This window comes from Mobula birostris, chromosome 18 (assembly GCF_030028105.1).
Source record: "Mobula birostris isolate sMobBir1 chromosome 18, sMobBir1.hap1, whole genome shotgun sequence".
Lineage (NCBI taxonomy): Eukaryota > Metazoa > Chordata > Chondrichthyes > Myliobatiformes > Myliobatidae > Mobula > Mobula birostris.
In genome coordinates this window covers 29,746,475-29,807,422 of record NC_092387.1, presented here as the reverse complement: position 1 = coordinate 29,807,422, position 60,948 = coordinate 29,746,475, and the positions used below count along the sequence as shown (strand labels likewise).

The window sequence follows — 60,948 nt, the reverse complement described above, 5'->3', positions numbered from 1 at the left end:
TCCTGAGCAAGCTTTTAAGGAGGACATACATTTAAGGTGGTGGGGGGGTAAAAGAGATGTGCAGGGATTTTTTTTTACCCAAGAGCGGAGGGCACTGCCGGGGTGGTAGTGAAGGCAAATATGAAAAAGGTGTTTAAGAGCCTTTGAGATAGACCCATGTATGTGTCGAGAATGGCGCAATATAGACATTGTGTAGACTGAAGGGATCAGCTTACTTAAGCGTTTAATTGGTAGTTTATATAGTTCGGCACAACATAATGGGCTGCAGAGTGTGATGTTGTTCTGTACTGCTCTACATTCCCTCCATAGATGCTGCCTGAACCACTGAGTACCCTCAGCAATATGTGTGTTGCTACTGCTTATAAACAACTAGATAAATAAATGGAATTCGGTATTCCCCTCAGGTACATTTTGTTGTGTACTTAATATTTCAGTAATATTTGAGTAATATTGCAAATCTATTGTTTGATTAAGCATTCTTTGTTGTTTACATAATTAATTATGGATTATATGTAATAGTATGTGAATGGCACATGTCATCATGCCACCATCTCATATGTGAACACCTCACTAAAGTAAGAATGAAGTAGACACATTATCCCCAGCTCTGTTTTTCTTTCCATGAGTTTTATGTTTTTGTAATTACAAAACATAACAGTGGTGATGATTAAATTTTCAAATGAACCCCCGAGATGACTAACTACCTTTTGAAGTCCAGCACTTTTTTTCTTTGTAAGAGAGAGAGATGTATGAGTTTAAAAATAGTGCAGCACGTTTTTTTTTCCATCGGAAGGAAGAAAGAGATGGTCAGGTTAAAAAAAAGGGCAGAACACAGACGTAATTCATTGGTTCATTTACAGTGAGTACCAGGTGATAAAAATAATAAAAAAAGATGGAAAGACTGGCTACATCGGAAAAATAGATATATTCAATTGTACAACAGATAACTGGATATTGTATACTGAACAAATTGGGGAATATTTTAAAGCAAATGGAATGAATAGCTGATGAGAAGCAGTGCTAGTTTTGCTGAGTGCAATAGATGGGAAAGCATACATTTTGCTTTGGAATTAAACTGCTCCAAGCAAACCAGCCAGAATGAGCCTTGCTAATATCATGAAAATAATGCAGGAATATTTAGAACCGAAACCATTGATGATTACAGAAAACTTCAGGTTTCAAAAGCAGAATCAAAAGGAAGGGGAGTCCACTTCAACTTACATTGCTGAATTGAAGAACTCATTTGAGCATTGTCATTTCAGTGATGGGTTTAATGATGCACTGAGAGATCATTGAGTTTGTGAAACCTTATAAGAAAGTATTCAAAAACAGCTCCCAGCTGAAGCACAGCTCACATTAAAAAAAAACAGTTGAAATCACTTCATCAATGGAAACAGCAGCCAGAGACACAATTGGGTTGTAATCAGGAATGGAAGTGAGCATGAATGAACCTGCAATGTCCATACAGAAACTTTCCTGGCTGAACAAATGGTGTTATCATTGTGGCAGTGGCTCACATACACCAGACCAAGACAAGTTTAAAGGCAAAACTTGCAGAAAATGCAACAAAGTAGGACACATACAAAGAGCATGTCGGGCAGACAAGAATAAATGGACTGAACAGGGAAGTGACAAAGATAAAAAAAAAGTCAAGTTGCAGTTTTAAAAAGAGCAGCTGTTGATGAAAAGTCTAAAAATGATGAAAGTGATAGGACTAGGTAGTCCTGACTAGGACTAGGTTAGTCCTGACGAAGGGTCTCGGCCTGAAACGTCGACTGTACCTCTTTCTAGAGATGCTGCCTGGCCTGCTGCGTTCACCAGCAACTTTGATGTGTGGGACTAGGTAGTCTTGAGATTTACAACGCAATAACTAACACAATGCAAGCAACATGGCTTACTCAGTAGTGAATGGCAAATTCATTAAAATGGAATTTGAACCTGGCTCAGCTTTTCCAGTCAGTCCACAAAACAAGTTTCAGAATCAGGTTTAATATCACCAGCATATGTCGTGAAATTAGTTAACTTTATGGCAGCAGTACAATGAAATCTCTGATAAATACGAAGGATAATTGATAAGTTCGTGGCCTAAGGTAGAAGGAGTCAATTTTAGAAAACCTAGCACATTTATTTTTCAACATAGTCCCCTCCTACATTTACACACTTAGTCCAGAGGTCGTGAAGCAGACGGATCTTAGACCTCCAGAAAGTGAGTCCAGACTGTGGGAGTGCTTCCATGTTTCAGCTTGAGTTTCCTGCTCATTTTGAATTCCCTGGTAAATTTATGACACCACTCCAGATGAAATATCTCAAACTGTATCGTCCACTGTCCATTTCTTCACATAGAAGCTCCAAGACCTGCTGAGCTCCTCCTGCATCTAGCATGTTGCTCCAGATTCCAGCATGCAGGATCTCTCTTGCTCAAGCAGCCTAGATTTATAAACATAAAGTGCGACGTGACACCGGGCTTCGAAGCAGAGGGTGTAGGGTAATGTAATTAGTGGAAACGTACAGAATTCACAACCGCCAACATTGGGTTGGGCTTCACTTTAAGAGGCTGGTCTGATGTGATAAGGTAATTACGTAAAGGACTGTTTTTGGTGTCTCATATATTTCAGTGAGGTTCCCTTCCCAACACTGCATCCCTCTTTCCTCTGAACTCCTTGGAGTACAGACCCAGAGACATCACACATCCAGACATCACAGACATCCTACCTCTCCCGGAAGTTCTGGGAGTCTCCCGCATATTGATAGCGGCTCCCTGACACCCGTAAGTTATATACAATATCCCAGAAATCGATTTTTTTGATAGAGGAGAGAGAATCCTGATTGGTCTCTCTTTATGCTAAGTAGACCTATCAGTTTTCTCTGTGGGCAGGCTTTACAGTTGACCTCTCTCTCTCTTTCATTGTCCATCAGTTAAGTTTAGTGTCCTGTAGTGTCCTGAAGTAAAACGTACTTCAACCCAGACTACACTAAAGTGTACCCCTGCCTAATAGGGGTCAAAAATAATGACAGTGTTGCCCGCTGCACTGTTTGCAACAGTGAATCTTCTATTGCCCATGGTGGGTTAAATGACTGTAAAAGACATGTTGAGGTGAGTTTAACAGGTGTCATTCATTCATTAGCATAGCTAACGTTATTTAAACTAGCTGGCTAGCTGCTAGGGAGCTACTCTATTCATGTCCTACATGATGAGGCCAAACTCCCTGTAGACTTGCTTAAAGTTCTAACAGAATAAAAAAAGACTCCATGATAATATAAGTACATAGTTTAATGTCACATTTTCTGCATAAGACAATATAATAAGGATACACCAAGGGTGCTGGTGCTACCTCCCTGAAATGAGTTTTCACAGGGTGGGATGGCTGTAAATGAGATGTTCCGGCTTTTCTTAAACATGAGACAACTCCACCATTTTCACAAGGAAACGGAATTGCAGCACTTCAGGAGACCAGTTCATCACCAGAATCTCAGAGCAATGAAGGGTCTGTACTGAATGCTGGTCTGGTAGGCGAAGGGCAGAAACCAAGGAATGAATGCAGGAAAGTGGAGGGATGGCGATGGGGGATGTAGGCTTTCCCTATATCAGCTAACCAAGGGTGGGGTTATCCAGCAATCATCTGGCCAAGTAGGTGCAACCATCCCCTAATCAGCTGATCAAGGGGGTGGGGGATAGAGAGACCTTTCCGACAACTTCTGACCAAGAGTCAGGGCCATCTTTGTATCAGTTGATGCAGGGGATAGGAAACTTCTACATCAGACCACGCCATGGTGTCACCTTATATCAGCTTCCCAAAGAGCGGGGGCAATAGCGGCTGAGCAAGTAGGCGTGCCCATCTCTCAGTCAGGGGTGGTGCTATCAGCTGTTTGGGGGCGGGGCGGGGCGGGGCGGGGTGGGAGGGAGTAGTGCCACCCTACATCAGCTGACCAAGGGGGGGCGGGTCCATATGTTCCCTCTTCAGTTCATCGGTAGGTAGCCTCTGCTCCGGATGCGGAAGTGTGCGATGGCACCCTGGTGGTGAGCGGCGAGGCGGTGTCGACGCGATGGAGCCTGCGGAGCTCTACTGTCCGTTGGATGGATCGCAGCAGCCCGGGCCCTCGGTAATGGTGGGAGGAGGGGATCGGGGATGGAGGGAGGGGCTGCTGAGGGAGTTGGTACCAGGGGAGGGGTTGTCAGGTACCGGGTGGAAGAGATCAGCTGAGCAGGTACAGTACCGGGGTTGTGGGGTGGCTATTGCGGATGGGTGATCCGGCCGGGTACCGCGGGTGGAGGATGGGTTCCGGGGGGATTGGGGTGCGGGTACCGGCGGAGGGAGGATTGGAGCCGCTAACTGTGGGTAGCGGGAGAAGGGGATTCTAGGACGTGGGTACTGGGGGAAAGGGGTACGAGTACAGAGGTGGGTTTCGGGGTCAGTTACCGAGCGGGAGAAGCTCCTCGGACTCGGGGGGATGGAGGTGTACAGGCGGGGTTATGAGAGCGTACTCCCCGGCAGGAGTTTTGGATGATGTGACTGTCCTACGTTGTAGAATGACCAGTTTGGCAATAAGATTCCTTCTGTCGTGTTATTCGTTCAGTTATAATGCGCTGACTTGACTGCTCTTTCATCAGCTCTCTTTTCTATTTCAATGTCGTCTTTTTATCTCTTTGAGCACAGAATTATTCGAATTTTCTTGCATGTTAAATGGGATGTTGTATTCTGACTGAATTCTGGGCTGGGTGAATTAAAGCTAATTAATTGCCTCTGGCGAGTTTTGGATTAGTGCCTAATTGAATTTAGAATGTGTCTAATGTAATAAGCAGAATTGGTCTGAAGCTCTGTTTGCAATTCTGTCTCCTTCTCTGTGTAGTTAGTTTGTTGCTGTTTAAGTGAGGTATCTACTCCCCTAATGATAGGCACTGAAGATGACCACTTGGTCAGGATTACTTGTGTAAAATGACAGTGCCTGGATCCACTGTTTTTCTGGTTGCATGCTTGTAATAGGGGGTGTCTGTGGTATTTGTGGGTATGCTATATAGGCACTTGTGGGGTTGCCCTGCATAATTCTTACTGATTTAATTTGATGTTAGCAACACATTTTACTGTATGTTTCAATGTATACCTGAGAAATAAAGTTAATCTTCAAGTCATAGAGTAATCCAGCTTCGTGATGGGCCCTTCAACGTAACTTGTCCCTGCAGACCAAAGTTGTCCCATTTGGCCCATATCCTTCTAAACCTTCCCTATGCATAGACGAGGGGTGATTGATAAGTTCGTGGTCTAAGGTAGGCGGCGTCAATTTTAGAAAACCTAGCACATTTATTTTTCAACATAGTCCCCTCTTACATTTACACACTTAGTCCAGCGGTCATGGAGCATACGGATCCCTTCTTTGTAGAAGTCGGTGTCTTGGACCTCCAGAAAGTGGTCCACAGCAGGGTGATTGATAAGTTCATGGCCTAAAGTAGAAGGAGATGTGTTATTAACTTCAAATTTTCTGCATAATTACTCAAAGAGTTGAACTGCATGTGCATGTAATGAGAGCTGTATAACTCATCTCCCTCTACCTCATGTTAGTCCATGGCCTCCTCTGCTGACATGAAGAGGCCACATTCAGGTTGGAGGAGAAACACCTTGTATTCCTTCTGGGTAGCCTCCAACCTGAAGGCATGAACATCAATTTCTCAAACTTTCGGTAATGCCCTCCCACCTCCTTCTCTATTTCCTCATTCCTTTTTCTGTCTGTCAGTATCTTGTTTTACGGCGGTTGGCATCCAGCTTAATGGTGCATTACCGCCACCCTCTGCTCCAGAATGTGCACTAGACATACATTCTAAACACAAACACACACATACACACACACACACACACACACACACACACACACACACACACACACACACACACACCCCCGCTACACTTCACCCTCCCATCTTTGACCATCCTAGTATCCTATTCCTGTTTATTCGTCATATTCTATAAAAAACCCCTGTACCCCTTAAAAACGCTAAAAATACCCGGACGTGCTCTCTCACCCATGCCCAGCAACCCTTTTAATGTGAATTCCTGCATCCCCAACTCCCTTAATTTATTTCTCATCATCTCTCTCTGTATCCCATACTTCCTGCAACTCAGAACTACATGTTCTACTGACTCCTCTTCCTGACATTCCTCACACAATCCTGTCTGGTGTTTCCCTATCATTTTCAATGTTTTGTTTAATGCACAATGCCCCAGCCTTAACCTAGTCCACACAATTTCCTCTCTTCTGTTTCCATTACCTACCCTAGTAACTTCCTTTTTCCCTCTCTCATCGTATCTCCTCACCTGCCCATCACCTCCCTCTGGTACTCTTTCCCCCTTCCCTTTCTTCCATGGCCTTGTGTCTTATCCTGTCAGATTTCCCCCTCTACTGCCCTTTATCATTCGCCAATCGACTTCCCAGCTCTTTACTTCATCTTTTCCCCTCTCTCCCGGTTTCACCTATCACCTACCACCTTGTACTTCTTCCTCACCTACCCTCATACCTGCCTGGATAATTTTGATCTTCCTCGGTGCTTTAATCGGTGGGAGATGGAGTTGATCATGGGCTTGCGCCCTGTCTCCAAGCTTCCTGGCTTCCAGGCTGCACGGTTCGCAGCCTTGTGGAACCCTCTTGGAGTCGGCAAAGCGCCAAATTGCCCGAGCAGCCTGAAAACACACTGCCAGTAGGTAAATTACAGGCTCTAACGGTAGCAGAACCATATCTGAAATAAAAAGAGATGAAAGGAGATGCTTTGTGAACTGTCTTGATGTCATATTTGGTACTGTTGTTCACGGATGCCATCTTCGTCCCATAAATCTGAACGCCCTTAATAAATCCCCAAAATGCAGTTAACTGCCAGCTGTGTATAGTATGGTACATTTCTCCATGTAATTCGTTATTGTGTAACTCATTAAAATGACAGTTTCTGTTTGCTTTGAGTCCGAAGTCCAAATGTAATTTCCGATACAAAAGTGAAGTGAGAGAAAACAAGGAGAAAATAAGTTGTTGTGTGGTATGTTCACTCCCTTGTATATATACTGAGAGGGTCAGGTACTTTATTTAATGAATTATGGGTTACAGGTACTTCTGAGTTAAGTGCTTCCAGTAAGATGATGGTAGCATTACCATTTCAAATAACACTTCATCCAGTATGCAATTGCAGAGAACAGGTGTGTTGGTGAAGTGGCTTCTGTCTGCCACTAATTAAGAATTTAAAAACAAACTGTTGGATATAGACAGATGGGTTCTTAAGTCGAATTCAAAGTCTGTTTCTTGTCATAGCCACGTGCCTCCCCTTATTCTTGCTGTTCTCAGCTCAGTGTCTACTCTGTCCATTCAGTCTCTCTATTCTCCCTCTTGTATTTCTAACACAGCCCACTCTTTAGAGCTCCCTGCTTTTGTTTCCTCTGCTCCAACGTTCACCTTGACTTCATTTTCTTTGTTTCTCTTTATGCATGGATTCTTTTCACCTCTGAAAGGTTTGGTTACTAGTTATGATGAACAGTGGGCATAATTGCAAATGAGACTCTGATCAATCCGTTAATGATTCCTGCATTTTCTGTTTAATTCTCAGTAACTGGTGTGCGTTATGTTTTGGATCCATACCGAACTCTACTAATCACCACGAAGATGTTACTTTTAACGGCTTATGCTGTTTTCCTAATTAACCACCAGCTGTTTAGCTGGATTCTTTTTACTTGCTGTGTAGCCGTAGTGTTTGTGGTACCTTGTTGCCTTCACTAAAGTATAAAGTGATGTCAGACATCTGTTGACGGGGCCATCTTCAGTAACAACAAGTATTTGTAAAAGGCCTTGACTTTTTTATATCTCTCTGGGAGGATGCCAAGCAATATTTGACCGCAAGCCAATAACGGAAATGAATAGGTACACAAGAAGTTGGGTGGAGATTGGTAACATATTAGGTAGAGTCTCCAAAGGGTGAGTCGGTGGCTTAGGGAGGGAATCCCCAAGCTAGAGACTTCGGCAGATGAAGATCATACTCACCCCTCGTGGGGCAGTTACCTAGTGAAAATGCAGCACTCTTGTAGGTTTATTATGGTGGATGATTCTGGAGGTAGCAAAGTTTGAGTACATGAATGCGAAATCAAGACATTTGGGACAGGACTACTTGAGGCTAGGAGGCTGGGTGCAAGCTCAATTCTCTGCAATCCTGAATTCAGGTAATAGGCTGGTGTTTGAATTATCTGTTACCGGATAAATTTTCAGTTTTATTATGTCCACTTTCCTACGCCAGAATGTAGATCCAAAGATGAAAGCTTAGAGATACTTGTTCGGCTTAGTTATTTAAAGATGAAGTGCCTGTCTTGTACTTGCTATCTTAAGATCAAAAATATTGCGTACCTGTAAGTCCTGAAGTCCAGATTGGAAGCTCATTGTGGGGCCCAGAATCTGTGAATCTCTTTGAGGTGGAGGCCACTGGAGGCCAAATTTGAAACCTGTCCTGGAGTTGAAGGGCTGTGTGTGCACGTGGGTATGTGGGTGGGTGGGTGGGAGGGAGCAACGGGAGTTGTTTCGTCACTTGTGTTCTGTTCTGCCAAGCATTGTGGGCATGCTATGTTGGCACCAGAATGTGTGGCAATACTTGTGGGCTGCCCCCTCCCTGTCGCATCCTTGGGTGGGTTGGTTGTTAACATGAAGGACATGTTTCGCTATGTTTTGATGTACATGAGATGAATCTGAATCTGCATGTGGATCCCTTATAAAACAGGTGTATCTGCTTTGTCCCTGAATGATGAATACAGTTTAAAGTTAACAACCACTTTCAGTTCTATCATTCTGAATTTTGCAGAGATGCACCTTTCGCTGAGTTTATTTTGTAAACCTTATCAGAGTTTTTCATATATAATGTATGATATAATTTTCAGAATGCTTTTTTTTGGCACTATACTGAGTCTCAATAAAGCTGCCTTAGATTTGGTATAATTTTCAAAATGCTTCCAGCCGGCTCCCCTGCACGCTTTCCGTCCGTGCTGGGTTACGAGCTGGTGATCCCTTTGGAAACTCACCCGGCGGGAGGTAATGGCAAACCACTGCTGTAACTTGCCTCGTACGCGGTTCCCCACTACGTCAGAGAGGCGTGGAGGGAAATCGTCCGCTAACCGGAGAAACTCCGGATGCGACGTGTCTTTCCTTTTATTTTTGGTATTATACTGGGTCTAAATACGGCTGCTTTTGCATCTATGGTTTGCAGTGTGCAGAGCAGTTCTCTACTTGGGTGTGCCAAATAAAGTTACTGATTCATCAAATGTCTTGGGTGCAGCAGCATTACTGAGACTAGGGGCACAAATAGAAAGTAACTTGGTCACTAATGCAACACATATTTAATATGTAAGGTATTAATACAGTAATCCTGTAAATAAAAACCCTTCAGGATCAAAATGACACTTGTACACTCTACTGTGTTTATGGGGGGGGGGGGGAGGAAGGAACTTAAGGGTCAAAAGTAAAGTTGAAGTGAGTATTTTGAAGTTACTACCCCAATGATGGTGCCTGTTGGAAATAGCCAGTCTTGGAACTCCCTAGCCAAAAAAAAAAATGCAAGTTCCTGTACCAGAAGGACCTTGAGGGCTGCTGAGAGTGGGCAATAAAAGTGGATCGTCTCACCAATGATGAACAAATCTCAAATGAATAAACAAGGATATACCTTGTGTCTAGATTCCAAATTAGTGACGTGGTTGATGGATTAGAACACAACTCCTATACATTGCTTTGTATCAATGTACTTCAGCCACATTTCCATGCCCCCCCTCCCCAATTCCTACTCAGTGCTTGTACTTCTATTTGCTAGTTTCCTCCCACAGGTTTTCAGTATGCCTTGGGACAAGGCCTTTGGGTTTATAGACATAGTACGTAGAACAGTACAGCACAGTTCAAGCTGTTTGTTTTGTATTTTACTGGACCTGTTGTTTGTCCTGCTTGGCTGAAGCAGTCCAACCCTTTAATTTTCTCTCTACATAATCTTTGAATTTTCTCCTTACATAACTTTAAAATGAAAGCCATTAAATGCTGAAATAGATTGAATGTCACTAGAAACTGAATTGATTACGTTCTTGCATCCAATAGTCAAGTTTTACAGCAGCTGTCTGGGTTGTGTTAACTGTATTATACTGCTTAATTCTGCCTCTTGGCTCCTAACCCCTGGGATTATTCTCAAATCTCTCAGACAAATCTACTTTTTGCTGTCCTTGCATCTCCTCCTCACTGACAATCAACACTGGTGCACCTCAAGGATGTGTGCTTAGCTTTCTGCGCTGTTCTCTCTACACCCATGGCTGTGTGGCTGGGCGCAGCACAAATGCCATCTAGCAATATGCCAATGACACCACTTGATGGCAGAAACCCAGATGGTGACAAGGGGGTGTACAAGAAGGAGATAGATCAGCTGGTTGAGTGGTGTTACAATAACAACCTTGTACTCAACATTAAGACCAAGGAATTGATTTTGAACTTCAGGAAGGGGATGTCGAGAGAACACACAATAGTCCTCATTGAGGAGTCAGCGGTGGAAAGGGTACGCAGCTTCAATTTCTTCGTTGTCAACATCTCTGAAGATCAACATTCGCCCAGCATTTTGATGCAATTACGAAAAAGGCATGTCAGTAGCTGTATTTCATCAGGAGCTTGAGGAGATTTTGTATGCCACCAATGATTCCAGCAAGTTTCTAAAGATGTACTGGGGCGCCATCAAGAAGGTGACTTGTGTGAGCAGCACCAATGGAAGCAATCAAATATTCACGCTTCAGTCTGCTATAGCTGAAATCCACAGGTACTTCAATGGTCTGTACAGTTAGTAACATCGTTTTGCAATTTATTTATTTTTAAAAAATCTGTCGCTATTCAGTCGATGAAACTCGAACGGATACTGGTTGTTGGTGTGGTGGAAGAGAGGATGTTGCTCTGCTCTGGAATGGACAAGGGAGATGCAAGAGCTTTGAATTGGTGGACTGGACTGTATTCAGGGATTCATCTTCAAGTCTGAATGAGTATGCTACAGTTGTCACTGACTTCATTAAAACCTGTGTGGATGAGTATGTGCCTATGAGAACATACGGTACATAACCAAATCAAAGCTGTGAATGATCCAGGAGGTTTGTAGTCTGTTGAGGGCTAGATCTGTGGCATTGTGACTCAGGACTATAGAAGAAAACGAGGGATGACTTATGGAGGGCTATCTCAAGAGCAAAGGAACAATTCTGAACGAGGTTGGAAGCAGAATTGGATGCACACCAACTCTGACAGGGTTAGCAGGCCGTTACTTCCTGCAAAGCAAAACTTACCACCATGAGTGGCAGTGATGCTTCACTCCTGAATGATCTCAATGCCTTTATGCAAGCTTTGAATAAAGGGAGAATAGAACTATAGCTATGAGGATTTCTCCAGCTCCCTGTGACCTTGTGATCGCTGTCTCCGAGGTCGAAGTGTGACTGTCTTTCAAAAGGGTGAACCCTTGCAAGGCAACGGGCCCTGATGGAGTACCTGGCAGGGCTCTGAAAACCTGTGCCAACCAACTGGTGGGGATGTCCAAAGACACTTCCAATCTCTCATTGCTACAACTGGAAGTTCCCACCTGTTTCAAAAGGGAAACAATTATACCAGTGCCCAATAAGAGCAGGGTGAGCTGCGTGAACAACTATCATCCAATAGCACTCACATCTACGATGAAGTTCTTTGAGAGGTTGGTTATGGCTGGAATTAACTTCTGTCTCAGCAAGGACTGGACCCGCTGCAATTTACCTGTCGCCACAATAGGTCTACGGCGGATGCGATCTCATTGGCTCTTCACGCGGCCTTGAACCACCTGAACAATGCAAATATGTCAGGATGCAGTTTATTGACTGCAGCTCAGTGTTTAGCAAATCATTCCTGCAGTTCTGATTGAAAAGCTCCAAATCCTGAGCCTTTGTACCTTTGCAAATGGATCCTCAACTTCCTAACTGGGAAACCGCAATTTGTGCAGATTGGAAATAACATCACTATCTCATTGGCAATCAACACTGGCACACCTCAGTGTGTGCTCAGCCCACTGCTCTACTCTCTCCATCCATGACCCTGGCTAGCACAGGTCAAGTATCATCTATAAATATGCTGATAATACAACTATTGTTGGCAGAATACCGCATGGCGATGAGCAGGCATTCAGGAGTGAGATACACCAGCTAGTTGAGTGGTGTTGCAGCAACAACCTCGCACTCTACGTCAGTAAGACCGAAGAACTGATTGTGGAGTTCAGAAAGGGTAAGACGAGGGAACACATACCAGTCCTCCTAGAGGGATCAGAAGTGGAAGGTGTGAGTAATTGCAAGTTCCTGGGTGTTAATCTCTGAGGATCTAACCTGGACTCAACATATTGATGCAGCTACAAAGAAGGCAAGACAGTGGCTATATTTTATTAGGAGCTTGAGGAGATGCGGTATGTCAGCAAAGACTCTTCCAAATTTCTACAGATGTGCTGTGGAGAGCATCCTAACTGGTTGCATCACCATTTGGTATGGAGGATCAGTACAAAGGGTCTGAACAAGCTCCAGACCGTTGTAAACTTAGCCAGCTCCGTCACGGCACTAGTGTCCAGAATTGTGGGCATCTTCAAAGGGGATGTCTCAAAAAAGCGGCATTTATCATAAAATGTCCCCATCATCCAGGGCATGTCCTCTTCTCATTACTACCATCAGTGAGAATGTATAGGAGCCTGAAGACACACAATCAGTGATTTACAGCTAGATGGAACTTTGTTGGCTATAACAGTTTTCATTGATTTTAGTAGATTTTAAATGTCTCTGAATGTCAGAAACATTTTAAAGACCATTAAAATGAAGATTAACAAACTAATTATTCAAAAAAATCATTAAGAACACATTAAAATGCTTATGAATAATTAAAGGCATTAAGCTAAAGTGAGATCATTCTTTTTAAAAAAAACACACTAAATTAACAGCTTCTCTCGCCCTCAAATCTGTTGCCAAGGCATCACAGTGAGATGGCGGAACTCACGGTTGTAGCAGCCTCTCTTGGTCCAAACAAAGGTGTAATGTTCATCCATTGCACCTTCTTTTGCAGTTGCTGAATATTGAGAACATCAAGTGTTGCTAGTCTGTCCCACTGGCAAGTTGCTCAAAGGCAGTGGAGCTGGACCCAGGCATATTGTGTTGCCGCCTTCTGTCGCCACCCAAGGAAGGAGTCAGGTGGTTTGCGGGCTAACAAATTGTGTAATTGACTGTCTAGGAAGTTTTTCCTTGTGATGGCAAGATCCTATTGGATTAGTAGAATACTGAAAGTTTGGTTTATTGGCAAGACTGACGGCGGGGAGCTGTGTGGCCTTATTGTTCCGCAAACCAGTCGCTCATGCTGTGGGGTGGCCTGTTGCAGCGGCCCAGGGGAGGAGCTGCAAAGGAGGTGCGGGAGAGGGCTCGAGGCCACAATGGCTTGGGGCTGGCTCTTTCCATCGGTGCTGCACTCTAGTGGTCGCCCGGTGGAAGACGAGCTGGACTGCACATGTCTGTGGTAGCACCAGCGCACATTGAGTACTGTTGCGCGCTTGTTCTTGGAACAAAGTGACTCCAGGACAACATCCCGTGCACCATCCATCTACAGGCCATGACACTCTGAGACTTGGGCTATTTTTTTTGTGTGACTGTATGATTTTTCTGCTGTCATAACTATTCATGACTATATGTGCTGTGTGTGCCTGTTGGTACTCTGTTTTACACCTTGGCATTGGTGTCCTCCAGTTTTTCTGTGTTTTCTTTCTGGTTGCCGATTGGCTGGTGGGTGATGGTTACCTTTTTTGAGTGAAGGAGGGGTTGGATGATGCAATTTTATTTTTGTGGGAGGGGCTTGGGATTAGGGGTTTGATGTTTCAGCTGTCGTGTCCTGGTGGGCGGTCTGTTAGATTTTGTGCAAAGGAGAGGTTGAGGGTGTGGTTTGGGTTTGCAAGTTTTGATGTTTTATTTCTTTGTGAGGGAGGGGGGCCTCAATGACTTCCATAGGGTTTTTCCGTGTTTTGTGGCTATCTGGAGAAGACAAATCCCAGAGTAGCATTCTGCGTACATACTTTGATAACAAAGTTAACCTTTGAGGGACATTGTTTTGGTTGGCTGTATCCATGTCATATGGTTGAATAGCAGTTGAACTTGAAAGCAATGGATTGGTTGTGGGTTTTGACCTGACAGGATTGTAGCTCATTCAATCTGGTTGGAAGCCTTGGCAAAGCCAGTCTCACAACCTGGCCCTTGGTCCCTCCCTCTGTAAATGGATTCTTGACATTGAGCATATCTTTAGAAGACGGTACCTCCGGAAGCTGGCATTTATCATTAAGCACCCTCCAGGGCATGCCCTCTTCTCACTACCTCCATCAGTGAGGGGCCTGAAGCCCAACCTTATCTTGGGAATAACTTCTTCCTCTCCACAGTCAGATTTCTGAATGAACACTACCCCACTATTCTAACTCTTTTTGTAGTGCTTATTTAACTTTATATCGTTGTGATTTATAGTATTTTATGTTTTTCACTGTCGTGCTGCCACAACCAACAAATTTCACAACATATGTCAGAGATGGTAAACCTGATTCTGATTCTACTTCGTCTCCATTATCCGTTTGCCCCTCCCCACTCATCTCCCTCTTGGCATGTATTGCCTGAAACAATAGAAATGCTGCACCTGCCCATTCATTTTCACTCTTGCCTCCATTCAGGGCTCCAAACAATCTTTCCAGGTAAGGCAACACTTCACCTGGGACACTGTTGGGATTGTCCATTGTATCTGGTGCTCCCAGTGATGAATGCTCTTGGCTTGAAACGTTGATTGTTCATTTCTATCAACGTTGCCTGACCTGCTGAGATCCTCTAACATTTTGTGTGTGTGTGGCTTTTTGATAAGTAAGGTTCCAGGGATTGGCAAGCATGTGGAGTTGAAATTGCATTTAGATTATCCTTTGGCCTTTATTTTACTAGATGAAGCAGCAGTTGAAATGTCAGAGTCCTGTTAGTGGAAGATGGCTTGCTCTATAAAGAGCAACACACACACACACACACACACACACACACACACACACACACACACACACACACACACACACACACACACACACACACACACACACACACACACACACACACAATGCTGAAGGAACTCGGCACATCAGGCAGTATCTGTGGGTGGAAATGAACAAGTTGTTTCAAGTTGAGAACTTTTGAGTCCTGTTTTAAGTTTTTTATGGCTTTTTAATCCCCTACATGCTGCCTGACTTGCTGAGTTCCTCCATTTTATGCATGATACTCAATATTTCCAGCATCTACAGAATCTTTTGTGTTTTGAGTTTGCTCTGTGAAGTTTCTTTTCCCCCTCATCTCTTCATGTTTGTTCTGTTTAAAGGGTCATAACAAAAACTGGAAAAACGAGACGTCCTTCAAAATGAACGAGAAGAAGCAGCTGCCGACCAGCACCAGAACCCCATCGATACACCTCAAACTGCGTGAGTCACAAGCTCGTTGCTCGCATGTAGTTTTTATGGGCACTAGCATTAGTTCCAGATTTAAATGGTAACTTATAATCAGGTTTATTATCACAGGCATTATGTCATAAAATTTCTTGTTTTAAGGTGGCAGTGCAATGTAATACATATAATGTATTATAAATTACAATACAAAAAACAGTTTAAAAAAAAAAATTATATTGCAAAAGGAGAAAAATTCCGAGGTAGTGTTCGTGGGTTTTGTCCATTCAGATATCTGGCGGAGGGGAAGAAGCTGTTCCTAAAATGTTGGGTGCCTTAAAGCTTCTGTACCACCTCCTCGGTGGTGGGGGTCAATAATGATGGATGCTGCCTTTTTGAAGTTTTAATAGTAAACAGTAATATTTTCTCCTTGTCCAAATACTAAATGATTTCAAAGAATGGCAGCCTTCTATTACTGTGGGCTTGAGATCATTCCTAATGTGTGAGCTTTGATAGTACCAGCATGCTGTATGACTGTAGGTTCATTAATTCAACCAGCCCTGTAGCAATGGAAGAATGGCATTCTTCCATTCTAAACCTTGATGCTGTTCAAATGTGAACAATACAAGGCCAAAACACAGGGGAGCAGAGTTAGTCCATTTGAGTCTGCTCTGCCATTCCATCATGACTGATTTATTGTCCCCCTTAAACCCATTCTCTTGCTTTCTCCCTGTAACCTTAAAAAACCATACTAAATCAGAACTTCATCTCCACTTTAAATGTATGCAACGACTTGGCCTCCTTAGCCATGTGCGGCACCTTGTTGAAGGCCTTCTAAAAATCCAAGTAAAAAACATCCACTAACTGCATTATTCCTAATTCCTCGGAATTCCAACGGATTTATCAGGCAAGATTTCCCTTGGGAAACCATGCTGACTTAGGCCTATTTTATCATGTGCCAAAAGGTACTCTGAATCCTCATTGTTAATAAGGGACTGCAGCATCTTCCAATCCACTGAAGTCAGGCCAACTGGCCTACAAGTTCCTGCCTTTTGCCTTCCTTCCTTAAAGAGTGGAGTGATATTTACAATTTTCCAGTCCTCTGAAACCATTCCAGAACCTAATGATTCTTGAAGGATCCCTTCTAATGCCTCCTCATTCTTTTTGGCTATCTTTTTAAGAACCCTGGGGTGTAGTCCATCTGATCCAGGTGACCTATCTACCTTCAGAACATTCAGCTTCCTAAGCACCTTCTCCTTGGTAATAACAGCTGCACTCCCTTTACTCCCTGACACTCGAAATTAAATTTCTGGCAAGTTGTGTTGGTTGTCTTCCACAATGAAGACGGTTGCAAAATACTTAAGCTTGTCCATCTTCTTTGTTTTCCCCCATTACTACCTCTCCAGTGTCATTTGATTGAGTCTGGGCTGGTGTCACACAACAGTGAATATTCAGCTCCCTGATCACTTGTGCTCCAGAAGAGCTGAGCCCAAATGCTGGAAAAACATGGAGGAATTTTTCGTCCTTAATATCAAATGTGTTCAGTCACTAGGACATTTAGAATTGTTTACAGAAACTGGAGGCAAATGTTGCACCCAGATTTGTGTAATGAAATGGATGACTGCAAAATGTTCTGAAGTTGCTGTGTTGCAATAGATTAATAATTAAATGATTCACTGTTGTTCTGACTTGTTGAGACAAATTCCTGGCACGTTATGCCAGTGATGTGTTTTCCAAACCATTATGATTGCAGAACACAGTACAGCACACTGTTTGCTCATTGACAGGAGCTGTGGTGGGTATTTGAGCAATAAATTATGTTCTTTCTGGTGGGGGGGGGGAGTTTGAAGATAAATCTGATTAATACGGTAACTTGTTGCTAATAGTGAGAAGGTAGTTCAAGGATCCAGGCTTGGTTCGAGCGGAATGCATCCTCAGTGTTCAGGTTGGAATGTCAGGGTTTTATGGAAGAGTCACTGAGTTTCTTTTTCTAAAGTGTGAAACACAAAAGGAAAAAGAGTGGAGGGAACAATCATTGTGCTAGCCCTCTCGGTACTTGAACAATTAATACCTTTTAGAAAATTACAGAAGTCAAGATCTCTGCCTTTTGAATTTTCTTTTTGAATGTACGTGGGTGGCTGATGTGTTCAGATTTATTATCCTGCCCTGAACTGTCTGAAATTGCTTCAACACACACAAAATGCTAGAGGAACTCAGCAGGCCAAGCAGCATCAGCCCTTGAGACGTAGGTACTTGGCAATTGATTAGAGTTTCAAGAACCCGTGTACCTGTGCATTAATTGAAAGTACCCGGTAGGTATGATGTGTGACAAGGAGCGGCAGTGGTGTAACTGACAAGTTTGGATCTGCTACAGTCATCACCCCAGACCCAGTGCAGCCAGCAACTTCACTCTGCATTCTGTTGCCATCTATTTGTAATTGTCTCCTACTGCCATCTGTTTCCTCATACAGCTGTGGGATTTTGGAATCTTCAAATAATGCGCCTTTGTTCTGTTTGAAAGTGAAGGTGCATTGGGCAAGGGCAGTCACTGGTTTAATTGATTATCTCAAGTTTACACTTGAGTATGATAAATTTGATAAATTAATGTAACTGGTAATTTCTGTTAACATCCCATTACAAAAATGCAGGATGTGCTGGTTTTGGCTCCTCACTGAAGTACCAGTCTCTCAGTATCAATTGGTCTTGTGAGTAGCTCGGTTTCAAAGTTGAAAGTAAATTTTATTATCAAAGTACATATATGTCACCATGTACAACTCTAAGATTCATTTTTCTGTGGGCATACTCAGTTACTGTTCTATAGATTCTATAACAAGATCAATGAAAGATCAACTAGAGTACAGAAGACAACTGCAAGTGCAAACATAAATAACAATAAGTAATGAGAACATGAGATAAGATGGTGCTTAAAGTGAAATTATTGGTTGTGGGAACATCTCAATGGATGGGCAAGTGAGTAAAGTCATCTCCATTTGTTTGAGGGGTAGTAACTGTTCTTGAACCTGGTGGTACGAGTCCTGAGGCTCTTCTAGCTGATGGCAGCAGCAAGAAAAGAGCATGCCCTGTGTGTGCTGGTCTCTGATGGGTGCTGTTTTCCCTATGACAGTGTTTCATGTCGATGTGTTCAATGGTTGGGAGGGCTTTACCCTTGATGGGCTGGGCCGAATCCACTTTTTTTTGGTAGGATTTTCTGTTTGAATGCATTGGCGTTTCCATACCAGGCCGTGATGCAGCCAGTCAATATAATTTATCACATTGCCTGTTATTTTGGTCTCTGAGAGCCACCTCTCATTCTAAGTATCAGTCATTGGTTGCCTATCCTGTAGGTTAAAATAATAGCTCAAAATGGGATCTGTGCCAAATGAACCTCGTGGTTAACTCATTGGCATATGAAATTACCAGATTAGGATGGGAGTGTTTCACAATGCTTTTTGCACAGAGAAAGTCAATTCTTCATAACCCAGCCAATGGAGCAAGCATAAAGTAGAAAGGTTTAATTTGTTATTGCTCAGTAAATGATTTATTTGTGTTCCTTTATATAAAATAAGGGAGAAGTATTAGGCTGCAGTGTAGTCCACATTTAGAATCTTTGGTTCCTCATAGTGGATGTGTGGTAGTCAGAAGAATCTTCTTGAGATCCTGCTCCCAGACCTGTTTTTGTGATCATTCAGAAGTGTTTGTTCTGCCTGCCTTGTCTGTGGCATTGTTGGGTGAGCCTGCACTCAAACTCTTGGCGCCTTGCTTGGTGAGCACTGCAGGGATTACAACATGTATTGGGTAATGTATATAATTGCTGATCTCTTATAATTACAAACACTCAGTCTGCAGATGCTGGAAATCCAAAGTAATGCATAAAATGCTGGAGGAACTCAGCAAGTCAGGCAGCACCTATGGAAAAGGGTAAACAGTTGACGTTTTGGGCTGAGACCTTTCCATAGATGCTGCCTGATCTGCCGACTTTCTCTAGCATTCTGTGTGTGTGTGTGTGTGTGTGGACCTTTATAGTTGTTTGTGCGTCTTTGATGATACTGGGGAAAGTCAACATCTGCTCTTGGTCTATTCAGAAATAATAACCTAGTATTATTTACCTTGCGTAATTGGCAATTCAGAGAATGGCAGCTCAAATAGCAAGCTATAAAGCAGCCTGTCACTCTGTTAGCTGTCATCCATCTTTGCTCTGCCTTCTGCAGCACTCTAGGCTCTCTTTCTCTATTGCCAGTGGTCCACTTGGTTGAGTTTCTGGTCTCGGCCTTTCAACATTGAATTGAGCTGAAGTGGGAACCCATGCTAGAAACAGGGTGGTACAGTGGTTAGCATTATGCTATTACAGCACCAACGTTCTGTGTTCAATTCTGCCGTTGTCCATAAGGAGTTTCCCTGTGACCATGCGAGTTTCCTCTGGTGCTCCGGTTTCCTCCTCATTGCAAAGCCATACGAGTTAGCATTTGAATTGGTCATGTAGGTGTAATTGGATGGTGCAGGCTCATTGGACTGGATAGACCTGTTACCGTGTATCTTTAAATAAAATAAATTTAAAAAAAAAAGGAAATGGTATCTTAAATATTCTTCCTGGAAGGAGCCACCAGTTGAATGATCTACCTAACTGAAGTGTCCAAGTTCAAGATATTAATCTTTGCAGCTACCCACAAAGCTCTGAACAATTTGTTGTAACAACTGTTTTTCCTCACTTCAAGTTCCTGTTATACACCCTGCTCGGCAGGAACTATTCTCATCAATCGCACTACTTCTTTCTTTCTCTCCCTCTCTCCCTTACATTGGCTCTTCTTTCTTTTCCTTGATATCTCTTCTTTTTCTCTCTTGCTCTCCCATTTGTCTCTCCCTAGGCGGCTGCCTCCATCTCGTTCCAGCTTCTGTCAAAGGGTAGCAACTTCCCGAGCTTCGGCTGCACCTCCCAGACTGCTGTGCCTCACCTCGTGCTGCTCCCAGCTTAGTTATGCTACTTTGCAAACTAAGAAACCTGTAAGGTTGGTGCTTTGATAAACATAATTTAAATACAATTTGGATCGTTGTTTGTTCTTCAGTCTAAGCTGATGGGGCTGAAGTAAAGGGTTAGGTTACTGAACTGGCAAGTGAGAGTAAGGTGACAAAATATTTACACAGGAGTCTAAAGATGCTGAAGCAACATGCACAAAATGCTGGAGGAACTCAGCAGGTCAGGCAGCCTTTATGGAGGGGAATTGGCAGTTGATGTTTCAGGTCATGACTTCATTAGGGCTACGCATTTACAGCTTGATAGCTAGTAATGAGGAAGCTAAACATTATTTGAACAGTACTTCTCTTGTATTTTATAAGCAGCTATATAGCTAATTGTTAATAATGTCATATTGACTACTCACTGGGATTTCCATGCTATAAAAGTACTGGATGAGATAATTATTCAAATATGTTCAGGGAAGTTTCCTTAATATATAGAGGTCCCAACAAGAGAGTGAAAAGGCTTTCAAAATTGAGGGGTATGGATAGTTGCGTCATATTTGTGTAGTAGTTAGCGCAATGCCATTGCAGCTGGGTGGCGGGGGGAAGTGAGTTTCAGAGTTCAGTTCTGGTGTTCTCTGTAAGCAGGTTTGTATGTTCATTTCTGTCTGTGTGGGTTTTGTCCCACAGTCCAAAAATGTACTGGTTGGTTGGTTAATCAGTCATTGTTAATTGTTCTGTTATTGGGCTAGGGTTAAAATCGGTAGCTTGGTGGTTCAGAGGGGTCTGTTCCACACTGTATCTCTAAATAGGGTAGATGCAAGCAGGCCTTTTCTTCTGAGGTTGGGTGGCACTAGAGCTGGAGGTCCTGGGTTCAGGGTGTAAAGTGAAATGTTCAAGGGGAACATGAGGGGAGCTTCAGAGTAGTGAGTGTGGAATGAACTGTCAGAGCAGGTGGTGGATGCGGGTTTGATTTTAATGTTAAAGAAATTTGGATAGGTACATGTATGGGAGGGGTATGGACTGCTATAGTCTGGTGCAGGTCCATGACACTGGGCAGATTAATAATTCAGCACAGACTAGATGGCTGACGGGTCTATTTCTACACTGTAGGGTTCTATGACTGCCATTAAACAGGACTGCTTCAGAGCCACAAATGTATATATTTTAAGTGACAGTCTGACAGTTACTGATCATCTGCCTTGGACTAAACTGCATGTTAGTTGCAAGATACTTCCTCTTGAATAGTTCTTGAATTCCAGGCTTGCTGCTTATGTGAATATTTCTCCTTCTGCCACAGAAAATAAACAAATAAGCTGTTTTTAATAAAAGAAAAGGCTGATCATTTTGCCTATCTTGTTGAGCCTCGCCTGTCTTGACAATAGAGTTGTTAATTCTAACTCGTGCTAATTAGAGTGGGGAACATGAGCCTCGTTGAATTTTCACCAGGTTTTGTTCTCGTAAGGACAGGGCAAAGGTTGCCCATTGTCACTAACTGGAGTTCAACGGTTAGTCATTTTATCTGTTTCCTTGGTTTTCCATTGGCTGCTTGATGTTCTGGAGAACTGAATGAGCAAAATGTAGGCAAACTATCTGCAAGGGTTATGTCACATTTCACTGCATTATGACATCAGTGAAGTAAAGCTTTTCCTGCTCATGAAACCAAAGCCAAAAAGTGCCAGTGTTTCGATGCAGGGTCAGTGACACGAAAACTTGACTCCATTTCTCTCTGGAAAGATGCAGCCTGACCTGCCAGGCGTTTCTAGCGTTTACTATTTTTGATTTGTATTTCTAGCATTTGTTACGCTGTAGTTTTTGCTTATATTAGTGTGGGGTGACTGGGAGAGCTTTTGGTAAGGTTGGGTATATTGGGTTTATTTAAAGCAGTGATTAATAGAATCTTGAGTAATAAGGCATCAAAGGTTATGGGGAGAAGGCAGGAGAATGGGGTTTGAGAGAAATAATAAAACAGCCATTATGAAATGGCAAGGCAGACTTGATGGACTGATTCTATTCAAATAGCCTAATTCTGCTCCTGTATCTTACGGTTTTATTGACTTTAGTGAAGAGTAACAGAACTGTAGTCTTGTATCCCTGGTTGTAATGAATTAAGTTACTGAAGTCTTTTGCCAAAGGCCACAATGCCAGTGACCTGTCTGACCCACTGGCGGACTGCAGCACTGCCTGTGTAGGGTGAGTCAACACTGGATTCATAAAGTATGGGACTTGTGCTTTGTCTTATTTATCTCGGACTCGAGCATCACAAGATTAGACACAATGCCACGGCTGGGCGGGAGGTAAACCTGCATCTCACAGCTCCAGCAAATCGGGTTCGATCCTGATCTCCAGTACTGTCTGTGTGGAGTTTGCAAATTCTTCCTTTGGGTATCCCTTGACTAATTCCTCCCATCTTCCAAAGGCAGGCTGATTGTTATATTAATTAGTGACTGAAAATTAGCCTTGGTATGGGGGGTGGTGAGAAGGTCGGATATTTGCTGGGCACGTCAGAGAAGATGAATTGCGGGAAGAGCTGGCACAGACTTGACAGGTCATATGGCCACCACCTCAATGAAAAATGAGAAATCCAACAGCTTAGTCTTCGTTAGAGAAACATAGACCATTTATATAGAAATAAAAATAGTAAGATAAGCATCAGGGACTCCTCTGTCTTTGGGAAGGAGATGACTTGTTTCCCTTGAGTTTTGAAGTGACTGATGAGGCCACCTAGGGCTTGCCGGTGGGGAAGAACTGGGTTTTCAGAGGGTGGTGTTGTATGCCAGTCAAGTTAGTTTGTGGGTCTAATGGATCCATGGGTGCTGAGGAATTCTGTGCACAAACTTGAGCTTATCCCTAATTAATAGATTGAGGAATCTATTTTTTATTAATGTTCTCTTTTTATTTAGAGATATAGCATAGTAACAGGCCCCTCTGGTGCAATGAGCCGATACCACTCAGTGACACCCATGGGACCAATAAACAAACTAAGCTGCACATCTCTGGAATCTGGGAGGAAACCAGAGCACTCAGGAGCCCACGCAATCACGAGGAGGATTAGATTATATTCTTGTAATCTTGTTATTGTTAGAGGAATCTGTCCCAAAACAATGACTTTACACAATTCATGGTTTGTAGCATCTTCAGTCAATGAAGTTAAGAGAGTCCTTAAAGAATTAGCATGGATAAAAGAATTGGTTTTAAATAGGTCTCACCAGGTGTTGGGGAGAGGTATACGCAGGAAGGGGGTAGGTTAAGAAGAATATGGAATTCATCATTGGAACAATTAACCTTTTGTAGGGGAAAATTAACAATGAAGAGCCATTCATCTTGAGACTATTCTTCTGTTCATTCAAACCCATCTCGGTTTGAACTGATGGCCATTGATCTAACTGAATTTTACTTACCAATATTTAGATGGTGGGAGTTTGATGTCTGGTAGGTCTTGGGCTGGTTAGATCACCATTCACGTTTGTGATTGGATATTGTGTTCACGAGTTGGAATTGTTTTCTAAGTGGGTATACGTTGCAGTGTTCAGTAATAACATTTGATTGTCTTGGACCTGTCATTAAGGAGAATTGTTGGAAAACATACCCCCTTTATTTAGAGATGCAGTATAGTGACAGGCCTTTGCCCGACAAGCCTGCACTGCCCAGTTACGCCTGTGCTAACGCGTATATCTTTGAAATGTGAGAGGAAACCAGAGCACTCAAAGGAAACCCACTTGCTCCCAGGGAGAGAATGTACATCTGTTTAGCAGCAGAATTGGACCCGGTTTGCTGGCTCTGTACTAACATTACACTAACTGCGACGCCACGTGCCACCCCACATGAGTTAGGAATGTTATATATTTCTTTTGCAGTCACAAAAAGACAGATTCCAGCTTGTAGGGTCCATCATGGTCAGCATGGAGGAGTTCGGCTGAGGGGCCATTTTCATTCTGTAAAACTGACTCTAAAAGAACAATATTTCCCAACTTGTTCTGAGGAGGAAGACTTGTGAAAATGCTGCAAAATCAGAAAATCATAATGCTGTTCTGGGCCAAATTCTTAGTTTCTCACAGAATGTTATGGAGGTATAAATCACTGGCTTCGCAAGTGTTCAAATGCGTAAATTTAAAACAAAACCACCCACATTCACTTTAGTGTAATTAAGTTGAAAGGATAGTAAAGCAATTAAACCGTTCAATAAATGAGAAACTAACAAAGGGAAATGTAATATAGCAATTGGAAATCTATCTTGAAACTTCAAAAGGAATGATGTTCTTCATTACTGGAGGCTGGGGATCATTATTTGAATGGTTATAAAACATGATAGACTGCGCAAGCTTTAAAACTGCTCCAGAATTTTTGGTTCTTTTGGTACAGTTATGGTAAGGAATAGAAAAGGTGCGGATTAATTAAATTTGTATGTTGAAGGTTGAGTTGATGTATGGTTAAGTGGATTTTGTTTTAATTTAAATAGAGATACGGCATGGTAACAGGTCCCTCCGGCCCAATGAGCTTGTGTCGCTAAATTACACCCATTGACCAACTGACCTGTGCATCTTTGGAATGTGGGAGGAAACTGGAGCATCTGGAGGAAACTGACAGTCACAGAGAGAACATACAAACTCCGTACAGGCAGTGATGCGAATTGAACCGGGGTCACTGGCACTAACGTTAACTAATGGCTATGCTACCATACTGCCTCTTTCTTAGTTTAATATTGGATGTGGGCATAACCGGGAAGGCCAGCTTTTGTTGACTATTTATGCTTCACTCTCTATTGTATGGAAGTTCATGGCAGATTTTATATTTTTTGATGCTTCTACTTTTCTCCAAGTCCTTGATGTCCATGAAATAAGAAGACATATTTCCCCTGTCGTCTGTCAATACATGACTGTGCAGTCCGATGCTGCATTGTTGACTGATGATAGGAGTTAAAGGAAAATCCATAATGATTGTCAGAATGCCAATGCCCAAAGTTTTATCTTGGAAATCCCAACAGCAGAAAAATGTATAGCTAAGCAAAATTGAAAATTATTGTTTCAATCATTTTACTTTTGGTAATTTCTTCCTTCTTCCCCTCTTCTCACTTTTTTATTTTCTCACCCTGGTTCCCTTCCCCTCTTCCCTTTCTTCTATGTTCCACTGTCCTCCCCAACAGAGTCCTTTTTCAGCCCTTTATCTTTTCTACTTATCATCATTCCCCCCCCCCCCCCCCCATTTCATCTCTTCTTTCCCCACCCAGCCACCTTCCCTCTCAGCTGGTCTTGCCTATCACCTTCCAGCTTGTATTCTTTCCCTTCCCACACTTTTTTTAAATTCTGGCTTCATCCCGCTTCCTTTCCAGTTCTGATGAAGGGTCTCGGCCAGAAACATCAACTATTTATTCCACTCCATCGATGTCGCTGGCATCTGATTTCCTCCAGAATTTTGTGTTGCACTGAATTTCCAGTCTGCAGAGTTCGTGTGCTAGTAGGTCATTGTGGTCCACCTTTGTTGTGGTCCTTTTCTTCAAAAGGATAAATTTATATAAAGCAGTCTGGTAAAATAATTCACTGGATCGAGTGGCATCTGTGGGAGGAAAGAATTGTCAATATTTCATGAAACATTCAACAAATCTCATCCTCCACAGCTACTGTTCAATCCACAGAGTTCCTCCAGTAGTCTGTATCATGTGTAGTCTCCTGTGTCTGGGGTGTTCGCAGAAAAACTGGCTTATCGTATAGAACCGTGCTACTTGAATTTTGTCTTTCCTTGGATTATATTCAACTATGACTTCTTGGGTGCTTTTGGATGAAACAGTGTAGCTTTCTGCAGGTTAAATTCTCTTTCTTTTGCAGAGAAGCACCGGGAATTGGCCAAGAGGGCCCTTAAGAAGAAGGCAATGGTTGGTGGTCCGGTGTTGCATCAGCCGAAGTCGGGGACAAAGAGGTGAGTCATCCTGCTCTGCTCCAGTGTGACCTTGAGCTCCTGTGATGCTGAGGAGTGATATTCTTGGCAATTTAATTTGGAGTGAAAACTAACTCTTTATAATGAAAGAAAAAAAACTTGCAATAAGCATTGGTTGAGTGACTATCTCACACTGTCCTTCAGTTGCTGGAGCCACCAGCAGTTACAGGGCAGTCAAGTTGGTTCTGAAGGTGTTAGAGGAGGTATTTCAGAGAAACAGCCTGCAATGTCCCAATGACTACAGCTCCACACTAACCCACTCCCATCCCTATACTTCACCTGAACATATGCAGTCTTGCAGTTCTCTCTCCATTGTATTATGGCATTAACTTGTTGATTCAATAGACTGCACACTCCATGATGCCTTGATATTTTGTGTTATGAAATGGTTGCAGAGATGTACTTGGGGCTTTGTTGCTCTCACTCATCCTCATTTCTTCATGGTTTCTTTTCCCTTCCATGCTTGGTCATCTTTTGACACCTTTACCTGGCTGCATTGACAACTGAAAAGACTATATAACCATACAACAATTACAGCACGGAAACAGGCCATCTTGGCCCTTCTAGTCCGTGCCGAACGCTTATTCTCACCAAGTCCTACCGACCTGCACTCAGCCCATAACCCTCCATTCCTTTCCTGTCCATATACCTATCCAATTTTTCTTTAAATGACAATATCGAACCAGCCTCTACCACTTCTACTGGAAGCTCGTTCCACACACGTCCTTTCCTGTCAGAGGAAACGATCTTTATTTGGAATAATGCTGACTTTTGCCTGTACCTACAATAGGGATTTTGATGTTTTTGTCATTTTAGTTTTTATATTAAACATCTTCCCTTTCTCCACCATGAACACCCCACTACTATTCCCTTTTATTATCAATTGTGGTAGCAAATTCCACATCTTCTCCAGTTTCTTACCAAAGAATTTTCTGGTAAATTCTGCCTTGAATTAATTGGCATCTATTTTGTATTAATAGCTCCCTAGTCTTAACTAAATGGCTGAGGATTTGTAGTCAGCACTTAAGTACTTGCGTAATTGAGAACCTTGATGAAGGCTGCTCAAGCATCTTAGGTTATCTTTGGCATGGAGTTGTCCTCTCCTGGGCACCTGTCCAGCAGATCCCTGCCATCCATTAACTGTGATGTCATTGTGGAGATGGCAGCCAATCTAAAGAATTCTCCCATAAGAAAATGAGAAGGAAACAACACTGGTTTTAATTGAGCTTTTAAATGTTGTGCAAAATGTAAACAGAAAGTGGAACATGTGCATATGGTTAAGTACATGTTTTATTGTGTTGTAAAGTGCAAAAACAGCTGTGAAAAGTTTTGGCCCCTTCAAAAGGATGTGCTGCATTGGAGAGGGTCCAGAGGAGGTTTATCAGAATAATCCCAGGAGTGAAAGGGTTCATGTATGAGGAGCATTTGGCTCTGGGCCTGTACTCACTGGAGTTTAGAAGAATGATGGACGGTTTCATGGAACCCATCAAATATTGAAAGGCCTAGATAGTGGATGTGGAGAGGATGTTTCCTATAATGCGGGTATCTAGGATCAGAATAGAATGATGTTACTTTAGAACAGAAGGAATTTCTTTAGCTACAGGATGGTGAACCTGGTATTCATTGCCACAAACAACTGGCGGCCAAGTCATTGCGTATATGTAAAGCAGAAGTTGATAGGTTCTTGATTAGTAAGGGTATGGAAGGTTACGACGAAGGCAGGAGAATAGGGTTGAGAGGGGTAATAAATTAGCCATGATCAAATGGTGGAGCAGAGTCAATAGGCTGAATAGCCTAATACTGCTCTTCTATCGTGTGGTCTTAAAAAGCAAATTAAAGTTCCTGGCAGTCAAGTTTACATTATTGAGCAAAAGATTGCTATCGGAGTTACTTGTTCATTTTGTTCACCATTTTAAATTCTGTACATGTTGAACTGTGGTTATAGCCTTTCAATGAATGGTAGTTTTTTTTGGTAAAGTAGACCTATTTTCTCACTTGCTGCCCAATGGAAACCATTTTAGGAAAAGATTGTACAAGTGGTTGAAGTAAAACAAATTGTTCAGCAAAGCTAAAATAACTTGACAACCAAGTTTGATTTAGAATTCCCTACTCCTCGGCCACAGAACAAATGTGATCTGCAAACAGTGCTTTATAGTCACACAAGATGGAAAATGGCTCTTTGGACCACCAAGCTTGTCCCACATTCTTTATCATCTTCCCCCTAGAATCCACCATCACACCAGGGGCAACTTCGTGTCCATTTGACATAATACCCACTTGTCTTTGCAATCTGATGAAAACCGTTCATGGGGAATGTGCACACTCCACTCAGGTGATATCAGAGGTCGGGATTAAACCTGGTCCTGGAACTGTGGAGCAGTAGCTTGTCAGCTATTCTATCTTGAATCAAAAGAGGTGCTCTAAGTAACACGTGCAAAATGTAGGAACTCAGCAGATCAGGTAGCATCTGTGGAAAGAAAGAAACAGTTGATATATGGTCCTTATTACTATTCCTTTCCATAGATGCTGCCTTACTTGCTGAGTTCCTCCAACATTTTGTATGTTACTCTGAAGTTCCAGCATCTGCAGAGGATCTTGTGTTTGGCCATTGTCTCAATGGGTTTGGGGTTTTCAGTGTTCCTTCATTCTGTGTGAAGCTAAGATTCAGATTGACCTCCCAGTTATAGTAACAATGCAGTCTGAGTTTTTGCTTGTAATAAAGACGCATTCAATTTGGTTTATTTAAATGATGTAGAAGTTGAAAATTACACCCGGAAAATGTCTGGTAACATTGAGGTGAGCTCAAGGTATTTCAGTAGCATAATCACAAATGTAGCGCGAGTGAGGGCCAGTCCGTTCAACGTGTCTGTGAAACTGTTATGGATGTTGCTGACTATAGCTGTGCTGATCGACACACTTGGATTAATCCAATTTGTGCAGTCTTTGTAAATTCTCCATCCACCAACTTAGAGTGAGGAGTGGCATGTGAAAAGACTACTCAGTTATGATTGCACACTAATTGTCTACAGTGTGTTGTTCTGAAAATATATTTAGCATTATATTTCTCCCATGGCTTTGATCATGTTGAACAGAATGGTAGCTGCTTTGTCACAGCAGGGTAAATTATCAGTGAAGTATGAATAGCCTTGTAATAAACAAGGATTTTGATGTTTCAAATGTATGTGTAGATGTGGAGTCAATGTTCTAAATGGCACTCATTGTCTTTGCAATTTTGATTGCAACATCTCTGAAGGTTAATGTATAAGAGGTAGTACTTGCTGTGAGGTTAGGTCAGTTTTAACGCTTGTATAGGGGCTTGCTGATCTTTCAAGGTGTGGCTGGAATGCATCTGGAAGCTGCGGTTAGCCTTAACTCCATCTTGCACTGCAAATTTTAACTTTGTATCTAATGGATAAGTTTTGATGTTTATCTGTCACAAGCTTCTGACTGAGGGGAAGAGTGTGGTCTGTAAATCTCATCATGGACTTGGGAGGCAATTGTACAATACTCTGTGAGGTGGGTTAACATTCTAGTAGTTCTCAATCTTGTGTTACGTGACTCTGCCTTTTATAATCCTAAATCCATAATGTGCTGAGTCCTGTTCGTGGTTTTACAGATGATCTTGAGTTTCATTTCATTACTGCTTTGGTTTCTCTTTCCAAGGATTACAACGAGCACTTCACATTGAATTGTATAAATTTGTCAATGTGTTTCAGTTAATTACTAAAAGCTACTAAAGCTGTCCGTAAAAAGATTTTGATAATGGCATTCAAGTTGCATTTCAAGTTGACAAATTATTTTGATTAACGGTTAAATTACCTGCAATGTCTATTTCGCTCATAGTCATCCTATATTGGAAGGAATGGAATTGTTAAAGACGGCACTGATTTGGCACCCAGATTCCTGTGGATGACTGCAGGAAATTGGTGCTGCACCTCTGGATTTCAATATTGGAGCACGGTCAGAACAAGGGGCAGGAATTGGGGGTTTTCCTTGTTTCTTAGTGGGCTCCAGAAATGATAAATCAGTGCAGTCCACCTTGTGAAATTGTGCAAATGACCGAGCATCAATAGAATATCAGTTTATAACTTTCGGTAATTTCTTCCCCTTCCCCTCTTCTCTTTTTCCACGCCTTAATTCTGGCTTCCTCTTGTCTCTTCTCACCTGCTCATCACCTCCCACCAGTGCCACTCCTGCTTCCCTTTCACCATGGGCCATTCTCCCCTCCTCTCAGGTTACTACCTCAGCCGTTTACCTTTTTCTGTATCTCATCTCCCAGCCTCTCACTTCATCCCATCCCAACCCCCTCACCTGGTTTCATCCATCACTTTCTGACTTGTACTCCTCCCACCCCCCCCACCTCATTCTGGCTTCTTCCCCCTTCCTTTCCCATCCTGATGATGAGTCCTGACCCGAAACATGATGCTGCCTGACCTGCTGAGTTCCTTCGGGATTTTGTGTGTTACTCTGGATTTGCAGCATTTGCAGAATACCTTCTGTGTTTGTGCAAATGATGTTCCAGTCAGACCTGCATTGCTAGGACCCTCCATTGAAAGCTGATTTGTATTGAGTACATTAAGGAATGGTTTTTTGCATTTAGCTATCTTCAACAGGATCCTACCACAAGATGTCTTCTACCCCACCCTGACTCTCTGCTTTCTGCATAGATTGCTCCCTCTGTGATTCCCTTGTCCATTTGTCCCTCCCCATAAACCTATCCCCTGTAAGTGACAGAAATGCTACACCTGTCCTTTCATCTCCTCCCTTATCTCTTTTCAGGGCCCTAAGCAGTCCTTCCAGGTGAGGCAACGCTTCACCTGTGAATCTGGGGTCACCTGTTTATCCGGCACTCTCGATGCAACCTCCTCTCTATGGTTGAGACCCGACTGTAAGTTGGGGCACTGCTTTGCAAGTACCTCCACTCCATCTGCCATAAACGGAGTTTCCTGGTGGCCAACAATTTTAATTCCTATCCCTGAACCTGTTCTGACATGTTGGGCCATTGCCTCTTTTTTTTTTTCTTTTTATTTTCCACGATGAGGCCAGTCTTTGGGTGGAGGAGTAATACCTCACATTCCATCTAGGTAGCTTCCAACTTGATGGTGTGAACATCAATTTCTCCTTCTGGTAATTTATTTCCTTTTTTTCTCCCCCCCCCCCCCCCCCCCATTCCCTGCTCTGGCCTCCTATCACTTTCCCCTACTGCCCTCCCCTTTCTCTCATGGTCCACTCTCCTCTCATATGAGATTCTTCCTTCTCTAGCCCTTTACCTTTCCCACCCACTGGGCTTCACCCATTATCTTCTAGCTCGTCATCTTTCCCCTCTCCCCACCTTTTTTGTTCTGGCATCTTCACCTTTCCTTTCCCATCCTGAGGAAAGGTCTCACCCTGAAACATCAATTGTTGATTCATTTCCATAGATGCTGCCTGAACTGCTGAGTTCCTCCAGTGTTTTGTGTGTGTGTGTTGTTCTTGCATTTACTTTACAGGAATGGGCAGTTTTAATCAGTGGAGGACATCTCTTGCATAACCTCTTATCTGTTTCAAAACGAGCTTTTCAACTAACGATATGGAGGGAAGCTCCAAATCATTTCTCCATTTAGCTTCTTCATTCAAGACACATCCTGTGGTAAACCATTGCTCCAAAATTTTATTTTCTTTCAAGCTTTTGATTGGCATTCAGATTGGAGAAAAATATTCTGTGTAAATCATAGTTGGTCTCAAATGAAGCATGTTATCTCATTATTTTAATTGATTTTTGTTGGCGAACCTTGAAATAGAAAATAAACTCTGATCAATTGGTTTTTAAACCTTCTGATTTGCTTTAATACATTGTGAAGTGTGATTTCTGACATCTGTTAAATTTAGGTTTGTCAAAATTTGCACTCATCTAAAGATTCTGTGTAGTTCATATAGAATTTTAATTTTTATGTTCTCTGCAATATCTTCAAATTGAAATCTTACAGGATTAAAAGCAAATTTGAAATCTGTAGTAGATTTAAAGATCTTTTTTAATTGAGAAAATGCAAATTTGTTCTCCTGTCAACTTCTACCAGGAAAAGGTCTAAGATAAATATTTTATCAAAAAATTACTTTGAACTGGCTGTGTGCTCATGTTAGTAACTCAGTCACACTCCTGACCCACTGAAGTTGGCAGCTGATGATAGTTGGATGCAGCTTAGATCTTGTCTCTGAGCTAGAAGATTTTGAATTTAAATTCCTCTTCAGACACTTGAACACAAATATTACACTAGAGTGCTACCTGTATCTAAGAACCACTGCGCTGTTAGAGATGTGATCTTTCAATTGTAACATTAAAGTGAAATCCATTTCACTCTTGGGTGAATGTAAAACATTTCACCACTTTGTTTTCAAGAGGAATTATCAATGGAGCTTTGTACATTGTTGCTCCTCTGCACGGTGAATAAAACCAGTGACCGTAAGACTTGGGAGCAGAATGAGGCCATTCTGTCCATTGACTCTGCTTTGCCATTCTATCATGGCTGATTTATTATCCCTCTCAACCTCATTTCCCTGTAGCCTTTGACACCCTTGCTAATCAAGAACCTATCAACTTCAACGTTAAATTTACTCGATTTACCAAAGATAAAAGTTCAAAGTAAATTTATTATCAAAGTATATACAGTATATATCACCAATACTACCCTGAACTTTTATTTTCTTGGAGACATTCATAGTAGATTAAACTGCACATAACAAAGACAACAAATGTACAAAAGAACAAATTGTGCAAATACAAAAAAAGCAATAAATAGCATGAACAAGATGTGTAGAGTCCTTAAAAGTGAGGTTATTGTGGAATCAGTTCAATATTTGGGGTGATGAAGTTATCTCCTCTGGTTGAAGACCCTGATGGTTGTGGGGTAATAACTTTTCCTGTACTGGTGGTGTGGGACTTGAGGCTTCTGTACCTCCTTCCTAATAGTCATAGTCATACTTTATTAATCCCGGGGGAAATTGGTTTTCGTTACAGTTGCTCCATAAATAATAAATAGTAATAGAACCATAAATAGTTAAATAGTAATATGTAAGTTATGCCAGTAAATTATGAAATAAGTCCAGGACCAGCCTATTGGCTCAGGGTGTCTGACCTTCCAAGGGAGGAGTTGTAAAGTTTGATGGCCACAGGCAGGAATGACTTCCTATGACGCTCAGTGCTGCATCTCAGTGGAATGAGTCTCTGGCTGAATGTACTCCTGTGCCCAACCAGTACATTATGTAGTGGATGGGAGACATTGACCAAGATGGCATGCAACTTAGACAGCATCCTCTTTTCAGACACCACCGTGAGAGAGTCCAGTTCCATCCCCACAACATCACTGGCCTTACAAATGAGTTTGTTGATTCTGTTGGTGTCTGCCCCCCTCAGCCTGCTGCCCCAGCACACAACAGCAAACATGATAGCACTGGCCACCACAGACTCGTAGAACATCCTCAGCATCGTCCGGCAGATGTTAAAAGACCTCAGTCTCCTCAGGAAATAGAGATGGCTCTGGCCCTTCTTATAGACAGCCACAGTGTTCTTTGACCAGTCCAGTCTATTGTCAATGACAGCTTCAAAAAGAGAGCATGTCCCAGATGGGGGGTGGGGGCTGTCCTTGATAATGGATGATGTTTTCCTGTGACAGCACTCCTTGTAAATGTGTTCAAAGGTGGGGAGGGCTTTACCTGTGATGGACTGGGCTATATCCACTACCTTTTTTGTAGGCTTTACTGTTTAAGGGCACCTTTTTTAGCCACCCTCTAAAGAAATTTATCCTCATCTCTGTCCTAAGGAGATGTCCTCCTACTCTGTGACTGATGTGGTTGTCACCAGTGTGAGCTTGCTGTGTGCAAAATTGGCTGTCAGGTTTTCTACATTGTAGAAGTGTTTTAGGGCTATCTATGGCATGATATAAATGCAAATCTTTCCAGTAGGAACTAATCACAATTGTAGACCTTGCTTCACCTGAATGAAATTGCAAAAGGTGTTGCTTTTCCAGCCTGGGAGTTGGCAAGCAACTGTAATAACTGAGCAATGAAGGTAAAAGATTCAAGCAGGCCAACAGATTTTGTTGAATTTTTCTATTTGTTCTGAAAATTGTCTGTCATTTACAGGTTAGTAAAATTCAATAAAGGATATTCTGCTTTGAAGCAGCATCCAGAAGAATCTTTAGTTTCCTTGGAGTCTGACAGGTAAGGGTTAACTCCTAATTGAACATTTACCCTTCAGCTGTGCACACAAGTTTTCACGGGTTTTCTTAATTTGACAGTATCACCAAGACTGCGAATAGAATAGAGACGAGGAGGTAAATTTGGAAGTGATGAAGTAGTTATTTTAAAAATCTGAAGGTGAGGTGGTTCAAAGTCATTGCAGAATTTAAAAAGGCTGGCTTGTGGGAACAAACTTGAGCCTGAAGCAGTGCTTTTTTTACCGTAATGGTATGATTTTACACCCCCTGCTATCTCACTGTTTTGGGCACTACTGTTCCACAGGTGCTCTGTAGACTTTGAAAGCTTTTACAATGAAAGAGCAGCTAGTCCTTCCACCTCAGCTTGCTTATGTTTGTATTGATTTTGAACAGGGTTGAGAAATTGAGCTGGTTTTCCATTACTGTCAGCTGTGGCCAGGTAATTTGTAATGGAACAGGTGCCTGAATGGAGGTCCGCTCCATTAATCAGCTGCTAATAGTGACATGTAGGGTGGTGACATGGGTGATGGTCTATGTTAGAAATGGATTTTTTTTCCATTAGAACCACTTAAATTTTATGATAAGTGACTTTATGAGAAATATTTCTACTTGCTGATTTCTTCCAAAAGCACGTTTAATAAATCTGATGTATCACAAACAGTTTTCTTTGGGTTTTCCAGTGATGGCGAGTTTGAATCCAAATATTATTCGTCATCGGGCTACTCATCAGCAGAGGTAAGGTGAATGAGGACCTCAGAGTTACAGTATAAAATTCTGTCATTGCTGCACAAAACCATTTGGTTCATTGTCCTGGTGCAGTGTTTTACAGCAATTCCGTCACTTTCTTCAGCTCTTCCTTCTGTAACTCTGCAATTTTCTTCCTTCACTTCTCGACTATGGTTGATTCTCCTACCAAACTTTCATAAGTGGTTTCTGTTTATTTTGTCAATTGTACTTTCATTATTTTCATTGAAATTTTGTCAGTTTTTTTTTAGTAGAAAACAGAAATTGTGAGCTTTTTCCATCTATCCATGGTCCTTTATCAAAGGACCAACTTGCCATATATGCTGGCATGTATTAGGGATTTGCTGTGGTATATTGGTTTGGCATAACTTGCAACAAAAAAAGCTATCAACAATTGTAAAGAATAAAGACTTGTATGAAAATAAGTTTTAAGGTTATCATCCTATGCACCCTCCCTGCGTTTTGTGTTTGTGTGGTACTTATTATGGGACCCAGCAGTCCTGCAATGGCCAGGTGTTTAGTGCTCTTCCATCCTTGCTCAGTATAGTTGGGATTTTAAGTGTTTTCTCATTCCTGTTCTAGGTTGTCAGTCACTTCACACATTGTAGTTTATTTCACTTTCAAAGCACACACATCGAAGCATTCATTTAGTGAGCCAGCCACACTTGATTCTGAGCCCATTGTTTCCACCAGACATGTTTCACTCTTTTGGCTGCAGGAGTGGGATTTTGTTGCTTGGAGTGGGAATGAGATCCCATGGCAAGAATGTAAAAGGAAGGTAGAAAGGGTTTTGGATCAAATTGTTGCGTGAAGATTTGTGACCCTGGGAATTGGTTGTATTTGGAGAGTGCAGTGTGAGAAATCCAACTGTTTCGATACGAGGGTTCTGTGGTTTTTAAAAAAGCCTTGGGAATGGGAGAGGTCATCAGAAAGTTCCAATGTCCTGGCTTGTAGACAGTCATTGGCCACTTTATTAGGTACTTCTGTACACCTCGTTAATGCAAGTATTTAATCAGCCAATCATTGACAGCAGCTCAGTGTGTAAAAGCATGCAAACATGGTCAAGAGGTTCAGTTGTTCAGAATGAGGAAGAAATGTGATCTAAGTGACTTGGGCTGTGGAATGGTTGTTAGTGCCAGATGGGATGGTTTGAGTTGGGATTTACAAGCACAGCACTCTCTACAGTGTAGAGAATGGTGCGAAAAACAAAAAAGAAAATCAGTGAGCGACAGATTTGTAGGTGAAAATACCTTGTTAATGAGAGAGGTCAGAGGAGAATGACCAGACTGGTTCAAGCTTACAGGAGGGTGACAGTAACTCATAACTATACATTACATCAGTGATGTGTAGATGAGCATCTCTGAATGCACAACACATTAAACATTGGAGTGGATGGATTACAGCAGCAGGAGACCACACCAGGCTCCACTCCTGCACCTATTAAAGCGGCCACTGAGTGTACTTGTCACCTGTTTCACTCCTTGTATATTTCCATATTTATGGCACAAAAGAGGCCATTTGGTCCATCAACTGTTGCAGAGCTGACCGTTTTGGTTCATAATCTTAAAACCATAGTGATGCAATTAAATGTAGAATTAAGATATTCGGAGTGGCCTTCACATTACAGGGTTATGCTGAAAGCTTGCTTGTTTATTTTGTTAGGTATTCCCTGCATGAGTGGAGGACTAAGTGGTTGATCTGTTTTTTTCTGTGCTGGGAAAATAAAAAAAAACTACTTTTTAATTTCAGCAGCAAGTAAATCAGGACCTGAACCGTCAGCTCCTGAAAGACGGCTACCACCTAGATGAAATACCGGATGATGAAGATCTTGACCTAATTCCTCCGAAGCCTGTTACCTCATCAACCTGTGCTTGTTGTCAGACAGAAAGTTCTTGTACTGTCCAGTAGTCATGGCCCAACCACACCATATCAAAGGCAAAACTTGCTTTGGACAATTGAATTTTTGAAAGCATTGTATACCTGACTATACGAATGTATATATATTTTGAACTGGGAAACCATATTTGCATATACGATTTGAAAAACCTAATGTGTGGATTGTAATTGTTCATCTTTTTACACCAAATTTAGTCTGTTCCCCTTCATTTTGTATCATCTGAATCTTGCCTGTTTGAGTGTCCGGATATAAAGCTCACTAAATTTTTCCAAAATTATCTATTGATTTTGCCAGTTACCTAGTCGAAAGGCAATGATTCAACATTTACTGACATTGCTATGGCTAACTACTGATTTTTTTTTTTCCCCCCTGCCACCCTTTCCCCAAACTAAAGGACAGTGGAAATAGACCAAAGTTTTGCGTAAATGCAATTAACATGCTAGGTTTTATTCACAAGACAGGTCTGTGCATCACCTTAAGAAGTTAACCTCTGTTATGCACCTGACAGCTTTTAACAGACCCAGTGATTTTGTACAAACTATTTGCACGTTAATGGACTGCACTTTTTCATCCTGTATGTGAAGACTGAACTTGCTGGGTGACTTGGAAAGGAAGGATTGTGAAGACTGAAGTTCTGTTAGTCATCAGTTGAACCTGTCGGCAAGAATTCCACAAATAGTGTCTGTCTGGCAAGAAATTAACTCCAAGGTTTTGAGCATTTGCTAAGTTTGGGCAGTAATAGGAATGCTGAATTGAACCTGAATGGCAAGTAGCTTAAATCTGTATTTTCCTTTGTCTATGGAATATTTAACATTTGACACCCTTAAGCATGTAAGTTGGATGAGCCAGCACCAGGGAAATGTTCAATTTGTGTAGGAAGGCTTGCCAGAGTTCTGGTGCAAAACCTAGCGTCCAAAATGTGCGTAAGATAGTTGCTTTGTTTTTGGAGACTTAGAAGCTGGGTTCTTTATAAATAACCGCACTGTGAAGAGCTTATTCACAGGGCCTAGTTCAATATGTTACTGATTCTGTGTCCCTAATACAATGTGGCTTTGAAAGAGGATCCATGCAATTTGTGGGGGGTGGCCAGGAGGCAACTTGGCTTGTCACACCTGGTTGGGTGTCTTTGTGCAGAGCACAAAATGGGGAAGGAAACTAAAGTGCAGAGGATTTTAGCAGCAGGTACTGCTGATGGATCATATGATGCTTTACTGTCCGGGTATCACTGTCTTTTTCAGAAGTGTCATCATCATGTTGAATGGTTTCGGGCATCAACATATTGCCATTTTAAAAAATACCCGAGCAAAGTAAAGGTGGAAATCACTGTTCTGATTGCACTTGTGTTCAGGTGAATAGTTGAATGTTTCCAATAAAACCTTCCACTAATTCTCAAGGCTACAGCCAAGGCTATAACAAATGCAGTGGACCAGAATAAGATATTTACCTCAGTCTATTCTATTCTGTAACAAATGGGTATTTAATAGATTCAGAAGGAAACCTCTTTATAATGTGTTTAGTACTTAAATACCTTACTTAATCCGTCACTCCTACTGGGGCATAGGCTGCTAACAGCAACTTGCCAGAGTCCCCTGTCTTGTAGGTGAAGATCCTTCCTCTCTTGGGGATGAGGTCTTAGGAGTTTTTGTTGCTGTTTCAGTAGCTTGAGGTTTTTAATAGGATGGGGTTGCAAACCCCATACCCAACCCTCCTCCTTCCGCAGCCAGGCTTCACTCCGTCCATAGTGGAATTAAAGAGCTAGATGCAATACTTGAAATGGTTGAGAGTTCAGTTCGGCTTTTACAATCCCACTGCAACCAAAATGAACCTGTTTGAGCTATTCTGAGCATCTGAATAGTGGATGCTTGTTATGAAGGCAGTGATAGTCTAATGCACTGATTCTCATCACTGGGAGTTGTTATTCAATGTTTACATGAAGTTCTGTGAGTTTGAGTTGAAATTGGGCAGTTTATTTTTAACCCGGCTCCAACAGTCTGCACAGTGATCTCCATCTATGCAACACCTGACTTGATACTATCTCTTGATTGTTAGTCCTTTATCCAGATCATTCACTTTAAACAATGCCGTTTGATTAAAATGTCAGTTAAAACGCTGAATGATAATTCAGCCTATTTCATGTTATCAGGGATTAGGGCAACGTCCGAAGTATTGTTCAGTCCCTTATTCTGAGTACCAGGTGGTCCACTCTGCACAGAAACACTAAAACATTTATTATCACTCTAGTGGCTTGCATTTTAAGTGCTTGTTTTGATGTGACATTTTACTGTATATATAATGTTTGCTTTTCCAGTCGGGTTGCTTAATTTGTTTAATATATGCAATGATGTGAAGTTTTTGTTCTAATATGCTGTCAGTTCAGCTTGGTTGAAACACTAATTTCCCTTATGGTTTTCATTTAAGTCACCAAAATTCTGTCTTAATCAACAATGCAGACTTGACGTTCCTGTGTCATGGCTTCCAGTCGCATTGTTCTTTTACTCTTTTTAAGTAGCAAATAGTTGACTGAAAGCTTTGTTTAAACTGGTGGGGGTGGGGTGGGGGGAGGTAAAAAGGATTCTGCATCGCATAGTCTCTGGGATTTTACCATGGATATTAGTGTATGAAAGATGAAAACACCTATGTGCAATCATATATGACCCATTTTAATAAGCTTTTAAAAGGAGTGGGTTAATATCTTCATAAAACAGCCCACCAAAGAATTGCTTAGCGCTCATATTTGCACAGTTCATGTGCTTCTGCCTATAATAGGAGGACAACATACAGAGGGGAGTGTTATCTGTTCTGAGCAGTAAATTGAAGACATGCTTGGAGAATCATTTACTTGTGTAGAAAGTTTTTATCTTGAAATTTCAGGATTGAAGAATTTTCTTAAAGACGTGTCTATGATCTTGTACACTGAGGTTGAATCTCTTGGAATGTGAGTATGAATTGAAGGTTAAATGCATGATTAGATTAAATTAGATAATTGATTCATTTTAGTTTCTGGGCACTTGTATCCATCAGTTGCCATGATTAGAACATGGGCTGCAGCATTCAGAAAGGTGATGAGTGCTGCCATCTAGAGGTGCAGCTGAATGTTAAAGTAAAGGAAAATCTCCCAGCTTCTCTCTGCAGTAGGTTAATGTGGATGAAGTCCAGGTGGGATCCCATAGAACATTAGGTAGAGTAAAATGCACTCAATATATCTAAAATTATAAATAGATTTGAGTTCACTTTTGTTTGACTCTTCTACCATCCAGATTTATTTTGCCAATGTGAGTCCTGAAGATTCCTTTATGTTTTGGATTTCCCCTTCTGTTTTAGTCAAAGCACTGTACTGGATCTGATTAACAGTGAATCAGATTGGAAGTATTTTTCTTAACTTGGTGTTTGTGCATAAAGTACGAGGCAGTGTGTGGCATCTTGGATATAACAAATCATGACGCTGGCTCATCAGCTTGTGTCTAGGATTCTCATTGACTGCAACTCGAATTCCACGATCACCCATCATGATCTCAATCATTGGAAAATTGACAGGAATCCCTCATAGAGGCTGGAAATGCTGTCTTGCCCTTGTTATCATTCCTACACTAGCTATTGTGTACATTGGCAAAGGTTACTGATGGGGTTAATTAAAGACAATGATCAAAAAGGCAGGTATTCTGTTCATCAATGTTTAGTTGTAGGAAACTGTCTCGTTATTTATTATGGTGAATACTACAAGGTGCATTGAGTAATTGACAGCACTGTGGAGAATTGTGCAAATTGTGAACAGACCAAAGAGCTAAACAGTAAAGGAAAATAAACAAACAAACCCCATTTACAATTGGCGTTAGTGTGGTTGTAAATTAGCTCATCTGTTGAAACTTGTCTGTATGCTGTAGAACTACAACCCTGGTCACACATTGAATGCCGCAATCTCCAGACTTCAGACACCGTCCTATTAAAAATGTGCTATGATTTGGCAGATGTGCTTTAAAAGCTTTGAGCAGTTGCTTTTTGCTGAGGTTGTTTGTGAGCTGTTTTGGTGCAGAGCTGCCCTTCATACGCAATTGTCTTCAACACTTGGTTTCAGCTGAATTAGTGTATCATTTTGGAGAATGGAAAGGCAAGCTATGTAGTATTCTGGTAAGCCGACAGCCTGTCAACATCCTTGTATGCGCTGTTTGGCACATCAAAAAGAGGTTATGGTATTGTAACTGGATTTAACTTTGAGAGTGGAGAGGAGAGGGGTGACATATTGGATCTGATATCATTTTGCCACTGGATAAATGTGTTTAGCCTAGGCAGAGAGTACCTCTAATTAGACCAGTTTTGCCTGTGATCAGTCTGTTAGTATCAATGCTGTACAAACATCTGTGTGGTGGACCTTCTTCAAGAGAGTTGTGGATCAAGTTCATTCTAAAGTACCTGAGCACATCTTGGGTTATGGGACTTGAACCCAAGTAGAAGTTATTAATAAGAAAAGTAGCAAGGTCATAGTTTGTAATGCTGTTACTTATAAAGCCTGTAATTACTGCGATTCAGTTTTAAAGCAAAATGGCATTCTCATGTTCTTGCTCTTTGAATTGTAGGTCAGGGTCGATGAAATGTAAAGGGATGTTAAACAAGATTTTTTGATACCTAGAAGTCTAAATTCCCTAGACTACTCTAAACCATGGAATTTCTGTGAACATTGATGTGGATGTATTTAAGAATTGAATGTAATACTTTTATGTTGTGCTGTTTGGAAACTCTGGATTGCAAAAAATGCACTGGGCTAACTGAGTTCTGAAATATTTGAAGTTTTGCCATGTAGGCAAATGCTTGCAGAGCATAAAAGACTAAATATTTTGTCTGTGCAATACATAGACTTAACTGCATTTTATTAAATTGCATTTATTTTTTGTATGTTATTGGTATGGCAGATTAAAATAAAGAATGCTTTAAAGGAGGTCACCTTGTTCTGTGTTTGTTTAAAGTTAACAGTTTCTGCGCAGCATGTTAAATTCTGAGGTTTAATGCTTCGGTCTTTGAGGTTAGGGTCTCTCTGTACTCTGCAATGGTGGGTTCGATATCAGCCCAGAGTGTCCCTCTGAACTAATGGGACAACTTCTAACCTGTGGTTGGTGTCTGTGCATCTTCCTTGGAGGAGAGTGGGTGTGTGAAATGGAAAACAGCATGTGGGCCATTGTTTAAACCCCTGAAGGTTTCTAGTGTTCACTCCTGTATTTGGTACGTTGAGTGACTTGGATCAAAGTTTTGAGGGCACTGAGTGGGAATTTTAGGGCAAAGGGCCGTGGTCTGAAAGTGGGACATACAGCACAGAAACAGGCCATTCTAATCCTATTCTCCCCACACTACTGGGGGTCTGCATTCTAGGGGCAATTTACAGTGGCCAATTAACCTAAACCCACATCTTTGGGAATAAACAGTACAGCACATGAATAGGCTCTATGGCCTACAACGTCTGTGTCAAACACCATCCCAGTTCAAACTAATTCCCTCCTACCTGCCCATGATCCATATCGCTGCATCCTCATATAAACCCTCTCAAAATGCTGCTATTTCATCTACTTCCACTTGTACCCCTATTCCAGGCACCTACCATGCTCTATATTCGAAACAAAGTCTGCCCTCACCTCCTTAAACATCTCCCTCTCACCATAAAGCTATGCCGTCTAGTATCTGACATGTTTGTCCTGTGGAAGTGGACTCTGTTGACCCTATCCAGATAAAGATTAGCTTTATTTGTCACATGTATATTGAAGCAGAAAGTCAGATATGTTGTTTGTGTCAACAGTGAGACGGTGTGCTGGGGGAAGCCCGCAAGTACCACCACCAACATATCATCCTCAAACTTGTTAACCCTTATTAATCCATGTGTCTTTGGAGTGTAGGAGGGAACAGAACACCCGGAGGAAACCCACGTGGTTACAGGGAGAACGTACAAGCCTCTTAACAGTGGCGGGAATTGACCCGAGATTGCCGTCACTGTAAAGTGTTAAACTATCGTGCAGCCCATCTTGTGCCTGTCATAATTTTACAAACTTCTATCAGGTTCTCCCCTCGGCCTCCATTCCAGAGAAGACGGTCCAAGTTTCTCCAGCCTCTCCTTGGTGCTCATGCCCTCAAATCCAGGCAGCGTCTTGGCAAACAGCTTGTGTATCCTTTGCAACGCCCCCACCAGATGGGGAGACCAGAAGTACACACTTTCAAACGTGGCGTGACCAATGCTCCATACAGCTGCAACGTGACTTCCTGACCCCTGAACTCACTGCCCCAACTGGTGATGAATGTTGAGGTGGTGTGGGGAGCTGGAGCACATGAGGGAGACCTGCATGGGTTCACATTGAACCCACTCCCTCACAGACTCCAATCTATTTTGGCACCTAATCCTTCCAAAACAACGACCTCCCGCATCATCATGGCCAATGCTCCAACCTGTTGGCAAACTCCACACAGCATTGGGAGTGGGATTGAACCCAGATTATTGGAGCTGTAAGGTGACAACTCCACTGTCTATAGCACTGTGCTGTCCTTGAGTCACACTTTCAACAGTCCAGGAAGGAAATACTTCCACCTGCAGAGGATGTCAAAATGCCAGATTTAAGATCTTTAGGGTTAGCTTTATTTCTCACATGTAAGTAAAGGCATCCGTTAGTCTTGCGAGACCATGGATCTGTGCCTGGAAAGTCTTCACCCTCCAGGGCACAGGCCTGGGCAAGGTTGTATGGAAGACCAGCAGTTGCCCATGCTGCAAGTCTCCCCTCTCCACGACACCGATGTTGTCCAAGGGAAGGGCATTAGGACCCATACAGCTTGGCACCAGTGTCGTCGCAGAGCAATGTGTGATTAAGTGCCTTGCTCAAGGACACAACACGTTCCCTTGGCTGGGGCTCGAACTCACGACCTTCAGGTAGCTAGTCCAATGCCTCTACCACTTGGCCACGTGCCCACACATCTACCATACATAAAAAGGGTGTAACATATTATTTACATCAATGACCAACAGTCTGAGGATGTGCTGGGGGCAGCCTGCAACCGTCACCGTGCTTCTGGCGCCAACAAAGCACACCCTCAACTTACTAACCCTAATCCGTGCGTCTATGGAATGTGGGAGCAAACTGGAGCACCCAGAGGAAACTCGCGTGGTCATGGGGAGAACGTACGAGCTCCGTGAATTGAATTCTGATCTGATCATTGATGCTGGAAAGAATCGTGCCAACTGCTACGCTGCAGTGACAACACGAGTTGTGCAATCTTTCAAAATGAACAGATTCTGGCATGGTCCTGGAGGGCTGGAAGATTGCAAATATCACTCTACTCTTTAAGAAGGGATGAAGGCAAAAGAAAGGAAATTGTAGGCCAGTTAGCCTAACCTCAGTGGTTGGGAAAGTGTTGGAGTATATTATTAAGGATGAGGTTTTGAGATACTTGGAGACTAATGATAAAATAAGTCACAGTCAGCATGGTTTCTGTCAGGGTAAATCTTGCCTGACAAATCTGTTAGAGTTCTTCGAGGATGTAACAAGCAGGGTGGACAAAGGAGAGGCAGTGGATGTCACTTCCTTGGATTTTTAGAAGACGTTTGATAAGGTGCCACACAGGAGGCTGCTTAACAAAATAAGATCTTGTGGCGTTACAGGAAAGATACTGCCATGGATAACGGAATGGCTGACAGGCAGGAGGTAGCAAGTGGGAATAAAGGAGGTCCTTTCTGGTTGGCTGCTGATAACTAGTGGTGTTCCTCGTGTCAGTATTGGAACCATTGCTTTTTACATTGTTTGTCAATGATTTAGATAATGGAATTGATGGCTTTGTGGCAAGGTTTGCATCTGATATGAAGATAGGTGGAGGGGTAGGTAGTGCTGAGGAAGCAATGCAATTACAGCAGGACTTAGACAAATTAGAAGAACGGGGGAAAAAGTGGCAGATGGAATACAGGGCTGTGTAAGCTATGATAATAAACACAAAATAATCTGTAGATGCTGTGATCAAAGCAACACTTTCAGTACGCTGGATGAACTCAGCAGGTTGGACAGCATCAGTTAGAAACGATGAGTCGACGTTTCAGGCCGGAACCCTTCGTCAGGACTGAAGAGTGAAAGCTGGGGAAGGATTTGAAGAATGCTTGTAGCTTCAGTTGAAAGCCCATCTCCAACTGTTGCTGAGACATCAACCGTCTCAACTTCATCACTCCTCTCTCCAGTTCCAACCTCACTCCCTCTGAATGCACTGCCCTCCACTCTCTCTACACTACCCCAACCTCACCATCAAACCCGCTGACAAAGGTGGTGCTGTAGTAGTCTGGCGGACGGACCTCTACCTCACTGAGGCAAAACGGCAGCTCTCTGACACCTGTTACTTACCACTGAAACAGGACCCCACCAAAAAAACATCAAACCATTGTCTCCCGCACCCTTATCAACTCTGGAGACCCTCCATCCTCAGCCGCTAAACTCATTATTCCCACACCCCGCACCGCTCGGTTTTACCTCCTCCCCAAGATACACAAGCCTGACTGTCCCGGTAGACCCATAGTTTCTGCCTGCTCCTGTCCCATCGAACTTGTATCTGCCTACCTGGACTCCATTTTGTCACCCATAGTTCAGTCCCTCCCCACCTGCATCCGCGATACATCCCATGCCCTCCACCTCTTCAATAACTTCCAGTTCCCTGGTCCCAACTGCTTCATTTTTACTATGGATGTCCAATCCTTATACACCTCCATTCCCCATCAAGAAGGCCTCAAAGCCCTCCGCTACTTCCTGGATAATAGACCTCACCAGTTCCCCACCACCACTACCCTCCTCCGGTTGGTGGAACTGGTTCTCACACTTAATAACTTCTCTTTTGGCTCTTCCCACTTTCTTCAGACTAAGGGTGTAGCTGTGGGAACTCGCATGGGACCCAGCTACCCCTGCCTCTTCATTGGTTATGTGGAACAGTCTATACTCCAAACCCATTCTAGTACTGCTCCTCAACTTTTCCTTCGGTACATTGACGACTACATTGGTGCTGCTTCCTGTACCCATGCTGAACTCGTTAATTTCATCGACTTTACGTCAAACTTCCACCCAGCCCTCAAATTCACTTGCTCTATCTCGGACACTCCTCCCTTTTCTTGATCTCTCAGTCTCCATCTCTGGAGACAGACTGTCCATTGACATTTTCTACAAGCCCACTGACTCTCATAACTACCTCGACTATACCTCTTCCCACCCCGCCACATGCAAAAATGCCATTCCCTATTCCCAGTTCCTCCGTCTCTGCCGCATCTGCTCTGAGGATGAGGCTTTCCGTTACAGAACATCTCAAATGTCCTCTTTCTTTAAGGATCGTGGTTTCCCTTCTACAGTCATCAATGATGCCCTCACCCGCATCTCCTCCATTTCCCGCGCTTTGGCCCTCGCCCCATCCTCCGGCAACCACAACAGAGACAGAGTTCCCCTTGTCCTTATCTACCACCCCACCAGCCTCCGGATCCAGCACATTATCCTCCGCAACTTCCGCCACCTTCAACAGGACCCCATCACTAAGCACATCTTTCCCTCTCCACCCCTCTCCGCTTTCTGCAGGGATCGGTCCCTCCGCGACTCCCTTATCCACACATCCCTCCCCACGGATCTCCCACCCGGCACTTATCCCTGTAAGCGTAAGTGCTACACCTGTCCCTACACCTCATCTCTTGCAACCATTCAGGGCCCCAAACAGTCCTTCCAGGTGAGGCAACACTTCACTTGTGAGTCTGTTGGGGTCATCTATTGCATCCGGTGCTCCCGGTGCGGCCTCCTCTACATCGGTGAAACCCGACGCAGATTGGGGGACCGCTTCGTCAAGCACCTCTGCTCCGTCACCACCATAGACAGGACCTCCCGGTAGCCACTCACTTCAACTCTGCTTCCCATTCCCATTCAGATATGTCCATACAAGGCCTCCTCTACTGCCATGATGAGGCTAAACTCAGGTTGGAGGAGCAACACCTCATATACCGTCTAGGTAGTCTCCAGCCCCTTGGTATGAACATAGAATTCTCCAACTCCCGGTAATTCCCTCCCCCTCCCTTCCTCTATCCCTATTTCACTCTACCCCCTCCCCAGCTCCCTCCTGGTTCTGCCTCCTTCTTCTACTACCCATTGTTTTCAGGGCTATGACGTAAATGCTTCCCCTCCCCCACCCCTTTGTCTTTCAAATTACTGGTTTTTCAACTGAAGCTACAAGCATTCTTCAAATCCTTCCTCATCTTTCATTCTTCAGTCCTGACGAAGGGTTCCGGCCCAAAACGTCGACTCATCGTTTCTAACTGATGCTGCCCGACCTGCTGAGTTCATCCAGCATACTGAAAGCTATGATAATGCATTTTGGTAAAATAAACGATAATGCAGACTATTACCTAAATGGGGAGAAGCTTCAAACATCAGAGGTGCAGAGGGACTTAGGAGTCCCCGTGCAAGACTCCCAGAAGGTTAATTTACAGGTTGAGTCTGTGGTAAAGAAGGCAAATGCAATTATTTCAAGGGGAATAGAATATAAAAACAAGGAGGTAACGCTGAGCCTTTATAAGACACCAGTCAGGCCACACTTGGAGTATTGCCAACAGTTTTTGACCCCATATCTCAGAAAGGATGTGTTGTCATTGGAGAGGGTCCAGAGGAAGTTCATGAAGATGATTCTGGGAATGAAGGGGTTAACATATCAGGAGTGTTTGGCAGCTTTGGGTCTGTAGTCACTGGAATTTAGAAGAATGTCTGGAGGGGTGGATCTCATTGAAATTTACCGAATGTTGAAAGGACAAGGTAGGGTGGATGTGGAGAGGATGTTTCCTCTGGTGGGGGTATCCAGAACTAGAGGGTATAGTCTCAAAATTGAGGGGTGATCTTTTAGAATGGAGGTAAGGAGGAATATTTTTAGCCAGAGAGGAGTAAATCTGGGGAATGGTCTGCCACAAACTGGTGGAAGCCAAGTTTGTGCTTTTATTTAAGGCAGAAGTTAATTATTTCCTGATTGGTCAGAGCATTAAAGGATATGAAAAGAAGGCAAGTGTATGATGTTGAGTGTGATTAAGGATCAGCCATGATAGAATGGCGGAGCAGACTTGATAGGCTGAATGGCCTATATCTGCTCCTATGTCTGATGGAGTATTTGGGCTTCAGAGAAATAGGCCCTTTGACCCATCGTATCCATGCTAACAATTTTGCATATCTACAGTTCCTATCTGCCTCCATGAGGACGGTTTCCTCCTTTGCCATGCCAACTTAAGTGTTTGTCTGAATGCCTCTTAAAAATGTTGATTGTTTCTGCTCTCCCCACAGCTGGCAGTGAGCTCAACCACTCTAAACTGGTCAATTTTGCCATCAATTCGGATGGACCGTGCAGTGGTGCTCATGAAATGGCTGTATCCAAAATGCTGGGGATGCCCATTAGGTCAGGCGGCACCTGCGGAGGGAGAAGCAGGATGATGAGAGTGCAGACATGCTTGAAGGAAAGAAAGAGAAGAAAGACATGCTACTGATGCAGGAGAAGTGGAGCCTATCGTGAAAGGTTGTTGATCCGAATCATGTGCACTGACCCTCAAGCCAGAAGTGTAATCTGCCTCCTCTCCGCACCGACCCCCCCTCTCTCCTCCCTTCCTGTGATTTTAAACAAGCTTGATTTCTAAATTTTTCCACTTCTAATGAAAAGTAATACCAAACTTCATACATGTATCAAATCAGGATATGGAATACTGATCTTTCACCAGTTGGGACTTAACATATTGACTGCTACCTGTTGCAAACATAGATCAAAGAAAGATGAGACAGGATTCTATACTGACTCTTACAAGTTCCTTATTAATATCACATCATATACAACAGTGGTAAACCTGATTCTCAGATGCTTTCTGTGGGTTGAGAAAATAATTATCCACAGTAGTATTCCCCAGTCTGTGGGCGAGTGTAGTGATGGGAGCAATTGACTCAGAGGGATTTGATGGTAAAATAGGAAGAACAATTTGGGATTAGAATAGTATTTGTGTAAATGGGTCAGTATGGATTTGGTGGTCTGAAATGTCTAGTTCTGTGCTGACTCTCCCTAGTTGCTCATCTCAAAACAAACAAAAAAAAAAATTTGAATAACAAATTTTGACAAATCCACTCACCCAGGTGAGCTACCTTGGTGTTTATTTGAAACTACCTTTAACAATGCCAAATCTTTAGAGAGACTTTCAAACTTGCCACCTGACTGAATTAGGGAGCACTGGCGCCCTCTAGTGTTCATCTTGACTCTCATAAAATATTCAGGATTTTAGTGATTGGAAGCTTATTTCAGCTTTTGTTTTTATTTTTATTTAGAGTTTCAGCGTGGATCAGTTCCTTCTGGCTCTAAAAGCTACACTGCCTAGCAACCCTTCTATTTATCCCTAGTCTAATCACAAGACAATTTTCCAATGACTAACCTACTAACTGGTTCCTCTTTGAGGAAAGTTGAACACTTGGACCAAACCAACTTGTTTGTGGGAGGACGCACAAGCTTCTTGCAGAAGATACTGGAACTGAATTCTGAACTCTGATGCCCTGAGCTGTAAAAGTGACGCGCTATCTGCTTGAAGCTTCTCAGTTTCTGTTACTGAATTAATGGGAAAGAAATCTTGAAGTCCTCAGCAGACCAGGAGGCATCTGTTGGGAGATAATATTTCTGGGGTGGTGAATTGGAATTGGAGGAAATTAGGGGTGTCATTGTTTCAAAGAGCGGCAAGACAAGAGAGGAGCCGATAGGAAAGGAATGGTGAAGAAATGATGAGCAGCGATAACGGTGGTGATTCTCAGAAATGGGATGGTCAGTATTTCTGTTTGATCTGAAACCACCTTAAACTCAGACATCTGAGTTCTGATGAAAGCAAGAAACCCAAAGTGTTCCAAAAACTAAAATTTCAGTCCCTTTACACATGATTCTGACTAAACTCAAAGTCAAGGCCCAATGGTTTATACATAAACAAATTCAGAGAGCTGTGCAAGAAATTGATTAAGATATGGGGAATGGTGTTCCTTCTAAAAAGAAAGTACAACTTCAACCTTAATGTAAAGTTATAGAAAGCTTAGTCACTGAGTAAATCCTCACAAACTTGCCCCTATCTAAAAAGGCATTGAAGATGACGCTTCCATGATGGTGAGCAACACACACATCGCTGGAAAATCACAGCAGGTCAGGCAGCATCAGACCTGCTGAGTTCCTCCAGCTTTTTTTATTTATGTGTGTTGATCAAGAGTTCCAGCATCTACAGAATTTCACGTTTGATCTTCTATAACGTTAATTTTTTTTGTGGAGAATTTTTTAAAATGTCGCCTGTGAATTATTGGATTAGGGCTTGGATTTGGAGCACCACCTGCGTCTTGCATTCTCTCACACAAGCAAAACGACATGTAGTGATGTTGCCCACCGCCCTCTGAAACTCATCGCCACAAATGGTTGTGGAGGACAGGTCACTGTGTATATTTAAAGCACAGGTTGATAGGTTCATGATTAGTCAGGACGTCAAAGGTTACGGGGAGAAGCCAGGAGACTGGGGCTGCGAGGGATAATAAGTCAGCCCTGGTGGAATAGCAGAGCAGACTCGATGGGCTGAAAGGCCTAATTCTGCTACTATGTCTTATGATCTTATGTCTCACCCCAGGGCCCCCCTTCCCACTGTCCGTGAAGCTCACCAGGGTTCTTTCTCCCACTCTTCTGAAACTCGCTGGGGTCCTCATGCCAACTCTCCCCTGACACTCCCTGGGGCCCCAGTTCCTATTGTCCACTGAAAATCATTGGGATCCACATTCCCACACACTCTGAAATTCACTGGGGCCACTGTCTCCTGAAACTCACTGGGGTCCCCCCCACCCTGTTCTCACTGTCTCCTGAAACTCGCTGGGGACCCCGTTCTCACTGTCTCCTGATACTCACTGGGGACCCCGTTCTCACTGTGTCCTGAAACTCACTGGGACCCTCCCCCGCCCGTTCTCACTGTCTCCTGAAACTCGCTGGGGTCCCCATTCTCACTGACTCCTGAAACTTGCTGGGGTCCCCGTTCTCACTGACTCCTGAAACTCGCTGGGGTCCCTGTTCTCACTGTCTCCTGAAACTTGCTGGGGACCCTGTTCTCACTGTCTCCTGATACTCACTGGGGACCCCGTTCTCACTGTGTCCTGAAACTCACTGGGACCCTCCCCCGCCCGTTCTCACTGTCTCCTGAAACTCGCTGGGGTCCCCGTTCTCACTGACTCCTGAAATTCACTGGGGCCCCCCATTCCCATTGTCTCCAGAAACTCGCTGGGGTCCCCATTCTCACTGTCTCCTGAAGCTCACTGGGGACCCCCCACCTCCGTTCTCACTGTCCTGAAACTCACTGGGGTCCCTGTTCTCACTGTCTCCTGAAGCTCACTGGGGACCCCCCACCTCCGTTCTCACTGTCCTGAAACTCGCTGGGGTTCCTGTTCTCACTGTCTCCTGAAACTTGCTGTGGTCCCCATTCTCACTGTCTCCTGAAACTCACTGGGAACCCTGTTCTCACTGTCTCCTGAAACTCGCCGGGGTCCCCGTTCTCACTGTCTCCTGATACTCACTGGGGTCTCTCCCCCCAACCCCCCATTCTCACGGTCTCCCGAAACTCGCTGGGGCCCCCGTTCTTACTGTCCCCTGAAACTCACTGGGGTCCCCTTTCCACTCTCCTCTGAAATTCACCCGGCTCACTGGAAACTTTATATATACTGTGTGACATATTTAAAAAGAAATGCAAAGCATGTTCAGATATTAATATACAAAAATCAGGAGTACTGAATACCCCCCCCCCCCCCCCCCCCCCGCGCCATTCAGCACCAGTGTTGTCCTGGAGCATGCTGGAATATCGAATTGTACTGCAGGCCTTTCCAGTGTGGTGGCAGCACACTGCTGCCCTCCAGGGGCTGGAGTTGTAATTGCACAAGCACAGCATCACAAGCTTTCAGATTACTGATGCCACAAGGTCAACAAGTACTTCTCTGTCTTTCCAAGGTCAGTCTTGTCTGACAATTAAGGTCATTTTGAACACTCATTTGTCGAGACGGCACAGGGACCAAAACTGCAGTCCCACAAGGGCAATAATGGATAAACGTCAAAGAAGAATGTTGCCCATTGATATAATCGCTGAGAGATATCGACAGGCATTTAGAAAGAGCAAGAGCCTGCATTTATTGATGGCTGTGAATAAAAGATATCTCTTTACTTGTCTAACTGGTGCAGGCTTTATCAGTGAGTTAAATGGACTTGTTTTTACACATTACAAGCAGACTTATAATCTAGTTAAAAGGCCAAGGAAATATTTTCCATATGAGCAGGATAATTAGAGAATGAAACACAACTCTGACCTTCATGATCCCAGACTTGGAAAAACAATTAAATTAAGCAGCTCGTGTCTTAAGTACATTAAAATCCATTCAGTGGTCGCTTTATTAGCTACCTCCTGAAGCTAATAAAAAGTGGCCACTGAGTGTATGTTTGTGGTCTTCTGCTGTAGCCCATCCACTTTAAGGTGCGACATGTTGTTCCTTCTCTGAGTTCTCTCATTAACAAAGCGTTTTGGCCCTCTGAGCTGCTGCACACTGGATGTTTTCTTGCACCATTTTCTGTCAACTCTGTAGAAGTTTGTGCATGGAAGTCCCAGGAGCCCAGCAGTTTCTGAGATATTCAAACAACACAGCCTGGCACCTTCGATTATTCCACAGTCAAAGTCACATAAATCACATTTCTTCCCCATTGTAACGTTTGGTCTGAGCAACAACCAAACCTCTTGACCATGTCTGCATGCCTTTATGCACGACTGGCCGATTAGATATTTGCATTATTGAGCAGCTGCGCAGATGTACCTAATAAAGTGGCCACTGAGTGTGTCTATTCCTTCAGTCTGCAGCTCATTCCATGTTTTAAAATCTTCAGTTTTGGGGTTTAAAATGCATTTAAATTTTTCCTTCTAAGCTTTTGATCAACAATGAAAATTGAAACAAAACCTAGAATTTGAAATCTTCATTGTTCCAGTACAGTGGAACCAGTTCAACTGATAGGAGAATGGGCAAAGGTGGGTTACTGGTGCCTTAAAATCTGCCGCTTTGGGCAGATGGGGCTCATCAGCCAGGGTTGGCAGCTTATCTAGGAGAAGGAAAACTTTGATTACAAACTGCTGCTGCCTTCAGGCAATACCCACTCAAGGGTAAGGCTTCGGGAGTAAGCCTTAAGAAAAATCTGGAGCTGGAGTCCCTAAGGCAGTCCTACATTGAGTTCAACGCAGACTGGCAACTCCTGCGATGCTGCAGGTGCCAAACTGTATCGGTCTGTGACGTTCCTTTGATTTCATCAGATGTATGGAGAGGGGGAGCTTCCACGTGGGCGACAGCTTGCTCTCCATGTTGTACTGCCCTGGCTTGAGCTTCGAGTCTTCTAGGATGCAATATGCATGATCAACTTGGACCGATGAAAGCCTCACTCACTCACAATAACTCGTGCACAATGTGGTGTAATCATTTGCAATTTTCTTCCATCAAGTATGAACATGCATAAAAATATAGCTATCAATGAGTTAGTCTGTGGAAATGCAAGCATTAATTTCCACCAATCCTAGTGTTATTAAGTAGTGTAGATGTTTTGAAGAGTCCTGTTGCAGGATTTTTTTCTGAAACGTAGATAATCCCTTTCCTTCCACGAATGCTGCTTGACTTGCTGAGTTCATCTAGCAGAATGTGTGTTGCTTTAGGGACAGTTTACTGTCGGCATCTCTAGTAAACTATCAATCCGTATGTCTTTAGGGTGGATGAGGAAAAGAAGAGGAAACCCCTCTGCTCGCTGGAAGAACCCGAGATCAGGATTGAACCCCAGTCACTGGTGCAGTGAGACAACAGCTCACTGCGTCACCCCAGAAATAAGTGAGCCCATTGGGAGAGCCCATGGGACACAGGGCTCCTTGGAGTCTGAGGTAGAGTGATCAAGATACCTTTGACAACCCAAGCATGTCACTCCCACGTGTATCAACCCCCTCAGTTCCACCCTATGACCCTGTACACCCCTTCTCCCTGTGGCACTGTTGGCCAGTGGTTCTAAACCTGCAACGTTTAACAGCTTGGTTTCACCAGTCTCAGGAAACTTTGTATCCCCTATTCTGTTGGCCCTCTCATCCCTTCTCTTCCCCTCCCTGCTCCATCACCTTCCACCGGTTCCCCTCCTCCTTTCCCTTTATTCCATGGTCCACTGTTCTCTCCTATCATATTCCTTCCATCTATCACCTCCCAGCTTCTTACTTCATTCCCCCCTCTCTCACACACCCACCTCCCCCACTCACCGATCACCTGCCAGCTAGTATTCCTTTCCCTCAAACCCACCTTCCTGTTCTGATTTCTGACCCCTCCCTTTCCAGATGCGATGAAGGGTCTTGGCCTGAAAAGTCGACTGAGGAGGGAGTTGATGGCAATTTGGTGAGAATAAAATAGGGTTGGTGTGTATAGTCAGCACTGACTTGATGGGCTGAATGGCCTGTTTCTGTAACTTATGACTCAATGACACTTTGACTCCATCACCATTTTGAGAATTCCTCCTATCCACGTTCCCTACTTAGCTGCCTTCCCGTCAACCAGATTAGTGTCAAATTTTTCACATTGATAGACAGGCCAATGGAAGTCTTCTGCCAGGTCATTTGCTGTTACTGTAACCTCAGTGGACTTTCTCCTTAACGGCATCCGGAGCTGGAATAGTCAAAGGGGAATCCACTGTTCAGTCATGCCCCTGGAGTGAGGTTCTACTTAAAGCAAAGAGTGAACATTGAAAAGGTGGGTGGGATGGAGAAAAGGGGCTTCTTTCGTTGCCGTTGCTTGTATAGTTCTGCTGATTATGGTGGGCAGGATATGTTGGCCCAGGAATGTGTGGTGACACTTGCAAGCTGCCCCCTGCACATTCTTAGGTGTGTTGGCTGTTAATGCAAATGACATGTTCCACCGTATGTGTATGTGATCAATGAATGAGTCTTGATCTGAAGCATCGGCCATCCATTTCCTTCCACAGATGCTGCCTGACCTCCTGAGTTCTTCCAGTGCTTTGTGTGTTCCTTCAGATTCCAGCACTTACAGCCTCTTGTGTCTCAGCGGAGGAGAGGCTGCATCTACAACTCTCGACAAGTCCCTGTGGTCTTGGGAGAGCAGTTGCCATCACAACCCGCGATGCACTGGGTAGGATGCTTACTGTGAAAATAGGTCATTCAGGACGTGGAATTTCTTTCGCCTTCTGAGGATTTGGAGGCTTAGATTTGCCTTCTTGGCTGTTGCATCAACGTGACTAGTGTAGGGCAAGTTGTTGGTCACACCTAGTAACAGGGCTCTCGATCGTCTCCTCCTCAGCACCACTGGTACAGAGGCATCGATCTTCTGGGGAATTGCTTCACCCCGGCTGGGGAAGGCACGACCCTACACGGCTTTCTATCACAAGAGCATGTTCTATTGCCCCAGTGTCTGTTCCTCCTGGTGGGCTGCCCCCTCCTCTCCCACTCCTTCCTCCCTCCGTCCACTGCCTTTCTCTCTCTTTTCACTACCACGTGATGGGACTCACAGACTCAGTGTGGGAGAAAGTGAGAAAACTGGAGTGAGAGAGAGAGACGGGGAGAGAGAGAGAGAGAAAATGAGAGTCGATGGGATGCAGAAGAATGCGCGTGTGAGTGAGAGAGAGAGAGAGTGACAATGTGGGACAGTATGAAATGGGGGGGCATTGTGTGGGACTGGGAACATGAGACAGGGTCGGTGTGTGTGAATGAGAGAGTTGGGGTGGGTGTGAGGGAGAGAAACTCATGGGGACACTCAGTGATTTGGGGAGAGGAGGTAATTGAGGGAGAAAAGGGGAAAGGACCAGGGGAACGTGAGCAAGGGGAGAGTCAGTGACTGGGGAGAGTGGGCGAGGAGAGATGGTGACTGGGGGGAGTAAGCAAGGGGAGAGTGGGCGAGGGGAGACGGTGACTGGGGGAGAGTGAGCAAGGGGAGACAGTGATGGGGAGAGTAAGCAAGGGGAGAGTCAGTGACGGGGAGAAAAGGAGAGTGGAGATTGTGTTTGGGGAGCATAGGCAAGGGGGGAGTCAGTGATTGGGGAGAGTGAGCGAGGTGAGACAGTGACTGGGGAGAGTAAGCAAGGGGAGAGTCAGTGATTGGGGAGAGTGGGCGAGGTGAGACAGTGACTGGGGAGAGTAAGCAAGGGGAGAGTTGGTGACTCGGGGAACATGGGCAAGGAGGGAGTCAGTGAATGGGGAGAGTGGGTGAGGGGAGAGTCAGTGAATGGGGTGAGTGGGCAAGGGGAGAATCAATGAACGGTGGGAGTCAGTGATCGGGAGAGAGGAGAGGAGCAGTGAGTCTGTGTGTGGAAGAGGAGAGTCAGTCACGGGGGGGGGGGGGGAGTACTGGAGGAGAGATTCCATGTGTGACGGTGTTCCAGGTTCCTGTTTGTGGGGAGAGTAGGGGAGGGGAGAGTCGGTGGTTGGGGGAGGAGTCAGTTTCTGGGAGAGAGGAGGGAGATTCTGTGTGTGGGGCAGTGAGGGCGAGAAGAGAGTCAGTGTGCCGGGGAGAAGGCTGCACCAATGGTCGATGACAAAACAACAGGGCAGATGACAAATTATGTGGAATCCACGATTCTTGCAGAACCACTGCTTGGCCTGGGCCTGCCTTATGCATCAGCAGAGTGTGCTCCCTGGTGCAACTCACTCCTTGATCACGCAGCCCTTTGCCCCCTGCTCCCATGATCTCCCAGTGCTCGCACAGGCGGCCAGACTGAATCCAAAGCCCCTGAAGCTCCAAGGTTGTGGAGAACGTTTGTCTGAACAATAAAGGCTCTGGAGTTGCAAAAATCCACGTTTAAGGACCTTGATATTGTCAGCCATAGCCAGCAGAGTCAAGACTTGATGTCAAGAAAATACATTTGGTGGCTACTTTATTAGGCACTCATGTACACCCTCTTGTTAATGCAAATATCTGATCAGCCAATCATTTGGCAGCAACCCAATGTATAAAAGCATGCAGACATGGTCAAGAGGTTCAGTTGTTGTTCAGACCAAACATCAGAATGAGGAAGAAATGTGATCTAAGTGACTTTGACCATGGCGTGATTGTTGGTGCCAGATGGGGTGGTTTGAGTATCTCAGAAACTGCTGATCTCCTAGGATTTTCATGGACACTACTTTCTAGAATTTACAGAGAATGGTACGAAAAACAAAAAAAAAACATCCAGTGAGCGGCGGCTCTGGGTGCAAACCCTTTGTTAATGAGAGATGTCAGGGGAGAATGGCCAGACTGTTCAAGCAGACAGGAAGGTGACAGTAACTCAGATAACCACGCGTTACAACAGCGGTGTGCAGATGGGCACCTCTGAACGCACAACATGTGACACCTTGAAGTGGATGGGCTACAGCAGCAGAAGACTGTGAACATGGACTTACTGACCACTTTATTAGATACACTGAGTGTAAATTCCTGAAAACCAATCAGTCAACGTGCATTTTGCATATTACTTGTGTGGGACTGTATAATACGTGTAGCACGATGACTAAGACTAATGCTATTGTCATAACACAAATGCCGGCTCTAATGTAAAAATAAATTAGGGACCAATGCGAAGCAGATGAGCAGACATGATTAGCTCCAAAACCCAGTGTGTGTTTAAGGATGTTATTTGAATGAATTATTCCGATACAAATCACCGTTCATTCCAGTAAAGACATCTCATTAGTCAAGGGGTTTGTTCGCACTTTTCTGCATCTCCCAACCACTGCAGCAGCCTTGAAAAGCCACCATGCAGGGGACTGTGAGATAGCAGTACTATCTCAGGAGGTTTGACCAGATCTTACACCAAAAGCACAGCCATGCTTTGTAGCCTAATGTGTCCCCGTTAACCATACACTTCCCTCCAAATTTTGACCCTTTGGTGTACAGGTGACAGTAATTGCAGTTCATCTTTGACTTGTAACATCCTAACATGCTGTATCACTGTGTGTACAGAAACTGCACTGGAGGGCTTTAAAACTGTATCTCTGTGTGTACAGAAACTACTCTGGAGGGCTATAAAACTATATCTCTGTGTGTACAGAATCTGCTCTGGAGGGCTTTAAAACTGTCCAGCACATCACTGGCATCAAGGAAGAAGCAGCCACACCAAGACTATCGGACTCAAAAACACTTGCTTCCCCCAAGCTGTCAGACCGATTAACACCTCCGTCCATTAACCTAGCCCACCCCACCACTACATCCACATCAGCCACTCACCTCCACAGCTCCTCAGCACCCTCCATTCCCCCCCCCCCCGATACACTGCCACCTTACGACTGCACTCTGTACCTCTAACCCACACTGACACATTGTCCTACTGGGTTTTCATCTGCTTGGCCGCTACCGAGGAGATTTCCTCTTGCCAAGAGTCGCTTTGTCACTTTATCATTTCCTGTCAGTCACCTAGTGTCATTTTATGTACAGAACTGTCTTAGGGGTGTGTGTATATATCATCAGTACTCATCAGGGACATGTTAGAAACATAGAAAGCCTACAGGACAATACAGGCTCTTCGACCCACAAAGTTGTGCCGAACATGTTGTTTGTAGACGATGCGGCACTGGCAACACACTCTGAAGAGCAACTGCAACGCCTCATGGACAGCTTCTCAAGAGCCAGCCAGGACTTCAGCTTGACCATCAGCCTGAAGAAGACCAACGTGTTGGGCCAAGGCGTTGAGCACCCCCCTGCCATCACCATCAACAACTACGAGCTGGAGGTAGTCCATGAGTTTACATACCCTGGCTCCACCATCACGGACAGCCTCTCCCTAGACCCCGAGATCAACAAACGGATCGGATGAGCAGCCTTAATATTCACCCGGCTGACAAAGAGAGTCTGGGAGAACAGAAAGCTGATGACGCACACCAAAGTTGCAGTCTACAGGGCCTGCGTCCTCAGCGCACTGCTTTACGGCAGCGAGACCTGGAGCCTCTACTACAGACAAGAGCGGCGTCTCAACGCCTTCCAGCTTCGCAGCCTGAGACACATCCTAGACATCACATGGACTGGCCGAGTCACCAACAAGGAGGTCCTGGCCCGCACCCAGATACCCAGTCTCTTCACCCTGCTCCAACAACGCCGTCTCCGCTGGCTGGGCCACGTACACCACATGTCAGATGGGAGAATCCTGAAAGACCTGCTGTACGGGAAACTGGCCTCCGGCAAGAGAGCACAAGGGCGGCCCCATCTTCGTTTCAAAGACGTTTGCAAGAGAGACATGCAGTCACTGAACATGAATGTTGAGAGGTGGGAGGACATTGCAAGCGATCGTTCTCACTGGAGGCTGGAACTACACAGAGGTCTAAAAAGAAGAGAAGAAAAGCTGAGGCTTGTTGCTGAAGAAAAGCGCACTCACTGAGACAACAGCACCAAGACAACACTGGAGGACAGTGCCGTCAAGTGCAGTCGATGCAGCCGAGACTGTCACTCCTGTGTGGGCCTCTACAGCTACAACAGACACTGCTCTAACACAGACTGAAGCAAGACCTTCCAGGCGCAGATCCATGGTCTCGCGAGACTAACGGATGCCACCAATATAGCTAGGATGTCAAAGACTCTTGCGCAGTACTGTAGTAACTTTATGTATTGCACAGTACTGCTGCAAAAAAAAACAAATTTCATGACATAGGTGAGTGATGATAAACCTGATTCTGATTTGTGGACTGAGAGTGGGAAGGGGACAGGGAGAGGGGAATCACGGTTGGGAAAAGGGGAAGGGAGAGGGGAGGGAGCGGGAAGCACCAGAGAGACATTCTGTAATGATCAATAAACCAACTGCTTGGAATCAAGTGGCCTTGCCTGGTGTCTCAGAGCTGGGTGTGTCTGCATCCATGCCACCCCAGCCCTGGCACTGCTTATCTGCCACCTGTCCCACACCCCTCCCGTTGTCTCCACCCTGGCCATTTCCACCATATGTCCATCTATGAACCCAGCCCAGCACACTCCCCGCCACCATTACTTTATCATTTCCCGTCAAGGTCACCTTTCATACAGATACTCCTGTAGGTAGGGTCACGTGCATACAATCAGTCTATGTCCTATATGAGCTAATCTTCTGTATTTCTATTTATTATGGCTTTTATTGTGTTTTTTATGCTTATCATTGCTCTATGCTGCATTGTATCCAGAGTAAACCTTTACATTTATGTGCTGAAGAATGACAGTAAACAATGTTGGATCTTGAAGAAGCTCGGTGGTGATAGGTGGAAGTGACAAGGGGCTGAGGAAGATAGAGTTGGCAGTCAGCATCTTTCCCCCAGGGTGGAAATGGCTAACACAAAAGGATGTAATTTTAAGGTGAATGGAGGTATAAGGTAGAAGGAGATGTCAGAGGTAGTTCTTTTTACACAGAGGGTGGTGGGTGCAAGGAACACACTGTCAGGGGTGGTGGTAGAGGCAGATGGTTTAGAGACTTTTAGATAGGCACATGGATGAAAGTAAAACAGAGGGCTATAGGTGAGGGAACCATTAGGTTGATCTTGGAGTGGGTTAAAAGGTCGGCACAGAATTGTGGGCTGAAGGGCCTGTACTGTTGTATGTTCTATGTAAGATGGAATCTGATAGGAGAAGACAGTGGTCCATGGAATAAGGGGGAGGAGGTGAAGAGGGGATCCAGGGTCTCATTTATGAAACTTTATTATTGAAAAGCAGAGTGCTACAGCAGGATAGATGACATATGGGGTGTCACCCCAGTGTGGTGCGTGGCCAACTGGTAAGGTATCGGTCTAGTGATCTGAAGATCACCAG

At 43.7% G+C, this 60,948-nt stretch overlaps 1 protein-coding gene across 2 annotated transcripts; it reads left to right on the top strand.

The window, feature by feature from the left end:
- Positions 1-3,957: 3,957 nt before the first annotated feature.
- Positions 3,958-42,099, top strand: fam219b (family with sequence similarity 219 member B). 2 transcript variants are annotated; one of them, XM_072282372.1, is made up of 6 exons: positions 3,958-4,101; positions 15,391-15,490; positions 26,227-26,317; positions 34,454-34,531; positions 35,208-35,262; positions 37,024-42,099. In XM_072282372.1, the coding sequence occupies exons 1-6, from the start codon at positions 4,045-4,047 to the stop codon at positions 37,177-37,179; spliced, it is 537 nt and encodes a 178-aa protein (XP_072138473.1). In that variant the 5' UTR covers positions 3,958-4,044; the 3' UTR covers positions 37,180-42,099. The 2 variants fall into 2 exon arrangements, with proteins under 2 accessions (XP_072138473.1, XP_072138472.1); XM_072282371.1 differs by having other exon boundaries at positions 37,021-42,099.
- Positions 42,100-60,948: the final 18,849 nt, after the last annotated feature.

Excerpts from the sequence above, each read along its gene's own strand:
- fam219b (XM_072282371.1), top strand. The coding sequence starts at position 4,045 with ATGGAGCCTGCGGAGCTCTACTGTCCGTTGGATGGATCGCAGCAGCCC. Across the intron at positions 4,102-15,390 it reads CGCAGCAGCCCGGGCCCTCG|GGTCATAACAAAAACTGGAA; the intron begins GTAATGGTGGGA and ends TTCTGTTTAAAG. Across the intron at positions 15,491-26,226 it reads ATCGATACACCTCAAACTGC|AGAAGCACCGGGAATTGGCC; the intron begins GTGAGTCACAAG and ends TTTCTTTTGCAG.